Genomic DNA, 66,756 nt, shown 5'->3' on the forward strand with positions numbered 1-66,756 from the left:
TCAAAAACTTGGTAAGAAGAAAACGAGATATAAGTGACAGCGCTATCGAGCTAATGTACGAACTACAATAAACAAAGAGAGATCCACTGCAGAATGGCTTAGTTATGTAGGAGCTATTGACGCTCATCACAGAAGTTAGCAGATAATTGGGGACAATACCTCCAAAGTGTCATGTGGTGTATTCCGCAACCTCATGACGTCGCCCAATTAGAAGTCGAAGAGAAACCGAAACTAAGCCGTACTACGAGAAGGTGGCAAAACCAAGAGTTAGCTCAGCAACAAAAGGATGCGGAATTAAAAGAAAAAATCTTGGCACAACAGGAACCGGTAGACTTACACCCCGCACCCGAGCATTTCAAATCATTTACCACAGGGAAACGTAAAGTCATCTATACAAAAGCCCAACGCCTACCAATGGGAGTAGCGGTGTCTACGATGGCCGGCGGTAGTTAAGGAGATAGAACTAGCAGATCTAGGTGAGGAGTCTAACCCAGTTTTTATTGCTCAAGACCTCACCTAGATGGAGGAAGCGACACTTAAGAAGCTTCTTAAGGAATTCAAAGACATATTTGCTTGGACATATCATGATATGAAGGGTGTTCCACCCTCGGTGGTGCAACACACGATTCTAATGATTAGCACTGCTAAACCAGTCCAGCAACATCCCTACCCAATGAATCCTAAGTACGCAAAGATTGTACAAGAGGAAATTGAAAAGCTTGTAAAATGTGGATTCATATACCCTATTGAGCACTCAGAATGGGTTTCTCCGATAGTCATCATACCAAAGAAGAATGGGAAACTCAGAGTGTGCGTTGATCTCAAAAAGGTTAATGCAGCCACCACAAGGGATCATTACCCCTTGCCGTATTCTGAACATATGCTTGAAAGAGTTGCAGGCAAGGAGGCATATAGCTTTTTAGAAGGGTACTTGGGTTACAATCAGATCACAATTGCAGTAGAGGACCAAGCTAAAATGGCATTTATCACGAAGTTTGGAGTGTTTGCCTTTCGTGTCATGGCTTTTGGCTTGACCAATGCACCTGTAACATTCCAACGATTAATAAACACAGCCTTTAAGGAATATCTAAGGGACTTTTGTGAAGCTTTCTTAGATGATCTTTGTGTTCATTCCTCTTGGAACGAGCACTTGATGTGTTTACGAAAAATATTTGAAAGGTATAGATTATATCGCATCTCCTTGAATCCTTTTAAATGCCAATTCTGGGTTAAACACGGAGTTATCTTAGGGCATATAGTATCCAAAAATGGGATTTCCATCGACGAGAGTAAAATCAAGGTCATTCTGGAATCGCCCCCACCCACCAACTATAAGGGAGTCCAACGCTTTATGGGCCATGTTGGTTATTATCGAAGGTTTATTCTATTCTTCGCCGAGATAGCTCGACCATTGTATAAGCTTCTCATCGAGTTTATTTGGACCGAAGATTGTGACCGTGCATATGAACTATTAAAGAAGGCCTTGGCGAGTGCTCCAATCTTGCGAATGCCTAACTGGGATTTAATCTTCCATGTACATATTGATGCATCAAACTTTGCTATTGGGTGTGTGGTGTTAACTCAACCTGGAGAACACAAACTAGACTACCCCATTAGCTTTGCCAGTCGTGTCGCCAGTTGAATGATGCTGAGATGAACTACACCACTACGGAGCGAGAAGGGTTGGCAATGATATATGCAGTAAGGAAATTTCGTTATTACCTCCTTGCCACCAAGTTTGTTTTCTATGTGGATCATCAAGCATTGTTGTAAACAAACCATGCTCCACAGGAAGAATCACACGATGGTTATTGATTCTTCTTAAGTTTGATTTCACTGTTGTTGTGAGACCTGGCAAAAAACATGTCATGGCTGATCATTTGTCTCGCATACCTAATGGTGAAACTCCTACGGGAGTTGATGATGACTTACCTGACACTTCCCTGTTCATGGTGGAGACAATGCCTGAATGGAGTGAGAAGATTGTTAACTTTTTGGTTAATGGCTTCCCACCCAAGGAGCTTCGTAAAGATCTAGCTCGAAAGTTGATCAAGGAATGCGAACCCTATTGCCTGATAGTAGCCGGGACTCTTTATAAAAGAGGAAAGGATGACGTTCTTAGGCGTTGTGCCCGAGAGGATAAGTATCTATACATTTTGCAAGAGGCACATATGGGCATAGCCGGTGGTCACTTCTCAGGAGACTTAGCTGCGCGAAAGATCTTACAATCAAGGTATTGGTGGCCCACTATGCTCCAAGATGCATCACTTTTTGTAAAGGGTTGCGATGAATGCCAACGATACAAGAAACCCCAGCGGAAAGATCAGATGCCCCTACACCCAATTAAAGTAAACCAACCCTTTGAAAAGTGGTGTTTAGACTTTGTAGGTCCAATTAGCCCAGTGGCCCGCAATACACAATCTTGCTATATTATTGTGGCCACTGACTATATGCCCCAAATGGGCTGAAGCGAAAGCGACACGTAAGGCAGATGCAAGGACAACAGCCAAGTTCCTCTTTGAAAATATAATCACACGCTTCGGTTATCCTTTTAAACTTGTGAGTGACAATGGTATGCATTTTATAAATGAAGTGATTAAGGAGCTCACAACAAATTTCATGATATACCATCATAAATCTACCCCTTATTATCCGCCGCAAGCGAATGGCCAAGCCGAGAGTACCAACAAGACCTTAATCTCTGTTTTGACAAAAACAGTTGAAGCTCATCGCACGGATTGGGATCTAAAGCTTATGATGACAACTTTATGGGCCTATTGTACTGCGTACAAAGTGGCTATTAACTGCACACTATTCAAGATGGTATACGGCCAAGAAGCAGTCATGCCATGGGAATTCGTCATTCCTAGTCTTCGTGTTACTACTCAAGAGGGTTGGGATGGTAATCCCTTAGTAGAGCGTCTGTATATCCTTGAGCGGCTAAACGAGGAAAGACAATTGGCTGTGTACAATGCCCTTGTGGAGAAGGATAGAAGGAAAAAATGGTTTGATTGCCACCTGAAAGACAAGGACATCAAGGTTGGGGATAAAGTCCTGATGTATGGAGTGCGTAATGAAAAGAAGAAGCTTAAATATGCTGGTAAGGGACCGTATAGAGTATGTGAAATTACCCCGCAAGGTACCATCCGAGTGGAGACTCTCAACGGAGTTGAAACCATTGGATTCCTTAATGGGAGTAAATTCAAAAGATACTATGACCCCCTTATCCAAGAGGAGTTACATGCAATCCATCAGAAGAAGGTAGCTAAAGAACAAGCTGAGCTTAAGAAGATACAAGCAAGAATTGAAGCCAAAGAACGTCAATAGCGTGCTAGGTGACAACGAGAAGCCAACTTTGGGATTACGTAAGCATTTTTCGAGGAGGATTCGCTGGAATCTGACCCGCCTCTAAGATACCCAATTGAGTTACAGAGTCCTTTACGGCGAGGTGCTGTATAATGCATTATTGGATACAGGAGCTCAACACACAATTTTCTATCATATGGCGTGTGATGTCAACTTGGAAAACCACCTTTATCCAAGAGTGCTATCCAAGTTAAAGGAATCAACAAGAAGAAAACCCCTGTCTCAGGAATTCTGCACACTCCAATTGCCTATGACAAGGGGACTGTAATTCAAAGCTTTTTGGTTATGCATGCTGGTACAATGGAGGGGACTATGAACTTAGGGCGTTGCCACCCCTCGAACGCTTCAACGCCAAGAGTGGAAACAAGCTGTGTGGTCTCCAAGGCTCCGCTTACTATGCCAAAAAGTACATACAAATGGGTCCCAAGAGCTTCGTTTTATTAATAGCTATCCCCCCTGCTCAATCTCGTTCAGACAAGAAGCCTCGTAGAAGGAAAGCAGCTACCCGCCCGAGAAAGGGCAATGTAACATCACGATGGATTCCTAAAAAATTATTAGTAGCCCAAGGGTACTACGAAGGGAATGACCAGATTTGGGTCCCTAAGCATAAGCTGAATCCCTCTACATCACCTGTAAAACCTTGCAAACCAAAAGTTGCCACCCCAACGACAATTCAAGACCGTGGTAAGGGAAAGGTAACACAGTGCTCCGTACTACTTCTTCCAGAGCCAGTTTGGATTCCCAAACGATATCGATCAATACCACCTAGCTCAGGAAGGGGAGAGCCACATGAAGCTTCTAGCTCCTCATGCCAGGCACACGTTGATATAGAAGTTTCTTCATGCTCTACACCTACTCTTGTCAACACCCAACAAGAGACCGATGAGTCTATGTCTCCCCTTGTCAAAGTATCATCAAAAACCATTTCCTCCATTTGTGCATGGGAGCATACACTACCATCTCTGCAATTTGATGTGGCCACAAGGGTCATAAAAAGCTTGTAACACCTCCTCTACGGCTGCGTCTTCCTCAAGCCGCCACCATAGCCTGTCGTTGGAGAAGAAGAGAGGGTGGAAGTCGGTTCACCTCCCAACCATATAATGACGAGTTAGGGTTTCTTGTTGGGTTTTATACCAAAACCCTGGCCTGTGTCCACACCTCCTAGCCCGGCCGCCCATCTTACTTAAGAGCCGTGCTAACTTAGATGTGTACACACATCGACCAAACCCTAATGCCCATTAACCCCTGAACCCCGCTAGCACTAATAATACTCTCGAGACTCCGAAAGCTATTAACTTATGCTAGGGTTCGACTTCCGTAGGACCATAGTCCTGACAAAGCTATCTGCCCACATCACCACCTATGACCCACTGGACAAATTGGCTCCAAGAGGCTACAACATCATTTGCAAAAAATATGATCTACCTAAGGAAAGGGGGAGCATGTACTCACGCTCGACATTCTATTGCTTCCTCCCTAACCTTCTCCCCTGACCATGTAATTGACAAATTCAAGGGGATGTATATATATAGCTTCATACACAAAAAAGAAAAGAAAAGAAAAATAAAAAATAGTAAAAAGAGCAAGAGCACATTAAGAGGAGAAATATCCATATACAATAAGGAACTAGATTGACCTATCATAAACCTACTGATGCTATATCTGTGTTTGCAGATATGGCAGATGCACGAGCATCACACACTTCATCCACTCCCACCTTTGGTGAGAGATATCATCTGTACCTTTCTCAGATATTTCACATGTGCTATCCGATTAAAACCAAATTGGATCATATAGATGTACTAGCCAGAGAGGAAAATGTTGAGGCATTAGAATGGCTAATATGCCTATTGACCACCATGACTGACCCCTACTCCGTAGAGGACATATCCCCGATAGCCCAAGACTTTCCTTTTCCACAAGATGACTATCCTCGCATGGTTACATTCTTGTTGAGTTTATGTGGATGGGAAAACGAAAACGATATATTTGACGAGGACAGATGAAACTCATGGCACTACTGAGGCTGACTTTCCTTTTCCACAAGATGACTATCCTCGCATGGTTACATTCTTGTTGAGTTTATGTGGATGGGAAAACGAAAACGATATATTTGACGAGGACAGATGAAACTCATGGCACTACTAAGGCTGACTTTATTTATTTGGATGATGCGGATAGAGGCTTAGCCTTAGGGCTAGAGCCAGGACTCTACAACATCCTCTTACCATATCTTCAGTAGTAGTGTGGTGATTGGTAGGTAGATTAGTGTTTTCAAGTTGTTTCTAGTTTGGAGTCCTTAAACGAGTCTTTAATTTTTCACACTGATGTGCCTCTCGAGGTATAGTGTTGTTAGTTGATTGTACAGGTTGAAAAGTTTGAGGTGGGTTCGCTTCCAAGTCATGAGACTGCCGCAACGTTCATCAAAATATATCTACAACAAATTGCAAGTTGTCTCATCAAATCAAGGAGATCTCCAATTTCAGGTGTAATTCTTCCATGCCCACTCTCTTTAATTTTTACTGTTCAATTAATTGCATGAACTATAATGCATGACCACATGGAAATTGTCAAAGCACTACTTAGTTTTTTAAGTTGCCTGACGTGTTAGTGTAAATCATTAAAGAGTTTAACCTTATTGGATATATTCTTGAGAATGCATGCAGTATTTAGTTAACCCTGGAATACGATTGTCTTAGGTCTAGGGTCAAACCATCTTAATGTTTGACACCTGGCCATGTGTGTGTTGACCTCTAAGACATAGCTTTTACCCCTTTGTCGAAAGGATGTAAGAACACATTATAGTTCAGGAGCGAAGATCCAAAGAAATAAAATAACAAAAAAAAAGCCTACAATAAATGGCAATGCAAGTGTATTATGTGCTCTAATGTTGGCCTATCGCCTTATTGACACTTGGTAGGCGAGGAGTATTCTACTCCAAACCGATGCCCTGGGTTGGTAGGGGGTAGCCTTGCCTAAGGTGAACTAATAGATTCCTGGACAATGCCTTGTGTTAAACATGGTACTAGGATCGATGTTAGTTTTGTCTTAGGGAGGTCACCATTGTGTGTAAAAATTGTCACGTGCATAAAGAAAGAAAGGCAAAAGGCTCCTGTAACTCTGATGTTTCTTGTGTCCCTAGGCTCGTGGTATTAACTTGTTCTTAGAGTAGACACATTGTGATCATCTGTTTATTTATTAAGCTTGGTTATTTTCCTTGACTTAGGCCAGTTATAGACCTTGATTAACCTTCGACACCTTGCTAACTCTTGATTTACTTTCAATAATTTTAAACTCCTGTTAATTTGCTACACTAGCTCATTCATGTGACCCCTTAAACTAAGTTCTCATAGCAACATCCATTGTGATCTAACATGCTTGAATTTATTACACTCTATATCTTTTGAATTCCAGCATACCTTCACTCTACTTCCCTGTTTTGCAGACGGTCTACCACAACAAACCCTATCGAGCTTACCATACCATAGCTTCCGAGGACGGAATCTACATCAGAAAAGGGGGCATGTTAACCTATGATGGACATTGAGATGTACTATGTTTTACGTCATGTAATTAATTTAAGTATTCTGAGTCATGGGCCGGGCTTGTCGGCACCATAGGTAAAGGATAAAGGGATTGGGTGATTGCCGATGAGAGGCACACCTTGAATATCAGCAGGATAAGGGTTAGGATCAGTCGGCCATGTATGGGCACCCATGTGAACGGCTAAGTCACCTATAAGAGTCAAATGTAACCCTGAAACTCTTATTCTCAATGTGTTGAATACAAAGTGTGCTCTTGCCTTATCTTCTCGGTCCCCTTCTCCTGCGTGCGTGTGTGTGTGTGTGTGTGTGTGTGTGTGTGTGTGTGTGTGTGTGTGTGTGTGTGTGTGTGTGTGTGTGTGAGAGAGAGAGAGAGAGAGAGAGCGATCGAGCACTATGTGGCGGCATGATGGTGGCGAGGCGGTAGAGCGGCGACGGCAGCTCCTTCTTCACTGTGACGCGAGAATCCTTCACGACGGCCGTTTGAGCGATGAGTGACACACCTTTGCTTTCTGTTTGAGCTTGCTAGTTTCTGGTTGTATGCTTGCTAGTTTCTGGTTGTATGCTTGCAGCCATTCGTGGCTCGCATACGGTGTTCGGCAAGTCCCCAGCTCCGACTCGTGCAGTAAAACACACAAATGCTTGTTCAATTATTGTTATATGTGCTATGAGTGGTGATGTGGAGCTATGGCATGCTCACTTTGATAACTTGAATTTGGGAAGTTTGTTGTGCCTTGATTACCAAAGATTGAGGCCCTTGTCAAACATGTATGTGAGGGATGCATTTTGGGCAAGGTGCAATGGGCATTATTCTCGAAAGATGGATCAGTAAGAGTTATCCAAAAATTACAACTTATACATAGTGATGTATGTGGTCCTATGAGGACACCATCGATTGGGGGATATCTCTACTATGTGACTATTAATTAATGTGACTAATCTAGGCACACCTGCGTTGAAAGCAAAGTTAGAGGTTTTAACATGCTCTAGGCACACTGGCATTGAAAGCAAAGTCAGAGGTTTTAACACGCATTAGACACTTTGTTTCTATGACTTAAAATGTATCGTGTAAAGTTGGCACCTTCATACAGATGAAAGGGGGGAGTATATGTCATAGGAATTTCATGTATATATGGCCAAAAGAGGCATAAAACATTAATGCACGGTGCCTTATATACCTCAATACAATGTGTGCTTTTAAGAGGAAGAACAGATCTCTCATGTGGGGGAGATGGCACCTTGCATGGTTAAAGGCTAGGATTTTGCCTCATGTTTTTTGGTTTGAGGAGGTAGTTATGTGTGGCCACTTATGTGCTAAACAAATTTCCCACAAGACCTTGTAGACAACTATCCCTTGTAAAACTTGGAATGGCAGGAAGCTTATGCTCTTGTGTGCCTAAGCAACAATGCAATAAGCTTGATGATAAGGGAGTAAAATACATTTTTGTGCACATGAGAAACAATGCAATAAGCTTGACGATAAGGCAGTAAAATACATTTATGTGCACCTGAGCAACAATGCAATAAGCTTGATGATAAGGCAGTAAAATACATTTTTGTGCCTAAGCAACAATGCAATAAGCTTGATGATAAGGGAGTAAAATACATTTTTGTGCACATGAGAAAGAATGCAATAAGCTTGACGATAAGGCAGTAAAATACATTTATGTGCACCTGAGCAACAATGTAATAAGCTTGATGATAAGGCAGTAAAATACATTTTTGTGGGATACAGCTCAGAAAAGCAAAGGACATAGACTCTACCATAAGGTGGATTTTGGTGAGTAGATATATTATCTTTGTTGAGACCTCATTTCAACCCATGATTTTATGCAAAATGTAGTAAAATTTATGCTCACATGACATCTTTGATACACTCCTACCTTTGTATAATGTTGGACAACCATATGTGAAGCAAATGAATGCTCAATACAGTTTTAATCCCTCTTCCACTCTCACAAAACTAGGATTAAGTAGGTAAAATATATGTCTTGAGGTGCCTTAAAAACTTGTAAGCATACTATCTTAAACTAAGGAAAACAAGCCCACACTCTCAATAAAAGAAAAAATAAATAATCAACATCATCCTCATCACTATCTTCCTCACTCTCTTCCTCCATTGATGCAAGAACAAGAAAGAACACAAAGAGAGTTTGTTGCTACCTAAAGAACCAAGAGAGAGAAGAAAATGGAAAGAGGAGGCACATAAAGGTGTCGTGTAACTCCCTCCCTCAAACTTCCTCAACTACCCACATCCTTGATATTTTATTAATTTCAAAATCTTTGGTTACATTTTCTTTGACTAAGGTTCATGAGAACTTTATTTTATAGCATATAAAGTTGGAAAAAACATCCTAACACCCTTCCAAAAGTGAGAACTCACACAGATACAAGGTCATGGTATTGATTTATGTAGACGTACCATGCCTTTTACGATTGATTTTACATTGGAAGGCACATAGTACTACATAGATTTTTTGGCCAACTTGCTAAAATATTGTTAATGACAAGGCAGACAAAATATATGCCTTGAGGTGCCCCATAGCCTCAAAAACCTGCAAGCATGCTCTCTCAAACCAAGGGAAGCCAATCCACACACTCTTAGCAATCAAAGAGGGAAAAAATAATCAACATCATCCTCACTCTCTTCCTCCGTTGATGCAAGAAAGCACACAAAGGGAGTTTGCTGCCAAAGAAAGAAGAGAGAAAGAAAATGGAAAGAGGAGGCACATAAAGGTGTCGTGTAGCTCCCTCCAATTTCCTCAACCACCCATGTTATTATTTCAAAAGCTTTGGTTAGATTTTCTTTGACTAAGGTTCATGAGACCTTTATTTTGTAGCACATAAAGTTGGAAAAACCATCCTAACACCCTTCCAAATTAAGAACTCACACACGTACAAGGTCATGAGACCTTTATTTTGTAGCAAATAAAGTTGGAAAAAACATCCTAACACCCTTCCAAAAGTGAGAAATCACACACATACAAGGTCATGGTATTTATTTATTCGGACTCATTATAAATTGTTGATTTTACATTGGAAAGCACATAGTATTACATGGTATTTATTTATGTGAACTCGTTATAAATTGCTCTTTTACAATTGATTTTACATTGGAAAGCACATAGTACTACATAGATTTTTTGGCCAACTTGCTAAAAGATTATCGATATAGACCAATGAAATGTGCCTAATTTTGCATAAAGGTGCTGTAAATCAGCCCATACCAATTAAAAATCAACTCAAATTTCAGCCCACATATCAGCCTATTGATCAGGCAATTGTGGATGTACTGGATGGGCAGCCATATAAGCATCCAAGAGTATACCAAAATGGCTGGTGCAAATATTGCAGGATAGAAAATTAGCTACTCCTTTGCCTAGCAAGACACATGCAGGTTCTCATCATGCATCTTATTGTTTTGTGGATCATGCTCTCACTGCTAGTATATGCAATGAAGAGGAAGCACATAAAAATGCTGATTAGATGCATGCCATGCATGATGAGTACAACTCAGTCCTAAAAAATGACACTTGGTATTTAGCAAATTTACCTTATGGTTAAAAGGCCATTAGTATGAAGTGGGTTTATAAGCTTAAGTTTAAAGCTAATGGTAGAATTATGCTCAAGAGAAGGGTGTAGATTATGATGAGACCTTTGCACACTGACATCTCGTATGACTACAATCAGGTGTATTATTGTACTGGTAGTGTATCATGGTTAGAATGTGCATTAGTTAGATATCAAGACTACATTCTTGAATGGTGATTTGCTTGAGGAGGTTTATGTATCTTAGCCTTGTGGTTTTGTTGAGAAAGGAATAAGAGTCTAAATTAAGCATGTTAAGAAAAGATTTATATGGCCTTAAGCATGCCCTTGAGCATGGTAGGAGAAGATAAATGCTGCTTTTTGAAAAACGGTCCTTGAGAGTACCCTCTATGTAAAGAGGAGTAAAGACTGTTTTTTGGTCAGCATTTTATACGTTGATGACATGCTGGTCCTAAATGAGGAAAAGATTTTAGCCTTTAAGGCTAAATTATATGTCATTTGAGATGACAGATTTGGGCTCATTGCAACATTATTTGAGATGACAAATTTAGGCTCATTGCAATATTATTTGGGCATAAAATTCATGTAGTGTGATGACGGTATTGTGATGTTACAGTCAAAGTACATATAGAGATTATTTACACGATTTGGTTTTGAAGATTGTAAGCCAGTTGCTATGCTAGTAGAGACAAGTGCTAGGATTGGTCTCTCTAGGATGCAAGTGAACCTTTTGATGCATCACTTTATCAATAGGTTGTTGGGTGCCTCATCTATCTATGTAATACAAGGCTAATTTTTTTTTTGGGGGGGTCTCCCAGTAGAGCAGGTTTATGCACAGTCCTGAAAGTAAGCATTGGTTAGGCTGCCAAGTAAGTATTCCGATACTTGTAGGGTACTTAATCCCTTGGGATATTCTTTACTAAGGGGGGTGATATTCATCTATATGCTTTTAGTGACTTTGATTGGGCTGGATGTTATGACACGAGTGTCCACTAGTGGCTTTTTCTTTTATCTTGGTGATTCATGTATATCATGGATCAACAAGAAGCAATTAAAAGTGGCCACTTCAAGCTATGAAATCGAGTACATGGCAATGTTTACAATGACTATGGAGTGTGTATGGCTCAGAGAGGGCTCAGATGCCTTTTAGAGTAGATCTTGGTGTTGGACAACTGTCCCCCACCTCCATGTCGTTCAATAACAACAGCCAAAGTGCATTAGGTGTTGCAAAGGAACCTGATGTTTCATGCTTACACAAAGCACATTGAGGTGCATTATCATAATGTCAATCTTATGTAGGGAGAGATTAGCTTGGCTTATGTCTCTACACACGACAATGTGGTAGATATGTTCATAAAGGCTCTCTCACAAGAGAAGTTCGAAGATCTTGGTTTAGCATACATGTCCTTTGAAAAACATCTTACTTTTGGCCCACTCATTGACACTTATCTTGTGGCACTTTTTCCTGATCTCTTTTCATCCTTCAAGATTTTTAAAATTTTTATTTTGGAATTGCACACACATATATAGAGAGAGAGGAAAAGTAACCGAGTACATGGTTCAGAGAATGGCCCATACGTATCCTAGGCTGACCCCAACAACCCATATTACATATTACTTTGGATCCTCTCAGAGCAGGTGAACCTAAATAGGGTAGACACCACATCTATAGAGGAGAAGGCCACATGCTTTTCCAATACGTGAGGGACCCAATTTTTTCTTGCTATATGTCTTAATTTGCTGTGCTGATGGGGATAGATTCTCCCAAGCAAGAAACAACTTAATCATGGGATGGTGGCATCTATGGGATGTTTTTCTTGTTGGGCTCTCTATGTTCATGATATCGTCATACTTTTAATCATATGGAAAGAACCTTCTCAAACATGACCACACTTTTGTACGATTGTTTTATACAGCTAGATTGGTTTCATAATTAGATGTGCATTTATATAGCTCTTCTAAAGTGCCTTACTTTTGTTTTCTTGGTTTAGCATACATGTCCTTTGAAAAACATCTTACTTTTGGCCCACTCATTGACACTTATCTTGTGGCACTTTTTCTTGATCTCTTTTCATCCTTCAAGATTTTTAAAATTTTTATTTTGGAATTGCACACACATATATAGAGAGAGAGGAAAAGTAACCGAGTACATGGTTCAGAGAATGACCCATACATATCCTAGGCTGACCCCAACAACCCATATTACATATTACTTTGGATCCTCTCAGCAGAGGTGAACCTAAATAGGGTAGACACCACATCTATAGAGGAGAAGGCCACATGCTTTTCCAATACGTGAGGGACCCAATTTTGTCTTGCTATGTGTCTTAATTTGCTGTGCTGATGGGGATAGATTCTCCCAAGCAAGAAACAACTTAATCATGGGATGGTGGCATCTATGGGATGTTTTTCTTGTTGGGCTCTCTATGTGCATGATGGCAATGCTGATCATAATCTGCAGTGGGATTTGTTTTTTCAATTGGTTGGGTTTTGGGCATAGGGAGTTGGTATGTGAAAAATTATATGGTTGTGTTGTATAGTAGTATAACTCATGCAATGATGTTGCATGTTTTTTTTGCAAGTAATAGCATTAGTCACTTAAGATGGTCAGGTGGAGATGGCAGGGGGTATTGCTTAGGGTGGATATGGAAGGGACAGGTACTGGCAAGGGTTTTTCTTAGGGTGGATATGGCAGGGAGAGGGTGGATATGGCAACAAGTGGAGATGGCAGGGGCACTACTTAGGGTGGAGATGGCTGATCAGGGTGGGTTTCTTGCTTGCATAAAATCATAGATAAATTTATGATGTTGGACATTTTTGGGCAAGACTAGAAGATGATTTTAGGGAGGAGGAGTGTGCCTTCCGAGTTATAGAGAATGATGCCTAGATCTTATGCGCTTGTGGAGGTTGGTGAGTTTAATCTCATCCTTTAGGATTTTAACATTCTCCCATGAATTCAATATGCAATCTAGCAATCTTGTGTATACATAGTCAATATGCAATCTTATTAGTTTATTAAATTTTACCATCATGACATGCAACATTAAAAAATTTACTCTTTTACACACACACACACACACACACACATACATATATGAATGAATGAGTAATACAACTATAGAGGATGATATTTGGCACTAAGTTTTACATTCAAAGAGAGTTATGTTTTATGTGTTCTTTAGTGATACTTAGACACTTATTCTTTAAGATAATGCATTTGGAATATCTTTGCATGTTGGATCATTTGATTTTGATACTTGAAATTATAATATGTAAATATAATAGAAGCAAAATGTTCAAGTGGTATTCCACCCATGCTAGTCTCCTTGCTCTTTTGATCTCCCGCCTTTCATGTAGATGGCAAGGATTCCAGGCATTGGCACTTGTGTCAAGGCCAAATATGCATTATATTATTTCAAGTCACCAGAGTTCCAATGTGAATGATCCATGTCCTTCAACATTTAGAAACTCACCATTGCTTTCTCAATCACAAGTTACCATAATTTGTCCATTGAAATACATAATATGAGACATTGTGAATTTTCTTTAGAACTTCAAAAGTAGACGACCACCACCAAATCTCTTTCTTTGACTTCACACTATAGCTTGGCTCCTTGCTACTATCTTTGGCCTCATTCATTAGTTCATAAGTGTTACACTTACACCACTAACCCTCTCCATTCTATGCCCTTTTGTGATATGGCATTCATTGAGTTTCACAATAAATACTAGCTTGCCCCCATAACCTACGTCAACAAGAAGTAAATTTTGGGAAAACATACACCAATGCAAGTAGTCTAAACAATAGATAAATATTACAAAAAGTCAAGAACACATATCATCATAGTGACGTTATAGAACTTTACCATTGCTTCCTCTTAAGAAGATCAACAAAAATATTATATTGAAGTGAGTGTAATGTCTTCTTGTTTCTCTCTTCCTTGCCTTCACTACCATTGTGTCCTCTAAAAAGGAATACTCTCCAATGACAATACCAATGAAATTCCTCGCTTCCATGATAAAGATGACTTACTCAAAACTACCATTATGTCCTCTAAAAAGGATTACTCTCCAATGAAATTGCTCGATTCCAAGTTGTGATTAAGATGACTTAATCTCACTTTGTAGGGATATGGTGGTGATGAATTTTATATTTCATTTTCGTAGGGATATCATGGCAATGAATTAGAAATTAATCTCACTTTGTAGGGATATGGTGCCAATTAGGTATTCCATTTTTCCTTAAGGACTCCATCATCAACAACTCTAAAAAATATTTCATATACAAGGAGGCTTACCCCAACTTCATCACAACCTTGTTGATTTCAAAAGGTTCCAAATGTTTAGCTCCAAGAGAATCCATCATAGCAAAGCAACAAAGGAGGGGAGGGGTTCGAGTGGTGCAACAAACTATGAAAGGGGAGGGTGCTGATATATACAAAAGTTTGCAACAAGGTAGAGGAGGGGAGGATTTTGGGTGCTGTGATCTCACCACATGTAAAGGTGGTAGGGGAGGCAAGGCACGATGGGGAGGGGGGGGAATGTCAGGGTTGTGGTGATAGAAGAATGAGGGAAGGACATAATGTTAGAAGAGGTGAGGGAAGGGCATAATATTGATGCTACCCCCATCACCAGTATGAAAGAAAACTGAGAGGGGAAAGACATCAAGGTGGATTGTTCAAAAACCTTAGGGGAAAGTTTGGAGACAACCTTGCCCATAAATATATTGGGTGAATAGACACATCCTTGATAATGTTAGAAAGGTGAGGGAAGGGCATAATATTGATGCTACCCCCATCACCAGTATGAAAGAAAACTGAGAGGGGAAGGACATCAAGGTGGATTGTTCAAAAACCTTAGGGGCAAGTTTGAGACAACCTTGCCCATAAATATATTGGGTGAATATATTGGGTGAATAGACACATCCATGATAATTTTAGCTAGTCAAAGTTTTTCCAAAAGGATTAGTCTTGTATGTTGTAAAACTGAATAAATTTGATGAGTGAAGAATATCCAAAATGCAAACCTCAACAATGGCTTCAATGAGTATGCAGACATATTCCTAAAGGATCTTGTTGAATTTCTGTCTCATAGGGAAGGGATCATGGGATAGAGCTAGAGCCTAACACTTAACCATTGGCCAAGAGAGCTTACAAGATATTGGTCCCATATGCAATTGAGTTGAAGGAGCAGCAGCTCTCGCAGTTGATTAATCAAGGGTTCATTCAACCTAGTGTGTCACCTTGGGGAGGAGCACCTGTTCTCTTACAGAAGAAAAGTGATGGCACCCTAAGACTCTATGTGGATTGCATAGGCTTTAACAAGTGCACCATTAAGAATAAATATCTTTTCCTCCCTGCATTGATGAGCTTTAGGTTACATGGTGCCAATCATTTCACCAAGATACTTCAAATCGGGGTACTACCAAATCAAGATATGAGAGCATGACATTCAGAAAGAACATTCAAAAACCTGCTTTCAATTCCCACTACTGGCGATGCCTTTTGGGTGAGAAAATGCTCCAAGTACTTTTAATAATAAATGTCTAATATATCTTTCGAAAGTCATGATTTTATGCTCGTGTTCTTTGATGATATCTTGGTGTATCTAAGGATGATCAAGAGCATGAAATGCATGTGAGGAACACTCTAAGCTAGCATAAATTATATACAAGAAAGAGTAACTGACCTTCTTTAGTTTGAGTATCTTGGTCATGTGGTTTCAAGGGAAGGGTAAATTCCAAATCTTGCTAAGGTCCAAGCTATGAGTTATTGGCCTACTTCCAAGTCAATTAAGGATATTTGATGCTTCTTAGGTTTAACAAGATGGTGTAGAATCTTTGTAAAAGACTATGCCAAGGTAGCCACACTACTTACTTCTCAGCTCAAGAAGCTGCCATTCCAATGGGCGCTAGAATTTCAAAGTAGTTTTGAGAAGCTAAATGTGATATCTAATGCTTCTTAGGTTTAACAAGATGGTGTAGAATCTTTGTAACAGACTATGCCAAGGTAGCCACACTACTTACTTCTCAGCTCAAAAAGCTACCCTTCCAATGGACGCTAGAATGTCAAAGTAGTTTCGAGAAGCTAAAGGTGGTACTTTTGCTTGTCAAATTGTACTAAAGCTTTCAAAATTCAATGAACCATTTGAGGTGGTGAGACTGATGCTAGCGGTACTACTATTGGTGTTGTCTTGATGCAATAAGGCCATCCCGTTGCATATGAATCTTGAAAGCTTCGGTCTCATGAGAAGAGTTACCCTTTCCATGATTTGGAGTCTTGGTTGTGGTTCATGTACTTAAGCTCTGGAGACATTACTTACTATGATGTAGATTCCAATTAACTCCTAGTCAACAAGAGCTTAAATTGGATCTTCTCTCAGCCGTTCTTAAAATGAGGTGGAGGACATGGATCGAACTACTTCAAGAGTTTGATTTTGAAATTAAATTCCATTCTGGTGGTAAGGAAAACATATTAGCTGAAGATTTTGGCCTGGCCATCTCTATGCCCTCTAATCCTTTTCTAGAGCAAGTTAAGAGCCTTATTTGATCAAGATCCTTATTTTTAGCCAGTTGGCCTGGCCATCTCTATGCCCTCTAATCCTTTTCTAGAGCAAGTTAAGAGCCTTATTTGATCAAGATCCTTATTTTTAGCCAATTGGGCAAGCTTTAATCTCTAATAGTAGGGATTCATAAGGGCTCTTTACCTTGGAGGATGGATGCGTGTATTATTATAGAAGGTTGTGTGAATTCCCACCACAATGAGGAGATTAGAAAGAAGATTCTCTCTGAGACACATGATAATCCTTTAGCACAACAACCATGTTATGCAAAGACCTATGCTTTAGTTAAAAGGAGTTTCTTTTGGCGTGGTCTAAACAGGGATGCATTAAATTATTTAAAGCAATGACTTTCTTGTCAAAAGATCAAAGGTGAAAGAGTTAAGCTTCTAGGGAAGCCTCATTCTTTGGAGATTCCACAAAAGAAGTGGGAATATATCAATATGGACTTCATCACTAGGCTCCCTGCTATGCAAGAAGGCCGATATGATTCCATCATGGTTGTGGTGGATAGATTAACTAAGGTAGCCAATTTTCTATCAATTAAGTAGACCTTTACGATGGCATTCAACATCACCCATATCTTTGTAAGAGAAAAAGTAAGGCTTCATGGATTGCCTCACCACATCTTCAATGATAGAGATAGTAAGTTTACTTCTCAGTTTTAGACTTCTTTATTTGAGGCCATGGGCACTCACGTAGATCAAGAGGTAAATCAGGTTATTGAAGATATGCTTAGAGCTTATTGCACTCAAGAACCTAAGAAATGGTTTAAATTTTTACATTTAATAGAGTTTGCTTATAATGCTTCTTGTCATAGAAGCTTGGGAAATGTCTCAAGCCTTGTCATAGAAGCCTGGGCAAGAATATATTACACCCTTGACTTAGTCAGGTCCTCTCATAGAGTTGAGGCTACTATTGGACAAAATGGATCGTCAAGTCAAGTTAATCCATCAAAATCTCGAGGCTGCTCAGGATCTACAGAATAGTTATGCAAACCTAAAGAGATATGAGAGGCTACTCAAAGAAGGAGACATGGTGTTTTTCTAAGACAAACCAAAGAAGAGATCCTTACCCTTGGAGAAATCATGGAAACTCTCTCTTAGGTTTTCTGGTCCATATATGAACATGAGGTAGATTGGGATCAAGCCTATGAGCTACTTCACCTCCTCATCTTTGGGCTCACAAAGTCTTTCATGTAAGTCTTCTTTATGAGGTATATGAATGATCCATCCCATATATTAGATGATGCTCGAGTGATTATCTCTAAACAAGGAGAATTTGAGATAGAGCCTAAGAAAATATTAGATTTCAGAGAGAAACCTTTTCAAAATAGATTTATCCAAGAGATATGTTGGAAAAGCATTTGCTCAATGCTCCACCCTCGTATTGTTTCTATCCGTGATATATGTGCTCTATTTTGTAAGGCCTCCTTTATGAGGAGTAGTCGTTGTGGTTTGATCACCTGAGCATCCAAATAGTTCCTAGTTCAGACACTAGATGGTGGTGTGGCCAATGGTTTAGGAGACGGCTTATGTAGGCTTGGCACTCTGCCAAGTAGGATGCATGCTTATGCAGCCTATGTGGCTACATTAATGAGTGCTGGATAGCAAACCGAGGATCACACACACCAATCCTTTCACTGATAAAAAAATAAAAGCTATCTTTCTTGATTCTCATGAATTCCCTACTTTTCTCATAATACAATCATAGGGAAACCATAGCTTGTGTTATGTCCTATACAAGGATAAAATTGGCTTTGCTCAATCCCAATTCAATTAATTGAAAAACACCCTTCCCTATTTAAAGAAGAATCTAAAACACCCTTCCCTATTTAAAGAAGAATCTAAAACACTAACCCTAATTGACGATAATATCTCACAAATTCAATATCATAAAACAATAAATACCCTACTATTTCGGGGAAGGGAAGACCTAGATTAATCTGACAATAATATCTCACAAATTCAACATCATAAAACAATAAATACCCTACTATTTCGGGTAAGAGAAGACCTAGATTAATCTGTAATCTTCCTACCAATAAGGACCATAAAAGAGACATTTAAAGAGATACTTTAGATACTTAATAATTGAGAAATTATAAGAAAAGGGAAAAATCTCCATGGAGAGAATTCCACAAGCAACCTAGCATTGCCAAGAAATTGATTATGACATAGATTTTCCACACCACTCCATTTCTCATAATACTGTAATCCATAAAAGATACATTTAAGGTTACAATCTGTGCACACCTAGATGCTCGAATGGCCACCTACACTAGGCCAAAATTTCTCCCTTCACAAAAATCCCCAAGATTAATTATTTTCTAAATTTCAATAGTAATTTATTATTTTTCCCTGATAAATTCCTAATGCATCTTGCCAAGCTCGAAATCAAGATGTATCCCAATGACCATCTATACCCACAACCATTACTGGGGATGGCCCACGAGGTGTAGCGCGGTCTGGTAGAGCATCGGTTTTGGGTACATAGGGCCATAGGTTCGAATCATGTCACCTCGATTATTGCCTAACTTGGCGGCGGGTAACATTTCGCTCCGTCCTTTTTCCACAAGAGAAGTCTTTCTCTATGCCAAGGCAGCTTCCAATGGCATAACTCTGGCCACAGATCAAACAAGCATTGTAACCTGAAACTTCTATAATGCTCTCCTTAAGAATTTTTCTAGCTCATCACCTAGTAAAAAAATTCGTCTGATATTTTTTGTACCATTATCCATTAAATTTAGAAAATATATAATATTATCTATTTTTGAGTCTCAAAACAAAAATTATTATTATATCCCCTAATAGTGCTCAGCTTAAGAATTAGAAGGATTTGCCTTCTCTTAAACTTAGGTCTTGTTATTTCTTATTAGAGATAAACTATAAGTTATGATGTCAAGAAAGTTTGTCTATCATAGAGGCTTTTCTTTTAAAGTGGAATAGCTAAGTGGGTGAGTTAAGAGAAATAAAAATGAATATGCCAAAGCACTATGAGAATCTCTTTTTCATTGGAAGAATATTGAAAAGGTTACGATCGTTTCAAAAATATTGCAATAATGTCGTTGCACAATTGTTATCTCAAAGAATATATATTAAGACTAATAAAAAGGATTGAAACCAGAGTCGATAACGAGATTGACAAGGGTAGCGAGGAAGTTCGCACTTGTCATGGAAAGAAGCAAGTCTAGAGTCTGACCAACCCTAACTTGGATCCTTTGGTTTGATTTGGGTGAGGTCAAGGGAAGCGGCATGGGGATTGCATCGAGCTCGCTAGTGAAGGCCTTCATGCGAAGCGACCCCAGGTGTTGGGTTCCTTGACTAGGTCAACCCTATAGTCTAAGTTTCGTGGAGTAAAACAAGAATAAGGTAAGCGTGGTGGCCAATGTATTGGCCTACAAAAGCGGGTGGGCCGGATGAGTTTGGTACTTTCCTTTTCCAGCATTTATGAGTTTGAAAGTTCTTGTAAGAACCTTGCATGAGCATATGTTGTAAAAAATATAGCATACTTGCATCATTGGCTTGAATTTTCTACTTGATTGTATTCTCTTATGATGAAGAATGAATGGAATCAAAGCTATCTATGTTTTTTTTTTGAAATTGTGTCAATGCAAGTTCTTATGCTATGAGTTACCCCCTTGGACTCCGAATTTTGGGCCCCAAGTGGAGGCAACCCATGCATGCAAAGTGGTCACGGACCGGGGGGGAGTGGAATTTTGGGCCCCAAGTGGAGGCAACCCATGCATGCAAAGTGGTCATGGACCGGGGGGAGCGACAACCACACATGCCAAGTGGTCGAGGACCACACATGCCAAGTGGTCGAGGACCCGAGGGAGGTGGATCAAGGCCTCACACCCGATATTGGTTCGGCAATCGATGAAGCTTGATTAAGCTTGGAAAGTATCGATGAGGTGAGCTTTTTCCAAACGAATTCATGCTCTTCGGCAATTTTTTTAAAATTTCAACCAACTCTCCCAGAACTACATATTCACATAAGATGTCAAAAACATTTGGAAAGGTTGTCATAGTGCATGGGCCATACAAATCTTCCAATTTTATCACGTCCTATCTTTAGTTGATAAATAGAATTCATGCTGATAATTCAGACTATATACAACTTCATTTCACTTGTGTAACGCAAATACCAAGGAATATATTGGTCCGACCGTTATCCAATACATAAAACTTTTAATGTACCATGGTTAAAATTCTAGCCAACATATTTCAAACATGAATTCTTCGTGTATACTACAGAGACTACACAGATAAATACACATGCAATCCATGGAACTCCTCTTCAGCCCCTTCAATTGTAAGCCTGTTATTTGTCACCTTGCTTACCAAATATAATAACTTCAGTGACATCTTTTATTCATTGGCTGTGAAGCAAGACATCTTGTGACTACATGGACACTTTCACCCCTCCCAAGAGAACACGTCAGTTATCCAAGAAACTATGATAGAACACAATTACTGGACAGGCTAGTTTGATGTATCCCATTCAGTATCTTCGAACCCGAGAATCGGTAAACTTGACCCCACAATGCTCGCATACTTATCTAGCGTTGCAAGTGGTGGGTGGCTTAACCATCTTGTAAGGTGCAGATCATTTGGAGTAACCTGCTCTAGTCTTTAGCAATTAGCGCAACTTATCTAGTCTTTCAATACTCCGTCTAGATTGTACTACTTATCTAGCGATTAACGCTACTTATCTAGTAAGGAAAAATCTCTTCTCGTGGCTTGCAGATAGTGGCTAGTCCAAATCATTCATCTTATCTATTATCTAGGTTCCGTCTCATCCATCTATTTCTATGAACCAGAAGCCTAAAACGAATAAATCGCTTTTGCAAATATTTTATTACAATGCTTTGATACAAGTACCTAGATACCGCTCGTTCTAGTCGCTCTTCATAAATGTGAGAAGGGCACCATAACTATTTGTTACAATGCTGCTTCCTAGAATTACAATTTTGCTTTCTAGAATATACCGTGAATTCTATGCTTATATTAATTACTTCAAGGTTAAAAAAAGCTTTGTATGCTTATATTAAATACTTCAAGGTTAAAAAAAGCTTTGTGGCTATTCTTAGACGTGCCACGTAGTATTGATTGAGACTGGGGGCTTCATATGATAACTTTAATCTTTTGCTCTTTAATTTAGGGAGCTTCCATAGTAAAGATCAATGCCGAGGGTGAACTCCTACCTGGAGGTGTATTCTACTGGTAAGCAGCCCTTTTGTAGTCAACAACTACAGTTCTATAGTACAATTTGAAGGGGTCCAATTTAGATATCTTCATGCTGCCCAATTCAATGATGAAGCCACAGGCTTCTATTTGTGCAGCAGCACAAGGTTTTCGCCATGAGCAACACTGTAAAGTCTGATGTAGACAGCATCCATAGAACACCGCAAATCGAGTAGACTACTGGTCACATACCCTAAGTGGTTTAAAAACAGCTGTCAATGGTGCATGGTCTGATAAGGAATAGTCTTCAGGCCATAATCCTTGTTCAACCTCTCGAGGAAACAGAAAAGCTTTCTGTATAGCAAAGCCAACCGCATTGTCCGAAGTGTGTTTGCCCAGAAAATCACTTGCCATGCTCAACGGGATGGCATTGGAAGCATCCCATAATGGCCTTGTGAGTCTTATATCCTCTTTAAACTTCGAAAAGCTACTAGATAAACACTTGCTCTCATCTGAGATACCTGCCTCCAGAGGAAGAACACCCTGCTAAAAGGCAATCCATAAGGGAAAAAAATCCTAAGCATAAACAAAATGAAGCATAACACTTAGCCTCCTTCCATAGTGCAATCAATATATAGACCAGAGAGCAAATCATAACACTTGCCTCTAACTCAGCTGTGCACCTAATAAGTCCACTTGCATCCACATATGAAGTCAGCATTAAATCCTCAATCTCTTCTCTGGTTAAGCCTTCTGAGCATTTTTCGGTTAACCCAAGCTGGAAATGCACCAAAAAATCACTAAAGTCAGTACTCTCTCTCTCTCTCTCTCTCTCTCTCTCTCTCTCTCTCTCTCTTGAATGGCCAATCACAGGATCACGAGGGGCTAATGGCTGAGCACCTCTCCTAGCCCATATGTTTAATACGGCCCTCTCAGAGGGCTTTCCCCCCACCTGGTCATGACACATTATTGCACCTATCCACAAGGCAGGAGACCCCATGGATCCTAATAACTACATAACCATCATGATTGTCCATACCTTGGCAAAGCTCTATGCTTCTATACTTGAGTCTGAGCTTAGCACACTCGCAGAGAGCAAGGGATACAGGGCACCGGGGCAGGCAGTATTCAGGAGGACCACCTCCACACTGGATCACATATTCACGCTTTGGGCTATCATCAAGCAGGCCAAGGCAGATGGCCACTGACTATACTGCTACTTTGTGGACTTCGCAAAGCTTTTGATACAGTGCCTCGAGCCCTTCTCCTACAGCATTTACAACATCTCGGGGTCCTGTCTGACATGATCTAGGCTATCATTGCCTTATATGAGTCAGTTATTGGCAGGGTGAGATGCCCGGGACGACTATCTGAGTAGGTCTCTAGCACCATCGGAGTGAAACAAGGATGCCCACCATCTCCGACCGTCTTTGGACTTTACATAGATGAGATCTCCAGACTTCATTGACAGAACCGGAGACAAAGGAGCTTTTCTAGGAGGTATTCTTGTTTCCATCCTTTTATATGCTGATGATATTGTACTCATTGCAGATTTTGAGGAGAGGCTACAGAAGCACATGATACTTTACAGGATTTTTGCACATAAAGGAGGCTCTCAGTCAACCTTGGGAAAACCAAGGTTATGGTATTCCCCACCTCCTACCCATTTGCAGGCCGTACATGGGTAACAGGGTTGAGGTGGTGCACTCATGTTTATCTCAGAGCTACCTTCACTAGTCCACACGCTTCTCTATGAGACAGGCAGCAGAGGATAGACTCACTAGAGGATATGCAGCTCTAGCCTTATTGGAGAGGCAGTGTTTCCAGGCGCATTTTCAGGAGCCAAGGACAAAGGGTTGGCTTTTTGACACCCTAGTCACCCTGGCACTATGTATGCAGCTCCCTTCTGTGCACCATATTTATCCCCGGCAGATTGACAGCGCATAGAGCGTCCTCAGATCACGATACTGTCACGGATGATACACAGCAAGCCATCTGTTCCCTACCGGCACCTCCCCATAGTGCATGCACCTTGACAAAAGTTTCCATTGCATTTTCCTTGTGGAGCTCAATGATCTCTGCAAAATTAAGCAGATGTGTTACAAAGACAGTGACAGACTCCATAGGCATACTGGGACACTAGTCACACACTTGCATTAGAACATATGCAAAGCAACCATATATCATAGTTGCTTGTCCGAACTCACAATATCAAAGGAGTGTGCCCACATGTTTATGCTGAACACACAGGTAAAGCTGCAATGTATCAGTTGCTCGTCCACAGCCGTCTAGATGACAAGTAAGTACAGCCAGAGCACCAAATGACAAGGAGACACAAGGGCACACAGTCCAACCACACAAGCACGCTCCAGCAAGCTAGCTGTCTCTAAATGTCCAAGATAATAGGCACAATGCTCAAAGCCCCAAAGGTCAACAAAAGAAACATATCTCGCCAGTGCCACAGATCAAACCAACATGCTGTCGGACATCAATGCTCCCCCTCATATTGTACTATCCAAGCATTGGCTAGCTCATGTATGTAAGATTGGTCACTACCATAGCCATGATTAAAAACCCTGGGCACACATACACACCTCGGAAGCCGGATGGTGTAGAGACAACTTGCTTAGACTTGGCAAACTGCCAAATAGGCTATATGTTTGATTGGACTGTTATTCCCATAACCGTATATACATGGGATGGGGTTGGTGGACTTCACTCTTGGACACCCTATACTCAGGTTGTGGGGCCCAAATGGGTATTCACATGGTCCAGTTAGAGGGCCATCTCAAAAACCACGTCACACTGTCACACCCCAATTATTCACCTTACTCCCAATCAGCCACCTAAATTCTATTTTAATACAGACTCCCAATCAGCCACCTAAATTCTATTTTAATACAGCCTCAGCCTCCCAATCAACCATCGAAGCTTCATATATCGTATCACATCAGTTTGGTGCTGCAATTCGTGAATGATCCTACTTACGTTGAATACAATATTGATCACAACATATTAATTTCCCTCTAAACAACAAATATTATGTGCCATACCTGTTGCAACCTTCTTTGAAACTCACAAAGAGTTAACATGTCACCGTTTTCTTTAGGTTGGAAAAAGCAAAAGGCATCCTTCCCCGTATGTCCGGCCTCACACAATTTAGCCTGCAACGACTCAATAGCCTTCAGAAAGTTTGTACATTTCAACTTCAAACTTTGAAACTTTGAAGACAGGTGGTGAAAGATGGATCTAAAATTTTTAGTGCAGGATATTTAACCTTAATTATGCCAAGTACCGCCTCTCTCCAGCTTACTGAGAGAGACTTTTGGTGCTTGCTTGGATTGCGCAGCCATATAAAATCAACTCCGCAGATATTTCCACGGTGGTTACGATGACTAACCCACTGCACAAGCAGGTCACATCATTTAACACTGGTAAATGCAATCTGGAGATAAACACAAACCTTTAATGCCCGATTAGATAATGGGTTTTTACCCTATGAGCATCACTATCGTTATAGCTGTGCGCACTGTCATAGGATGATACAAAGCCTTGAGAACGCAGAAACTTGAACACATGACCACGCTTGCTTCCATTCCAGTCACTGAAAAACACATGATGAACATAAACTTTAAAAAAATGGCGCACAAACCCAATCATCACAATATCTAGGGAGGTTAAGCCATACTAACCCACAGAGGATAACAGGAACTGAAGACAGACCATGCTCCACCTTGAAATGTTCCAAACACTCAATGATCTTGTAAACCTGTTTACTAACATAGAAAATTCACTATATCAAAAATAATAATGAATTAAGGACTTGTTATAAGTTAGCAGTTCCCACAAAAAAGATACCTGCCGTAGTCGGATGAGGCAACAACTGGAATTGTGCGGAAACAGTAGGTGTGTGTTCACGAGTAACAACTCCTGCTCGGCGATTTGATTTCTCTTGTAAAAAGGTAATTTGAAGCGAAGATGGAAAAATTGGGCTACTCTATCTCCACAATCGTAAAACAGCAACTCTCTGTAGTTTAGAACTCTCAATCGGTCACTTTTGATGGCAGTAAGAAGGCCTGCACAGAGGCAAAACATGAGAAGAAAAATCGTAGGGAAGGTCACAGGCAGGACGGAAGATAAGGTTTAAAAATACCTAAACTTTTGGAAGATAACCAGGATAAGCTTACCATCTCCTCTATTACTAGTCCTGGCTAGCTTGTATATGTGGTAGCCTACACGACTCAGATTCTCCTCATAAAGGTGCACCAACTCCTCATTTCCAAGCCAAAATTCCTGTTCCCAAACCAGGAAAACTAGCAAAACTGTCATTCCAAAATTTTGGCACCAATCCCATTCTCAACAGGAACAAAGCCTTATACAAGCTTTTTAAAAACCCACCTGCAAGCAGATTATAGATGATCCGCTGACCAGCAGCATGTCTAAGATTCTGTGGTTTCGACTAAGCCAAGCCTCACGAAATTGGCTCTCACGGCAATCCTGCACACATGGCATACTCAAGCAGGATGAGAGAGAAGTAGGTAGCATAGTGATAAGCTGCAAATAAATAAAAGCAAAAGGGTAATGTGCAGCTGACCTACTTTACTGCTAGTGCACAACTGCTTGCAACAGGAAAAACATAGAATGTATACACTGCTACAATCACTTCTAATGTAATCTCTCTCTCTCTCTCTCTCTCTCTCTCTCTCTCTCTCTCTCTCTCTCTCTCTCTCTCTCTCGCAAGCTGATACAAAGCTGGTTTTCTATACCGAGACTCATCAGAGTCCACAAAGAGGTCTTCCAGTGGTCACTGGATAAACGTGGAAGTCAGCTTATCAAGGAGAAACCGGGGGGGACAATTCAGAGACTATCTCAGCCCTATGATCACAATGATGAAGGACAAGGAAGCGAGGTTCATGTAGCTTTCCCAAGAGGCGAAGCTTGTACATTGCTGTGTGCTACTTCCCACCAGATACATTGAGATTCTTTTCACGGAACTCCTCCCCATTCATGCCACTTTTCAATGACATCACGGAGTTCTCCACACAAAGAGACATTCTCCTTGTAGGTGACTTCAATGCAACGACACAGAGCCTCCAGTCTCAGCCATATGACTTTGACCATGATTTAGCCATCATGTATGAGGTTGACACTACAAAGATGGGCACCAGCAGGACCTCAAAGGATACAGGACTCACAGCAACAGGGAGAGCATTATTAGACACGGGCGCCACACATAACTTGATTATATATAACGGCATGTCTAGATGGCCAGAATCTGGAGGATTCACATGCTTTCCACATGGAGGAGGAAGGGACTCCCTGATGGGCTCTCTGGCCTTTACCCCTTACATACAGGATTTCATCATACCCCCTCCCCTTGCCTACACCATCTCAAATCTCCCACATTCGGTGCCATATCCCACCCTACACGAAGGTGCACTTCCACCATGATCTCGACAACATCTACAAGGACCACATATGGCGTCGCCTCTCCGCCATTGACATACATACCACCCCCCTTGCCAATGCCACCACCCAGCTCTCAGCTATCCTACATGAGTCAGCTCAAGCCACCTACCTCTGCACCACCCGTCAGCAAAACCGAGCCTCTATTGGATCCATACCCCAAAACAGCTGGTATGATCAGGAGTGCAAAGCCTACTGTGTGCAGCTTCACCAAAACCAAGCAAGGGGCATCATCACAGCATGACAAGCACAATGGAGATCTATTTACCAGGTGCAAGAAGGGTGCAAGAAGCGGGGATTCTTGGCCAAGAGGGAGTCGTAGTTTTACAGGTGTTTCTTCAGTGCAGACAGCTCCAAGGCATGGCGGATGCTAGAGGAGAGGAGGCCCCCCACCCCCATCACCGACCCAATCACATGGCACGGGTATGCCCAAGGGCTCTATGATGCCCCCAGATCAGCCCACCTTTGATATGTCACAGATCCCCCGGCCAGTCAGAACTTCGCTCTTCACGATGGCCAATGTCACAATGGCCATACATAAGCTTAAGAGTGGGAAGGCCAGGGACCATGAGGATCTCCAAGCTGAACACATCATACATGCATGTGATACCCTTGCACTCTTCCTCGCTGAGCTTTTCAACCCCCCTCTTGGGCTACCAATACAGATCACATCTTCACTTTGAGGGCCATTATTGAGGAAGCCAAGCATAAGGGAAGACAGGTGTACTGCTGCTTTGTGGATTTCCACAAAGCTTTTGATAGTGTCCTGAGACAACTCGTCTTTTCAGGAGATTCCAAGAGCTTGAGATCCCAGCGGATATGATATGGGGAGTACTAACACTATATGAGTCGGTGACGGAGAGAGTATGCGCACCCGGAGGTATGTTTGACGAGATCAGGAATACTATTGGGGTGAAACAAGGATGCCCACTATCATCCACTCTCTTTGGACTCTCATGACGTATGTTGATGAGATTGAGAAGCTCACTGACAGATTGGGAGGGGCTGGATCTACACTGGCTGATACAATAGTACCCATCCTCCTCTATGCGGATGACATTGTCCTAATTTCAGATTCAAAGGAGGGACTGCAGAGGCATTTGGATGCTTTGGGGGGTTTTTGTGAGGAGCATGACCTCAAGGTAAACCAGGGAAAAACCGAAATCCTGATTTTCAACACATCTAGGGCAGCAGCAAAGAGAAATCGGTTTACATTTGGTGGTTAGCTCTTTTTGTTGATACCTTGGTCACTCCCGTAGTATCTTATGGGATAGCTTTTTGGGGACCAAATTTAGGGCAAAAAGACTAGCAAAATTTAGAAAGGATACACATCTTGATGTTGTACAGGATGATCCGAAGCAAAGCATTGGTACCCCATGAGATCATCAGAGTAGAGTTTGGAGCTGCCCCCTCGGCAGCGGATGACCTTTTCCAGATAGTGATATACTTACACCGGGTATATGCACTAGGTAGACACCGCCTCCCAGATTAGCCCTAGAGTCCTCCATGCGACTGGAGACACAAGAAGCAGTTGTTCATGGTATGCTTGCGCCAAGAGATGGTTCACCTCACACTCCCTAAGCATTGATGGTCTACCACCTTTCCAATATAGCCTTGACGCCCCCCTCTTGGCACTAGGAGATCAACCGCCTCATCGACCTCACTCAATTAGACATCCGTATTACATGCCTAGGCCCTAGAGCTGCCCACCAAATCTCGGTTCTACCGTGAGCATTTCCTAAAGCTCACACCAGATGGATTCATACAGCGGCCACACTACCTATAAAGACACATGTCACATGCCATGAGAATGGCGATTGGCCAGATCCGAGTCTCATCACACTCGCTAAGGATAGAGACAGGGAGATATGAGGGCATACAAGAGGAGCAGAGGATTTGTCAAATGTGTACCACTGGGGAGGTAGAGACAAAGAAGCACAATATCTGCAGATGCCCAATATACTGTGAGATTTGGGGCTGATACCATTGCCTATTCAGGGAGGGATTTGACCCACTCTCCAAGGTGATGGATTACGAGGATCAGCGTTGCCTAGGCGTATTTCTGCTGAGATGCGTCGCCACAAAGATAGACTATTCAGGGCACAGAGACCAGGACAGGACACATCACAGAGAGTCCTCACACAGTTTTTTGCCTAGACAACCCCCAAGATGACCAGACATCGTACCCATGAGCAGGAGGAGCCCCAGCTCAGGCAGACCCACCAACACCTTACCTAGAACACCCATCAGCAAGGGGTCACCATTGAGAGAGCATGCCGAATCCGACGGGCCCAACGTCCACGCCCACCCAGGTGCAGACCCTCGACACAACAGCTCCTGATCTGGGACATACTTAAGCGGTATCAAAATGTCATGTGCATGAAAGATGCCATGGACATTCTCAGATGTTGGTCCAGAAGAGGCAGCCAGATAAAGAGTATGAGAACCAGGATTACGGAGCACGGAGTGCAGATTAGCTAGTGTGGACTTGGAGAAGGACTAGGATGCACTGTCGGCTGCATGACAGAGCTGTCAGCTGAGCCAGATAAGGATCCAGGAGCTGTCGGCTGAGGCGGCTGCAGGCGCATCTGTATTTATCGATTTTATGATTATTGTGTCCAGTAGGCTGGCCGACTGCTGGTCGGCCAGCACTCCAAGAAGTCCAAGAGACTATAAAAGGCCAAGGTGCTCATTGTGTTAGATCATTCAACTCTTTAGGAGTTAGATCCTTAGGGTCCAGCTTTAGGACCAGATTTTGGTGATGTTCACCTTTTGTATGAAGGCAGCCTAGGGCTGTAGATTAGGTATCTTTTTGTACCATATTAATATACTGAATTTCCAGCATATCTCTCTCTCTCTACTCTCTCTTCATGTCTGCGTTTTGCATCAAATTGTTTCCAATGGTGTTTAGGGCTGAAAGAAGACCCCCAGAGCTTCCACGTGTTACACAACCCTCCCCCCCCCCCCATAGTAGTGGATGTGTCTCACCTCATAGTGTAGATGCTGATGGCATGGACACACCAGCTACATGATGTACACATGCCCCAAGGCCCAAAGCCTTGGGGCTTTAGCTAGGCAGCATTATTTTGTCTTTTTCATCTGTTTACCAATTTTTTGTAACACATAACCTTTGTAATCCCTTATGTATCATAGACCTTATGGTCTTTTGAAGACATTTAATCTCTCTCTCTCTCTCATATCTATCTGTCTATCTATCTATATATCTATATTATCTATATTATCTATCTCTATCCATCTAGCTCATCTATCCATCCATCTATCTATCTATCTAAAAACATAAAATGTATAAGCTGATACAAAACAAAGCTATCTCACTGGGGTGATACAAAACTGTCCATGATGAGATATGCCATGGACATTATTGTATCACTTTGGTCTCATAGGCCCATTGGGTCTTTAGTAGACTGTGTGTGTGTGTGTTTATGTATCCGTATATGTATATGTATATATATGTGTGTGTGTGTCTCATACACACACATACATATATTTATTTATTTTATTAATTATTCCTCAGAAAAAAGCTAAAGTAGATGTGCCCATTAAAAAAATGTAGATGTATATAAAGCAGCATGGTTATGATGCAGCTTAGCAAATCAAAGAACTTCACATTTTTTTTCAAAAGATTAATTATATTTAAGTGTGTCAGGGTTCAATCGTGGACATGCTTAAGAAGAGACCACTCAGGCTAAAATCCACTACCAAAGATAATCACATTTTTAAATACTGACTTTAAAGTAACGACTTAAGGATTGCAAATGAAGAATTTGAATCGTTGCAGGTCCATTGTGAACAGTTAACAGGATTTTAAAACTAAAATTTTGGCAAATTACCACTGAAGTTATTCAGGCAGCGAGAAAAATTGTAGCAGAAGAAAACAGTTAATGAGCTCTTGCCTCGTTGCCAATGCGCTTGTAGATAGGAGCCAGGATGTTGAATGTGGTGCAGGAGACGGACGTTTCTGCGGCCATGCATGGTTCTGTTGAAGAAGAAGAAGCGGTTGAGAAATCCTCCCGAACGCACGAGGCGTGGCCTGAAACGGACTTCTTGCCAGTTTTGCTGTTCCTGCCGGATCTGATCTTTTCATGCCCGGGCTCGTTTTCCGTCGGCCACAGTAGCCTGGATTGCTCGTCTCTGTCGACAATGCGATTGGAAGTCATCAAGCAGATGCCGGAGGAGGATGCTGGAAAGTTCGTTTTGCCGGAAACCGTCTGCAAAGGGCAGCGATGAAGAGAGAAGAAAACAGGAAAGTGGCCGCGAAGGACGTTAAAAAAACTTATGGAGATAGTCAGCCTGGGGAATCGATGGAAGAGTGAGGGATAGGAATAGGGCAAGCGTTAGGGGTGAGTCAGAGAATGGGAGAATGGTTCACAGAACAAGGTAGATGCTGCGATGATGATGGTGCAGGGAAGCTTAAGAACATGGTGCGGGGGGGATTCTCTGCGGAAACCCTAGAATGGCCAATGCTGCGTTCTCTGCTTATATTGAAGTTAGCTGTTTGCAGCGAATTGCTGATGCTTAGCAGGTTCTGGTCCTCTTGAACGCGTGGGAAGGACCACGGGTGAGAAAGGAAGCTACCTCTGTTAGCGCCGTGCGGCAAAAGTGAGGGTGGATATGGCGATGAGAGGAACATGTCAAATGCGCAGAAGGAGCGGGGGAATAGCACAACCAACTTGATGGTATGTACGGCAACGGGCTTTTCTCGAGACTTTTGTCGCTCCTCCGCTGCTGGCCGGCCCAGTACGTGCCGCCCTTCCCGCGCAAATAAATTAACCTCTCTTATCATATTATCATATATGTGATATTATACCTTGGATATAATATCACACAATTAATTATATTCACACAATTGTATCTTATTAACTATTTATTATTCAGGGAGATAGTCTTGAGGGAAGCTCTAGGAAAGAGCACAAAAGGGGCAAGGGCAAAGTTTGAGACTCCAAGTTGAGTAGAGAGGACAACTCGGGTGGATAAGGTGGCACCCTTTCCCTCTCGAACCTAGTTCGATTCTCACCCACCTCTCCCCCTCGGGATTGAATTTTGACAGGTGCTTTTAACGTTTTCGGGTATTTTGGACATAAAAAACTTGCAAAAATGTCATAAGTTACATATAAATGGTCAATACTTCCCCTTCCCATATCAAATTTGATAGGCAAGCACCCTGCTCCCCCTCACTCCACAAAGGGGTAAAATTGTGTGTGTGTGTGTGTGTGTGTGTGTGTGTGTGTGTGTGTTTTGTACTCGTCAACAAAAAAAATGAGGGAAAAGCTCTCATTTCAAGACAAAACTATACAAGGGTGTGTGAAGTGGGGCGAGTTGCTGTATCCCATTGGCTTTCAAGTAGAGAGTTTGAGTCCAAACCCCGCCCCTGAATAGTGAATCCTTCAGTACTCGTTCTTTGCAAAAAGAATAAGAGAAAATTTCTTACAGTTTTATGTTAGTTACAGCAGACGTGCAGGGAGAAAACTGGGGGCGGGGGGAGAGAAAGGGATGATTCTTGTTGTCTAAGACATGGAATGCAACAGATAGTTCTTTGCAAAAAGAAAAAGAGAAAATTCCTTACAATTTTACATAATTATAGAGGGAGAAAATGCGGGGGAGAGAGGAAAAGATGCTTCTTATTGTTAGAGAGAGAGAGAGAGAGAGAGAGAGAGAGAGAGAGAGAGTTAGGGAAATTTCATCGATATTTATTGATGCTATTTTGGAAAGATTCTGCTATTTTAACTATGTTGTTGTTTTTTTAAAGCGTTTACCTTAGTCTCCACCAAGACTACTCCCTATTTTTCAATAGATTAAACCATTTAATTCATCATACCACTCTAAAATTCGTTCCTTTTCTCCTCATAAATGACAACCAAGAATCACATTACAAAACCTGCAACCATCTTTATTTTTAAAAATTTGTGGTCTAAATCTTTACGGAGAAAAACTAATAAGAGAAGCATGAAGTCATGGGGCTGAGAGAGAGAGAGAGAGAGAGAGAGAGAGAGAGAGAGAGAGAGAAAGAGAGCTACGTGCGTGTTGTGTGTGTGTGTGTGTGTGTGTGTGAGAGAGAGAGAGAGAGAGAGAGAGAGAGAGGGAGGGAGGGAGGGAGGGCTATATATGATTATACTAAAAGCTATTGGAGGTATTTTGATACTAAAAGCTACTTACGCTATGATTATACTAAAAGATATTTTTGAAGCAACAGCTTTACTTCTTCATTAAGCTCTATTATTACTATAAAAAATACTACGAATATTTCTTTTAAATTAATGAATTAAGCTTTTCATTTCATTATACCATCATAATCACTCTACTTTATGTTTCATATATTGTTGCTTTTAATTAGAAAAGGGTCACCCTAGGACCTTTTACAACCCCCCCCCCCCCCCCCCAACCTCAACTAAACCCCTTCATCCCCCCTTGCATGTAGTCATCATCCACTTCTTGCACCCTCCACCTCCACTATATTGTTGAGAGATAGAGAGGGAGGGAGGGATAGAGAAATAAAACATCTCTGACTTGCTAAGTGGAGAGAGAGAGAGAGAGAGAGAGAGAGAGAGGGAATGAGCTCTCTGCAGGCTCGTAAAAATTATTTGCAGGCTAATGTTTCATGCACATCATCTATATCTACAAGCCCCAATAATTTGACAGTCTCTCACACCATATTGACAGGCTTGTAAAAATTATTTGCAGGCTAATGTTTCATGCACATCATCTATATCTACAAGCCCCAATAATTTGACAGTCTCTCACACCATATTGACAGGCATTTTAACAAATGGTATTACTTGATGGCCAAAAAAAAATGTAAAAAGATGAATATGATGCTACATAAACAAGCAAAGAATTTAACATAGGCTTAACTCACTTTGTTTATATGCATGAGGACTAGCATTAAAAAGCTTGAAAAATGAATTGATTCTTCTAAATATGAAATACTAAAATGATCACACAAATTGAGAGAGTGAGAGAGAATTGAGGGGGGGAGGGTGGCGATTAGGGAGGGGGAGGGAGGAGGTTGAGGCAAGAAAGGAAACTCAAGGGAATGTGGAAAGCAAAAAAAGGGAGAGAAGGGAAATACCAAATTAAGATTTTTATTTTTATTGCTTGAGGTGTCACTATGTTTGCCTCTGCTCGCAAGGCAAGGTCTTCCTCCAATAACTTTCAAGCAACCACATAGCCATTTGCCATGGATGTCATAGTTGAGAACAACCTAGTTGGACCATTCCTTTCCTTGTCCATGCATTCGAAATACCTTTGTTTGTGTCTTAGACAAAAACAAAGAGGAGTAGATGCTAAACAAAACATAATTGATTCTACTAGGAGGAAAACAATCTCTTAAAATACCGAACAAACATCTCCCAATAATGTTGATTGAAGAAATAAAAGGACTAGAATAGGTATATCAAGGTGTTACTTTGGTGGTATATCAAGGTGTTACTTTGGTGGCCTTTCATCAACCCCACTACCCAACCGTTTCCCTTTTGGAAACACTTTACAACTCAAAATTCCCTTATATGTTTGGTTCATATTCTTTGCACCCTCTCATCCTCATAATCCTACGTATCAAATTACATCACTTTCTTTTGTCCTTTTTTGCCAAAAATTTATACCATAAAGTAATCCCTTTCTCCTACTTCATAATTATTTTCCCTCTGGCCCCACTACCCAGCCTTTCCCCTTTTGTAAACACTTTACAACCACTCTAAATTCCCTTATATGTTTGGTTCATATTCTTTGCAACCTCTCAGCCTCATAATCCTCCATATCAAATTACATCACTTTCTTTTGTCCCTTTTTTGCCAATAATATGTAGCCATAAAGTAATCCCTTTCTCCAAATTCATAATTATTTTCCTTTTTCACTTCTTATTGAGAGCCATTTAAATTAGGATCCCTCATTTCTCATCTTATTACTAGTAATTAGTCTTTCTTTATGTAAGAGAGGGTATGAAATACATGCCACAAGGGTTAGGGTTGATTTCGGCCTTGTACCTCTCTTTTGAGAGGCACTGATGCAAACTTTGGGCTAAAACCCAAGAGGAAATAATTAGTGTTTGCAATCCTTGAATAAATATTGAAATATCATGATTTAAGGCCAATCACAAGAAGGGGTATGGGATCCTCCTTTGGTGTGCTTACAAAAAACTCATCAATGCTAAAAAAGAAAATAAAAAGTATATGCACCACATAGTGTTGATAAGTTTCCTATTCCTCAAGTCATGAGACTAGGTATAAATATCTATTAAGCATATTCAAAGTGCCACCACCTGCATAAATTCCCTCGTTCCATATGCTTGGAGAGAAAGTTAACTAGTAGCAATCTCACTTACCCATGTGAAATAACTCACATAAAGTTGGTAGTGATGGCTTGCTTTAGAACTACACTTACATTCAACAACTTTTTGGAAAGACAACTATGGGAATTAGTGAGCTTTAGGATCCCAAAAAAATAGCTTTAAAGGTAGTTGTATAGTCTAGCATCTTACACGCTAGTGAATTAGTGAGCTCTAGCATCCCAAAAAAAATAGCTTTAAAGGTAGTTGTATAGTCTAGCATCTTAGCATCCCAAAAAAATAGCCTTAAAGGTAGTTGTATAGTCTAGCATCTTACACGCTATCACATGACATTCTTTACCCCCATTGATGGGGACAAATATACATTCACTTAGCCTACATCATCGGTGGCTAGAGGTGATTACATTAACATGACATGAGACATAATATGATCATAGACATAGAACATAATCATAGACATCATCATATCTATCTTTTGCATCAGCAAGAGTTTCTTCCACCATTACATTGGATTGTTGCTTTTCCTTTAACCAACAATTCTTCTCAAGGTGACCTACCTTGCCACATGCATCATATACAAGCTTGGGCCCATTACATGTCCCATTCTTCCATAATGGTTACATTTGACATTGGATTTGTTAAAGAAAGCAATCTCCCCTCTATTGTTTGTTGAGCTTTGTTGTGTACCTTTTAGTTTCTTATCCTCTTCAAACAAGGAGGATTAAACACCTTTAAGAGTAAGATTTGAAGATTAGTAAGAGTTGTTACTAATGAAAAAACTCTTGAGGCATGCTTTTGATTAAGACCATTATTGCATCTTTCTTATTCAAGTTGCATCATAATACTCTTCATCTTACCTATATGCTCCACAAATGAGTCTTTGAACTCCATATCAAGCCCATAGAACTGAATTTTCAGATTTATTTTTGAATTTTTTACCCTAGCTCCAAACACTTTGGCATGCTCTTTGTTGCTTATGTGATGAATGATATTATCCCCAAGGCTTAAACCAATAATGGCCATGGCTTTTCTATCTTTATTTATCCATGCTTTGACCTCAACATCACTTCCTTCCTTGAGCTCATCTCCATTTACTAACCCCCAAAGTTCCTTTTGCACGAGTAGATACATGGCTTTTGTTTGCCATGTATGGAATCCTTCACCAAACTAAACTTATTCACTAAGATTTGGGTAACCATGGCTAGGGATGGTCACCAAGGGAGCTTTTCTTGGCTGCCCTCTCTCTCTACTTGAATAATCTCTCTCTAACTATTGTCACCACCATCTCTGCCCAGTCCATAGCCTAGCCCACACCATCCTCTCTCTCCTTCTCGCACCCTCTTCCCTCCCCCTTTATCTCTTCCTCACTTTCCCTCTCCCACCCTCCATCTCTCTGTAGGAGAGAGAGTGAGGGCGGTGTGGGCTATATCATCCTCTCTCCTTCTCCCACCTTCCCTCTCTCTCTCCCTTTCACCCTCCCTCCCTTTCACTCTCCCACTCTCCCTTTCACCCTCCCTCCCTTTCACTCTCCCACTCTCCCTCTCTCTCCTCTCCACCCTCTTCCCTCTCTCTCTCTCTCTCTCCTTGTCCACCACCATTGCCCAACCCACACCACCCTCTCTTCCCTCCCCCTCTCTCTCTTCCCTCCCTTTTCCTCTCCCACCCTCCCTCTCTCACTCTCTCTATCCTTGTCTCTCTTTGCTAACACACTCTCTCTATTATATTACCACCGTCCATTTCTCTTCCTCCCTCCCACCCTTCCTCCCTTTCACTCTCCCACCCTCCCTCTCTATCCTTCTCTTACCTCCTATCCTCCTTCCCTCTCTCACTCTCTATATCCTCCTCTCTCTCTCTCTATCCTTCTCTTACCTCTTATGCCCCTTCCCTCTCTCGCTCTCTATATCCTTCTCTCTCTCTATCCATCTCTTTGCTCACTCTCTCTATCCTTCTCTTTACTCTCTCTCTCTCTCTCTCTCTCCTCCTTGCTAACTCTCTCTATCCTTCTCTCTTTTGTAGCTCTCTCTCTCTCTCTCTCTTCCTCTCGATCCTTCTCTTACCTCCTTCCCTCTCTCGCTTTCTATATCCTCATCTCTCTCTCTCTCTCTCTATCCATCTCATTGCTCACTCTCTCTCTCTCCTTCTCTTTACTCTCTCTCTCTCTCTCTCTCTCTCTACTAACTCTCGCTCTATCCTTCTCTTGGCTCTCTCTCTCTCTCTCTATTCTTCTCTTTGTTAACTCTTCAGTACTTCTCTTTGCTCACTCTCACCTCCCTCTCTCTCTCTCTCTCTACCATTCTCTTTACTCTCCCTCCCTCCCTCTCTCCCTCTCTCTCTCTCTCACTCACTCACTCACTCACTCTTTCAGTCCTTTTTTTTGCTCACTCTCTCTATCTTTCCCCCCTCTCTCTCCCTCTCTACCCTTTTCTCTCACTCTTTCAGTCCTTTTCTTTGCTCACTCTCTTTATCCTCCCTCTCTCTCTCTCTTCCCTTCTCTTTTCTCGCACTCCCTCTCTCTCTTTCTCTCTCACTCACTCTTTCTGTCCTTCTCTTTGCTCACTCTCTCTATAGTTATTTCTCATTTCTCAACAAATCTCACTTAACTCATGTTTTACGTACAGATCCTCGAGTCTACAAACGCTTCACTACCTTATTCATCCACACAATAGAGAAAATGTCAATTCTTTAGTGGTTTGAACAACATGTTGTATATAAACATCGTTGCAGAGAGGAATGATGTCTCATTGTAAAACCCCTCTCACCCTCTTTCTCTCTTTTTTAATATGAAAAATAAGATCATGACACAATCATAAACAGTTGCTACAAATAAGATCATGACCCAGTCATTGAGTATTCACAAATAAATATGTTTACTGCACTACAATGAAATCTTTATCAAGACACCCTCCACTACATCCTCTTCGAGTTTAATACAAACAATGTTCATGCCTAATTTTTGTGCTAACATAGCATAATCTCCACATCTAGCATAAAGCTCTACTAACACTTGCCCTTGCTTTACATGACGCCTCAACAAGCCATCCCAAAAGTTATATCCACATTGAGATCCACCTGCAAAGAAAACATCTCTCTTAATTCCACCAAAAAATGTAAGTCCCTTATTTTGGAGCATATGAAGAGTTAACTCCATACCTCACCATGTTGTCACATCTGGGCATCTGTCCTAGTGTATCGTGTTGCAAAGATCAATGATATAATTAGGTGAGAAAGGTTGTGTATGGTTTTGTCCAACTATGCTCGTGAAGGTAGTCGTGAGATGGGGGGTATGTATCTGCACAAGAGTATGATATGATTTTTTGTAGCAAAAGTGATGCTCAATGGAAGCCTCTATGGTTAGTGTTGCTTACCTCTTGTCCAAAGGCCCTTCCAATCTGCGTTGTACATCGCACATTCACTAGGGTGTCTAAGGAGAAGCTAGAGCACTTAGTATGAACTATAATGGTTGTGACTTGATACATAGTACTGATGACAATAATAGAGCCATCGTTGTCTAAGATGGTCTCACAATCTGAAGCAATGCATGCTCCTCTCCATCTACGTGGCATCGGAATGACACACAAAAAACGTAAGGATTACATACACGCAACATATGCACAACAACACATAAGGTCTTAATGAATGGAAAATCATCTTATCACTTACATGTACAGAGATTCCATGGTGGGACAATGTCTTTGGGGTAGCCATAAATAGAACCTCCTATGGGCAACCTCACTACAATACAGTCACACGTTGTGCTTGTATTGACACCTTTAACAGTAAAGGTCCTATCTCCCATGTTGGTCTTCAACAACATATTAAAGACATGTTCTAGCTTTGGTGGACACTGCTGGTTCAAAAGTGCACGGCCAATCTTCAAAGGATCCCCAACACATACCATCATCTTTGTAGAATGATGTCCTACCACACCAGGTTAGAGTAGAGTTATACATCAATTGTTATTACAGGATATAAAAGACACACCTTTACAATCTTTTCACATGTGGTCATCATAATTGATTATTACACCTGTTAATGTCGAGATTTCTATAATGGTAGAGGAACTAGCACTTTAATGTTCGCTGGGAGCACCGAGGACTACTGTTGTGGTACAACGAGACACTCCTACAAAACATACATTTTGTAAGTGCATGCACCACACAAATACTTTACGTTATCATTACTAATGAGTAAAATTATACATAGCAAATTCATTTGGATTGGAGTTAGGTTACCCAGACTAGGTGGATTAATTGGTTGCAGTGGTGCATTTGGTGCTTCACCTCTTGCCAATCTTATCTGAATCCATAACTTAATATATGTTAGTATCCAAACAATGTAACAATAATACTAATGAACCACAAGTAAAAGAGTGCTCTGCCTACGTCGCTGCGTGACCAACTTCTTCAACTTTTGGGGTTGCCTCGATCTTGTTGCGAGTGCTATCATCAGAATTGCTTTCGTCATAATCTGATGGAGAGGAATCAGAGTCGTCCTCTTCTTGTAATGGCTTTCCTTTTCCCTTTTCCTTCATTGTATCCTTTTTTGGCACTTTTTCCCCTTCATCATCATCATCCTCTTCATCATTACCATCCTCTTCATCTTCATCATCATCCCCTTCATCTTTCATAAGAACTTTGCCCTTGCCTTGAACATGTGATTTGTCACGTAGACATCTACGCTTCACAATAGAATTCATGATTCAAAAAGATATTCAAAAAGATATAAGAAAATATATTTAAAATAAAGTGAAATATCTAATTGTATAGTTCATACCATGGTTGATTACTTTGCTTTACAAGCCCCAGTATACACCTCCTTCTCACTCTTGGGAAATTTACAACTTGGAAAGTCAAGGAACAATGAGCATCTCTTGTATATTCCTGCCTCTGAAAGGTCTCAAAGTTACTATTGTGTATACATAGTGCTTTTATGTTTTGGATTGCGCCGTTCTTTTAAGCTTGCAGGCACATCCGCAGATCTCTCCACATGGCGCTTACAAATCCATCTACACATTATTATAGCCATTAAGCTTACAAATATAAGAGTACAACCAAGTAGTAAGTACGCTCTGTAGAATGTTACGCACCTAAACACAACACACTTAGTAGCCTTGACGACAGTAGGGTTTGAAGATACCACACCTTGTTTCTTTAGGGATCCCACCATTTCCTCAAACATCTTCCCAAAATATAGTCTCTTAAGATCGGCGAGGTCATCCAGGAATGTATCTAGAAAAGTTACCTTATACTTTTTTGATATTTCTACAAAAAGGACGGCTACACCCTGCACTCCAATCTCATGACATATGATTTCTCTTCGAAGACAATCCTTGAATAAACTTGCATTTGCTGGGTTGCCATTGAAATTGTTATTCAAACAAAATAGAGGACTTTGTAAATATCAAGAAGATGGGAAAAGTAATTATTACATACTTTTAGGGATTTGTGAATCCTTCAACCTCTGCAAATTACCATCAATCAAAATATAAAAAATTTGTGCTTTGTGGTCATTTGGCAACGAGCTAGTTGCCAAGCTGTATAGTCTATCCTCTGTCAAATAATCCAGTTTCTCATCCTGATTAACTTGCATAGACGTCTACAATACAACATTGAAATTAATCCGCAACACTAAAACCATAAAATGTTGTTGCTGCCTACTACGAAATAGACAAAGGAAATAGTGTAGGATTTCTTACTCAAAGAAACCTTTCCCCTGTGCAGGGTTTGCAATCAGCACCAGCCACCTTGTAACATGCCTCCACTTTCTTTCATCTTTATAAAATGCCATTCTCCATTTCTCTTCAAACTCTTGTGTAGGCAAACTATCTACTAGGGGGTCAATATCTCGGGTGACTGTGAGGTACTCATCCTATTATACACAAATTATAACATTAGTGGATGATATGCAAATGTTAATCATATATTGCAAGTGTCTAAAGATTAAAGTTTTACTTGGAATGCTATTTGGGAAAGTTCCAAAAGCTCGTCTATACCAGGATGGGCAGCCCTTTTTTTTCAGTGTCGAGGCATGCTTGTCCATCCATGCCTTATTCATCTCTCTAGTGTGCTTCATAATTGTTTCTTTGTTTGCCAGCCCAAGTGCCGAGGCATGCTTGTCCATCCATGCCTTATTCATCTCTCTAGTGTGCTTCATAATTGTTTCTTTGTTTGCCAGCCCAAGTGCCCTAATGAGGCACACTTTGTCCACAAGGGAAGAAGAAACATAGCCCACTTTTTTTCTGTGTCGAGGCATGCTTGTCCATCCATGCCTTATTCATCTCTCTAGTGTGCTTCATAATTGTTTCTTTGTTTGCCAGCCCAAGTGCCCTAATGAGGCACACTTTGTCCACAAGGGAAGAAGAAACATAGCCCACTTAATTCATCCTATGGCAACAAAATTTAAGGTTATGATGAAATATTGAAACATAGTACGTCGAATATTCCTAATTCAAAGAGTCTTAAAACATATATTCTCTTACCTGTTTAAGCGAGCTATCACTGTGAGAACCTCCCCCTTGCTATCCTCATTGAATTCAACACAAGGATAACGCCAATACAAGGATGTCTTGATGTGACATTCTTGAATACTATAGTTAGATAGTGCAAATCTATTTAGTCCCAAAACTATTTTATAAAACAAAAGATCGCATTCAAAAAAGTAGGCAATTTAAGTAGACTCACATTTATTAATCTCCATCCATGCCACAACTCGATGATTGTCGTCCCACACATACAATATCTTGTTTCTCGTGAATTCCCATTCTATGCCTTTGATCATATTCTCGAACTCCTCGTTTTTCAATCGCGCCAGATGTCATTTCAAAAGATACCTTATGTAAGATTTGATAAAAAGTGGTTAACAATTACCTTCACTCTATTAAGACTATCTTGTAGGAGTTTTAATTGCACGTGAGTTACATGAGTCACCATGAAATCCTCTTCATTGTCACTTCTTTTTCAATTCCCTTGTCCACCTCTCCTACTTCCTTAGTATATTTGATGGTTTTTAAAGAAACACTTTTCTTTAAAGACTTAGCAACTCAACTTGGATTCCTTCGAGGAGGACTCCAATTATCATCTTCCTCTTGTACTTTCTTCCTCTTCTTGGTACTTGTCACTTCTTGGCTTGCTTGCCTAGTAGGTGTGCTCTTTACACGTTTTTCACGCTTTGGATGTGGGGTTTCCTTTTATGTTTTTGTAACAAACTAAACACATCGATATCTACAAGACAAATTGCTCTCAAAAAATCACTAAAAAAGAGTATAATTGGAAAGGTGGAGAGAGATAAAATAAGACTTACACAATCTCTGGTTGGCCACACAATGATGAATCCTTTAGTTTGATTTAACTTGTCGATATTATCATCTTCGAGGGAAAAAGGAAGAGAAACTTCTCCCGCTTCGACATCTTCTATCGACACGCCAACATGACCAAGAGGTAAAGAAATTCCATGGATAGTATCCACGGTGGGGTCTACATGCAAAACGGTCCCAGTAGCTACCTTGGTATCATTGAACATCAAGGACACTTGTGTCCCTCTTTGGAATTAGGGAGACGCCATGAGGACGAAGCAGTAGTACGAGAAGAAGGAGATTGAACAAGGAAGAAAGAGTCCTAAAAGATATAAGAAAGCAAAAGATAAAAATAGAGCAAAAAAGCAATAGATATAAATAGAGAAGATATATATAGAGGGATAGATATAAATAGAGAAAAAAAGATTAAATTTAAAAAATTAGGGTTTTGAAAGAAGAGAAAGAAGGAAGAAACAAAAAAGAAGAGAGGAAAAAGAAGAAACAATGAAGAAGAGAGAGAGAGAGAGAGAGAGAGAGAGAGAGAGAGAGAGAGAGAGAGAGAGAGAGAGAGAGAGAGAGAGAGAGAGAGAGAGTAGCGATCGAGCATTGCGTGGCGGTAGGCGACGGCTCCTTCTTCATCGCGGCGCGAGAATCCTTCACGAGACGGCGGTCTGAGCGGTGAGTGACACACCATTGCTCCCTGTTTTGAGCTTGCTGGTTTCCTGGTTGTGTGCTTGTAGCCATTCGTGGCTCGCACACGGTGCTTGGCAAGTCCTTAGCTCCGACACGTGCGGCAAAAGCGCACATTTTTGGCGCCGCTGTCGGGGAATTGCCCTGTACCAAGCTCCAGATGCAGCTGTTGTTTGAAGTCTATTTTATCCTGCAGGAAAGGCAAAGAAAGGCGTGTTTGTGTGTTTGTTGCTATTCTTTAGTCATTTTTCTGTTCTGTTTTCTTCATTTTTTGCACATTTCAATTCTGTTTTCTTCATTTTTCTTTTCTGCTTTCTTCATTTTCTGCACATTTCAGTTCTATGTGTTAGCTCTGGCTAGAGCAGTAAGTTAGTAAGTTAGTTAGTGCTATTTATCTCAAAAAATATTTTTTAAGTTGAAATAAAAATAAAAATTAAAAATTAAAAATTAATCAACCCACTTGGCCCGCGTGGAAAGAAATTTTTCATTGAAAAAAAACCCCCCCAATCGACCCCGCCGGCCTTGGTCTTTTGAGATATATATATATATATATATATATATATATATATATATATATATATATATATATATATAGGAGAGTGAGCCTCCATAGCTTTTTCTCAAGTGAAAGCTTAAGGGGAGTGAAGCTCTATATATAGTCTACCCCCCAAGGAGTGGAGTGGGCATGTGGGATAACGCCTTCACCTTTCCCCCCACAGGCACAAATAGAGTGTTCTGAGGGCCACGGGAGCTCCGGATAGGCGAACACTGTGCTGTAAAGCACGCTAGGACCCTTTGAACGATACGTTTGTCTTGAGCTATCACATGCCTTAGTCCAGTTTTGACCATAAGTAAGGGGGTAAAAACGGGTTGAAAACAAGACAAAAACAAGTAAAAACGGGGTGCGAAACACCTGAGAAACCACTTGTGTGAGCTTCAAGGGTAGTTACCAACGCCCGTACGACGATACCCATGTCGCATGCATCTACGCTCTGGTCGGGTGCTAGAGTCTGAGAAACTAGAAAGCGTTTCAATTTACGCAAGGCTCACACCATCCCTCCACGTTAGCATCTTGGCCTGGAACCCAAGGAAGTGCAACTTAAGATCCACGAATAGCAGCTAGTGACTCGTTCTCTCACTCTGAAGTCATGGAAGGAAATCCTACCCAGAACTCTGAGGAAGCAAGCCAAAACGTGCCAGTTTGGGCCCCACAACCCGGATCTAGCATGTTTAGTCGCCTAATAGAGACTTTTAGTAGAGCTACGCGCTCTGAACCTGCGACAGGTGAAGTAAACGAAGGAGGTGGGGAAGTAGATTCGCCATTCACATCTCATGTAGACCTTGCCCTCTCAAAGAGTGTCCATGTGGATATTCTACCCACTTCATTTAATGAAGGCCCTACTGAGCTACCACCTTCTGACGCTCTTCCTAAAGTAGAGCCCCTAGAAGTCAAACCACAAGAAGTGACATTGCGTCCACTCCGAGAGAACCTTTTGGCACGCTAAGTTTAGATGGGATATTTCTCAATGAAAATTGGGAATATGACCTACACTCTGACTGACCTATACACGGGTTACACATACCATGTAGGTTGGTTAGAAGTCATACAATCTACATCTAGTGCCACCAATCTAGATGAACAACAACAAATGATATGTGAAGTTATCCATAGAATTATCCAATTCGAGAGGCAGAATAGGGGAGTGAACCTAGTTTCAACTGGTCCTATGAGATTTTTGGATACGAGCAAGGCTAAACAACCAACCTTGTCGCAATTGGAGACTCCCTCAGTGAGTCCCGTAGATCCTTCGTATGTTGTTTCGCCTAGAGTCTCAATGCAAGTTGAGCCCACGAGCAGTAACTTTAGCTTTCCAACTTTGGCTCAACTTTCCATTAGGGAATCCACAATGCCTACTCCGATGATGAGCATGACGGAAAGTGCACTTGTTACCACTGTAGTTAGTACAACACCGCTACCTAGTGGTACAGTACCTACAACAGTGTGTACCAGTGCATATCGACCATAGGTACCTACAACAGTGTGTACCAGTGCATATCAACCATATGTACCTATCGCTACTCATGCTCATGTAGCTCCTACGCCTCCTGTTATGCCAATGGCGTATGCTCCACGAATGCCTTATCAGAACCCTTATCCAAGAGGAGCTATGCATAGTCACATATCATATCCTACGTCAGTTGCATACATACCAAGACTAATGCCAACTCTTGTCAACCAGGCTATCCCAGAAGTGCCTCCACCAGCTATGCTTGCCCACTTAGGTGATCTAGCAGCGTTTGCTCAAACGATCGGACGATCTATTGCGGAAAACATGTGTGGCATACCTGAGAGAGAGCCTAGAAGTAAGGCGGTACAAGTTGCCAAGCTCACTCAGAACTTCAGTGTGGTAACAAAGATGTTAGGAAGCACATTGAAGTTTTTGAACACGTGTGTGATTCCTTGGAAGAGCACAATGAGCTACATAAGTGTAAAGCCTTAGGCTTAACCTTGAGTGGAAAAGCCGGAGATTGGTATTGAACTTTAAGGGTTGAAGAGCGTACTCACTATCCCACTCTCAAGAGATTGGTATTGAACTTTAAGGGTTGAAGAGTGTACTCACTATCCCACTCTCAAGAGATTGTTCTTGAAAGAATACATACGTGAGGGTGTGCTTTGGGGTGTAGCATCTCAACTCCAAAAAGCCAAAAAGCTAAATGCGAGGAAGGAGAGTCAGTGAGAGACTTTATTAGTCGACTGCATTATTGGATACGGGCGCTCAACACAATTTGCTGTCATATGGAGTGTGGTGTCAACTTGGAAAACCACCCTTATCAAGAGTACCATCCAAGTTAAGGGTATCAATAAGAAGAAAACCACTATCTCGGGAATTCTGCACTCCTGTGCCTAGACAAGGGGACTGTGGTTCAAAGCTTTTTGGTTATGCCTGCTGGAGGGAACTGTAAACTTAGGGCGCAAATGGATGTTAGCCACCAAGTGTAATATTGATTGGGCAACCAAGCGAGTTACAACGCAAGAACTAGCTCTCGGCCTGACCACTCGGGGTCCCGCACCACCTAAGCCATCAACTCTGGACAAAACGCTAGATAAGGAAAAATCACAAAGTCAAGTGGCTACACCATCTTTGATTGTTTGCCACCTCTCTAACGCTTCAACGCCAAGAGTGGAGACAGGCAATGTGGTCCCCAAGGCTCCGCTTACTTTACCAAAGAGTACATACAAATGGGTCCCAAAAGCTTCGTTAACGGCTACCTCTACTGCTCAATCTCGTTCAGACAAGAAGCCTCGTAGTAGGAAAGCAGCTACTCGCCCTATAAAAGGCAAGGTAACATCACGTTGGATTCCTAAAATATTATTAGCATCCCAAGGGTACTATGAAGGGAATGACCAGATTTGGGTCCCTAAACATAAGCTGAATTCCTCTGCATCGCCTGTAAAATATTGTAAGCCAAATGTTGCCACCCCAACGACCATTTAAGACTGTGGTAAGGGAAAGGTAACGGAGTACTCCATGCCACTTCTTCCAGAGCTAGTTTGGATTCCCAAATGATATCGATTGATACCACCTAGCTCAGGAAGGGGGGAGTCACAGGAAGCTTCTAGCTCCTCATGCCAGTCACACGTTGATATAGAAGTTTCTGCACGCTCTAGACCTACCCTTGTCAATACCCACCAAGAAACCAATGAGTCTACGTCTCCCCTTGTAAATGTATCGTCTTGGAAGCCATATCCTCTGTTCGTTCATGGGAGCGTACACTACCATCTCTGCAACTTGATGTGGCCCCACAAGGGTCATAAAAAGCTATCTGCCCACATCACCACCTATAACCCACTGGACAAATTAGTTCCAAGGGGCTACAACATCATTGCAAAAAAAATGATCCACCCAAGGAAGGGGGGAGCATGTACTCACGTTCGACATTCTATTGCTTCCTCCCTAACCTTCTCCCCTGACCATGTAACTTCCAAATTCGAGGGAATGTATATATATAGTTTTATACACAAAAAAGAAAAGAAAAGAAAAAAAAATATAGTAAAAAGAGCAAGAGCACATTAAGAGGAGAGTTATCCGCATAAAATTAGAAACAAGATTGACTTGTCTTCATGAACCTACTGATGCTATACTGTGTTTGCAGATATGGCAGATGCACGAGCATCACACACTTCATCCACTCCCACCTTTGGTGAGAGGTATCATCTTTTCTTAGATATTTCACATGTGCTATCTTGTAATTAAAACCGAATTGGGTCATATAGATGTACTAGCCAGCAAGGGAAATGTTGAGGAATTAGAATGGCTAATTCGCCTATTGACCACGACTGACCCCTACTCCGTAGAGGACGTATCCCCGATAGCCCAAGTCTTTACTTTTCCATAGGATGACTATCCTCGCATAGTTACATTCTTGATGAGTCTATGTGGATGTGGAAAGACGAAGAAGATATATCTGACGATGAATGGACAGATGAGACTCATGGCACCACCGAGGCTGATTTTATTTATTTGGATGATGCGGATAGAGGCTTAGCCTTAGGGCTACAGCCAGGACTGTACAACATCCTCTTACCTTGATCCTCAGTATTAGTGTGGTGACTGGTAGGTTAGTGTTTTCAAGTTGTTTCTAGTTTTGTGTCCTTAAACGAGTCCTTATTTTTTCCCACTGATGTGCCTCTCGATGTATAGTGCTTTTGTTAGTTAATTGTACAGGTTGAAAAGTTTGAGGTGGGTTCGCTTTCATAGTCCTGGGACTGCCGCAATGTTCATACATGGATATCTACATCAAATTACAGGCATTTCTCATCGAATCAAGGAGATCTCCAAAATACGGGTGTAATTCTTCCATGCCCACTCTCTTTCATTTTTACTGTTCAATTTATTGCATGAACTATAATGCATGACCACATGGAATTTGTCAAGCACTACTTAGTTTTTGAAGTTGCCTAAGGTGTTAGTGTAAATCATTAATTGAGTTTAACGTTATTTTAGAAATTCTTGGGAATGCATGATGTCTTTAGTTAACCTTGGAATATGGTTGTCTTAGGTCTAGGGTTAAAACCATCTTAATGCTTGAACAACCTGGCTGTGGGTGTTGACCTCTAAGACATAGCTTCTACCCCTTTGTCGAAAGGGTGTAAGAACGCATGATAATTTGGGAGCAAAAATCCAAAGAGATAAATAAAAAATAAAAAGAAAGGCCTACAAAAATGGCAATGTATGTCTATTATGTGCTTTCATGTCGGCCTATCGCCCGGTGTAGGAGAGGAGTATTCTACTCTAGACCGATGCCCTGGGTTGGTAGGGGGTAGCCTTGCCTAAGGTGAGCTAGTAGTTTCCTGGAGAAGGCCTTGTGTGGTAAACATGGCACTAGGGTCATTGCTAGTTTTGCTTTAGGGAGGTCGCCATTGTTTGTAAAAATTTTCACAACATAAAAGAAATAAAGGCAAAAGACTCCTATGACTCTGATATTTCTTGTGTCCTTAGGCTCTTGGGATTAGCTTGTTCTTAGAATAGACACATTGTGGTCATCTGTTTATTTATTAAGCTTAGTAATTTTCCTTGACTTAGGCCAGTTGTAGACCTTGATTAACCTTCAACACCTTGCTAACTCTTGAATCACTTTCAATAATTTTAAACTCCTGTTAATTTGCTACACTAGCTCCTTAATGTAACCTCTTAAACTAGGTTCTCATGGCATACTTCCATTGTGGTCTAACATGCTCCTTAATGTGGCCTCTTAAACTAGGTTCTCATGGCATACTTCCATTGTGGTCTAACATGCTTGATTTTATTTTTGATACACTCTATATCTTTTGAATACCAAGCGTGCTTTCACTCTACTTCCTTGTTTTGCAGATATAGTCTACCACAACAAACCATGTCGAGCTTACCATACCATAGCTTCTGAGGACGGAATCTACATCAGGAAGGGGGGCATGTTAAAAAAATGGTGGACATTGAGACGTATTACTTTTTACGTCATATAATTATTTTAAGTATCTTGAGTCATGGGCCGGGCTTGTCGGCACCACATGTAAAGGGTAAGGGGATTGGGTGATCTCGCCGATGAGAGGTGCACCTCGAATTTCATCAGGATAAGGGTTAGGATCGGTCGGCCATGTGTGGGCATCCATGTGTGAATGGCTAGGTCACATATAAAAGTCAAATGTAACCTAAAACCTCTCATTCTGTAAGTGTTGAAATACAAGGAGTGCTCTTGCTTTATCTTCTCCATCTCCTTCTCCAGCGTGTGTGTGTGTGTGTGAGAGAGAGAGAGAGAGAGAGAGAAAGAGAGAGAGAGAGAGAGAGAGAGAGAGAGAGAGTGTAGCGATCGAGCATTGCGTGGCAGCACGGCTGCGGCAGAAGTGGCTCCTTCTTCATTGCGGCGTGAGAATCCTTCACGAGACGGCAGTCTGAGCGACGAGTGACACACCATTGTTCCCTGTTTTGAGCTGGTTTCCTGGTTGTGTGCTTTGCAGCCATTCGTGGCTCGCACATGATGCTTGGCAAGTCCCTAGCTCCGACACGTGCGGCAAAAGCGCACATGAAGAGAGAGAGAGAGAGAGAGGGGGGGGGGGGGAGGAGGGAGGGAGAGGGCTATTCTTTTAGGGTTTAGGGAGGGAGAGAGTCTGTGATGAGAGAGAAGGAGAGGGGGCTATTGTTTTATGGGGGAGAGGGGGCTATTGTTTTATGGGGGAGAGGTGAGAGTTTTGCTTTTAAGGAGGGGAGGGGATGTTTTGATGTTAGGAGGCAGGGAGGGAGAGGGCGTTTTGCTTTGGGGGGGAGAGAGAGAGAGAGAGAGAGAGAGAGAGAGAGAGGTTGCTGCATTTTTTTTAAAGGGGGGGAGAGTGCGTTCAGCTTTAGGGGGAGAGTGAGTTCAACTTTAGGGGGAGGGGGGGCAGGGGGGAGTGACTGCTGCGTTGCTTTGGGGGGGGGCTCAAGCATTTAAGGGAGGGGGGGAGGTTGCGTGTGCCCCCCACTAAGGGTGACGATTGCCCCTAGTGTCTCACTCCCCACTAAGGGCGATCATTGCCCTTAGTGGGGGCTGGGACACCCCCACCAACTTAGGGTGATGGTTGCCCTTAGTTGGTGGGGGGAGGGGGGTCGCCAACTAAGGGCGACCATCCTCCCCCTGCCCCCACCTACTACGGGCGACCATCTCCCTTAGTAGATAGGGGGGTCACTAACTAAGGTCGACAGTGTTACCATATTATAGTAGTGATGTGTGTGAACACACTTAGGACCGCCGGGGCACTTTTTCCCTCACTAGGAGGTTTTTTCCCCCGTGCATTGTATATACGCCCATTATCTTCTAGGGCTTGTTATCTTTCATTTTTGGCACTCATAATACACTACTGTGTTGTGCTCAAGCTTCCTCATCTTCTTGAAGTTGTGTGTGCATTCCTGCAACCCTAATTCCAACAATTGGTATCAGAGCAGGCTTCCTCCTCCCGGGCAGCATCACCGGCACCTGCCGCTTCATCTCCTCCGATTGCGACGAGGTTTCACGAGCGTCTGCAGGTTAGTATATGCCGTGGGAAAGCCCGTAGGGCTTGTTCGTTTCAGAATTTTGATCTGGAGTCATTACGCCCTCCGTTTTTGCATTCCAAGTACTGCGCAGGCAAAATCGTCCTACTGTGCAGATTTTCTGTCAAGATTAAAATCTGCAGGACAGGTGCCCATTCGTCTGTTTTGGGCTGTGCTACATAGCACAGGTCGATTTTATACAGGTTTACCTCTTACAGACAGCATTTACATCTAGTAGTACAGTCATTGGCCATGGCTGACAACAATGATGTATTCCGCATGTTGGCTGCTGAGGATAAGTTGGATGGCACCAACTATCCATTGTGGGCATATATGATGCGACATGTATTGGTAGCAAAGGGGTTATGGAACATTGTGCAGGGTATTGATGCACGTCCTATTGTGGCTGGGAATGCTGCAAACACATCAGAAACAGGTACTGTTGATGATGGTGCAGGCACAAGTGCTGTAGCAGCTGTTCGAGAACCACCACTTTCAGCAGAGCAGATTCGTTGGGATGGTAGAGATGCGCAGGCTCATGCCTTGATAGCGCTGTCTGTCAAACGTACCATTATCCCACATATTCGCTCCTGCAGGACTTCTAAGGATGCTTGGGATGTACTTGCCACATTGTATCAGGCAAGAAATGAGGCTCGTGTTGCTTACCTCCGAAAACAGTTGGAGAGTGAGCATATGAACGAAGGTGATTCTATGGATAGCTTTTTGACAAAGATCAAGGATTTCAAAGAGCAGCTCATTTCTGCAGATGAAATCCTGTCAGACAGTTCACTTGTGCAGACTGTTTTGAATAGTCTACCAGATTCTTATCAGGGTTTTGCTTCCACTCTTCGCTTGATGATGAAAGGCAATCCCAATGCCTTATCATTTGAGGAGTTAGTTTCTGTTTTGCTGCAAGAAGACCAGTCAAGGCAAAACAGGAATATTATGCGTGTCGCAGATCAAGCTTTCGTTGCTAATCAGAGAAGCGGGAAAGGTAAAGCTGGCTTTTCTTCTAGTAAGCAGAAATCTGCAAATGCTGCGCAACCAAAGAAGGAAGACAAAGATGAGAAGAAGGGTGACAAACAGAAGACATTTTGCAAGTACTGTAAGGGAAATGATCATGTCATCAAAGCGTGTCCTAAGCTGGCTGCGAAAGAGGCTAAGAAGAAAGAGGCTGGTATGGCTGTTGCAGATGCCTCTCCTTCTAACAATGAATCTGCTAATGTTGTTCAAGATACAGAATGGGCATTCAATGCGCAGTGCAGTTATGACCCATCTTTGCATGACACATGTATGTCTGCAGTAGATTCAGATGTATGGTACTTTGACAGTGGTGCCACTAAGCATATCACCTCGCAGCGCAGTTTATTCACTTTCCTTGAGTCTGCTCCCACAGGGAATACTGTCACTTGTGCCAATAACTCCTCTTATCCCGTTAAAGGAGTTGGACAGATTGTGCTGAATGTTGCAAATTGCAACACCTTTACACTTTTTGATGCATTGTATGTGCCAGGGATCAAAAAGAATCTGCTGTCAGTCTCCGCATTTGCCAAAACAGGTTTGGTTGTAAAATTTGTGGATGACAGATGTACTGTTCATGATCTCTCTTGTGGTGACATCATTGTAGCATCTGGTTCACTATGTCGAGGGCTGTATAAGCTCAATATGAATGGCAAATGTGTAGAGGATTCAGCATGTGCTATTATGAATACGCAGGCTATTTCAAATGCAAAACTGTGGCATGCACGTTTTGGTCATCTGAATTTTGCAAGTTTGCTGCGCCTGCAGAAATCTGAAATGGTGTCTTCTTTGCCTAAGCTTGAGGCACCTGTCAAGCATGTTTGTGAGGGCTGCATATTGGGTAAAATGCAGCGTGCTTCCTTTCCCAAAGATGGATCAGTGAGAGCTGAACGCAGATTGCAGCTTGTTCACAGTGATGTTTGTGGTCCCATGCAAACTCCATCATTTGGAAACTACCTTTACTTCGTGACTTTCATTGATGATTTTACCAGGCATGCATGGGTATATCCTTTGAAGGCAAAGTCCGAAGTGTTTTTGTGCTTCAAACAGTTTTTGGTTATGGCTGAAAATGTGTCAGAAAGTAAGATGGGCACCCTCCGTTCAGATCGAGGGGGGGAGTATATGTCTTCAGAATTTAATGCATTTATGGCTGAGCGTGGGATAAAACACCAATGTACAGTGCCGTATACACCACAGCAAAATGGTGTGGCTGAGAGAAAAAACAGGTCTCTCATGGAAATGGCAAGATGTATGGTTAAGAGTCAAAGTCTACCACATGGTTTTTGGCTTGAGGCTGTCATGTGTGCCACTTATGTACTAAACAGGTGTCCCACCAAAGCATTACAGGTTGTCACTCCATATGAGGCTTGGCATAGCCGCAAGCCATCTGTTGGCCATTTACGTGTTTTTGGTTGCCTGGCATATGCATTAGTGCCTGTGCAACATCGCAGAAAATTGGATGACAAAGCTGTCAAATGTATTTTTGTTGGATATAGTGCTGAGAGCAAAGGCTATCGTTTGTATCATCCACAGACAAAGCGCATTTTGGTTAGCCGTGATGTTGTATTTGTGGAAGATGCAGTTCAGCCCTTGGTTTCATGTACTAAGGAGACAGATATCAGCTCACGTGATGTCTATGATACATTGTTGCCTCTTTTCAGTGGTGCACAGTCAAGTGCAATACCTCATGAGGCAGTTTTTCAGCCTATGCAGGTTTTAAATGATGGCACAGATCAGCCTATATCTGATGCAGATGTGCATGATGCACTTGAGGATGAGAGACAAGAGATTGAGGGCTCTAGGAACATGCCTAGATGGCTGGTGCAGACTTTGCGTGACAGCAAGTTGGATGCCCCTTTGTCTAGTCGCACTCGTTCTGGCTCTCATGGTGCCTCTTATGCGTCAGATTGTTATGCATTGGCTGTTTCTAGTATGTGCGATGAAAGTGAGCCTGTTTCATTTGATGAGGCACAAAGTTCAGAAAATTGGATGGCTGCTATGCAAGCAGAATACGATGCTATTATGAAGAATAGTACATGGTCTTTATGTGACTTGCCCCCTGGCAAGAAGGCCATTGGCACTAAGTGGGTATACAAATTGAAGCGTAAGCCTGATGGCACAGTGGATCGCCATAAGGCTAGGCTTGTTGCAAAAGGTTATGCTCAAGAGAAGGGCATTGATTTTGATGAGACTTTTGCTCCCACATGTCGTATGACCACTGTTCGTAGCATCTGTGCATTAGCAGCTCATAATGGTTGGAATGTACATCAGCTGGACATAAAGACTGCGTTCTTAAATGGAGATTTGCATGAGGAGGTGTATGTATCGCAGCCTCGTGGTTTTGTTCAAAGAGGGCAGGAAAACAAAGTGTGCAGGTTAAAAAAGGCTTTATATGGTTTAAAGCAAGCTCCACGAGCTTGGTATGAAAAAATACATGCATATTTGACTGCACATGGGTTTCAGAATAGTCCAACAGAAAGCACTTTGTATGTTAAACGTGTGGATGGTGTACATCTAATCATTGCTCTCTATGTCGATGACATGCTGCTCACAGGACCAAATGAGAGTCATATTGCTGATTTTAAGGCTGATTTGAATGCCTCTTTTGAGATGTCAGATTTGGGGCATTTGCATCATTATTTGGGGATACAATTTAAGCAGTGTGATGGAGGTATTGCTTTGTGTCAGACAAAGTATATTGAAACATTGTTGCGGAGATTTGGCCTTGAAGACTGCAAGCCTATTGCTACTCCAATGGAGACAGGTTTGAAGTTGAGTCTTCATGATGCTGGAGATCACTTTGATGTCACACTCTATCAGACAGCTGTTGGTTGCCTCATTTATGTATGCATTACGAGGCCAGACATTCAGTTTGCAGTCTCACAGGTGAGCAGATTTATGCATAGCCCAGGCATTAAGCATTGGCAGGCAGTGAAGCGTATCTTTCGCTATTTGAGTGGTACTCGGCATCTTGGGTTGTTTTATCCCAAGGGGGGATCATTGCCGCCAGATTTACATGTTTTTTCAGATTCTGACTGGGCTGGTTGTTATGACACACGCGTGTCCACGAGTGGTTTTTGCTTCATGCTTGGAAGCTCATGCATATCATGGTTGAGCAAGAAGCAGCCTACTGTGGCCACTTCTAGTTGTGAAGCTGAGTACAGGGCAGCTTTCACAGCTACGGTTGAGTGTGTGTGGCTCAGACGCCTTATGGCTGATTTGGGTGTTGGGCAGCCATCTGCCACCACCATCTTCACTGACAGTCAGAGCGCATTGGCAGTTGCGCGGAACCCAGTGTTCCATGCTCGTACGAAGCACATTGAGGTGCACTACCATTATGTCAGGGAGAGACTCTCTGCAGGAGAGATCAGTTTGGCTTATGTGCCAACACAGGATAACCTTGCAGACCTTTTCACAAAGGCTCTGCCTCGTGAGAAGTTCGAAGCTTTTCGCAAAGCTTTGGGCTTACTCCCTTTTGTGGATTCGTCCACATAGCTAGACACTTCCCTATACATGAGTGCTAGCTCTTGTTCACCGCATCACTCCAGGGGGGATTTGTTACCATATTATAGTAGTGATGTGTGTGAACACACTTAGGACCGCCGGGGCACTTTTTCCCTCACTAGGAGGTTTTTTCCCCCGTGCATTGTATTTACGCCCATTATCTTCTAGGGCTTGTTATCTTTCATTTTTGGCACTCATAATACACTACTGTGTTGTGCTCAAGCTTCCTCATCTTCTTGAAGTTGTGTGTGCATTCCTGCAACCCTAATTCCAACAGACAGTCGCCCTTAGTTGGTGAACCCTCCCACCCCACCCACTTAAGGGTGACCGCCGCCGCTCTTAGTGGGGGGGAGGTCTACCCACTAAGGGGGCAACAGTAGCCCTTAACTGGGTGGGGTGGTCGCCAAGGAAGGGTGACCATCACCCTTAGTGGGTGGGCCCTGGGCCCCCGCCCACTTAAGGGCGACGAACACCCTTAAGTGGGTGGTTTGGGGGGGGTCACCCTTAGTGGGTGACCCCGCCCCCCACCCACTTAAGGGAGACGATTGCCCTTAAGTGGGTGGTTTATTTAAGGGGGGTCGCCCTGTCGCCCTTAAGTGGGTGGGGGAGGGGAGTTCGCCAACTAAGGGTGATCCCCCCCCTGCACCCACTTAAGGGGGGGTCGCCCTGTCGCCCTTAAGTGGGTGGGGGGAGGGGAGTTCGCCAACTAAGGGTGATCCCCCCCTGCACCCACTTAAGGGGGGCGACGATCTCCCTTAAGTGGGTTTAGGGGGGGTCGCCCTTAGTGGGGGTGGGGGGGACCCCACCCCCACCCACTTAAGGGCGACCTACCACTCACTTAAGGGCGACCATCACCCTTAAGTGGGTGGGGAGGTTGCTAACTAAGGGTGATCCCTCCCCCCCAAACTAACTAAGGGTGACTGGATCTTAGTGGATGGATGGGTTCGCCAACTAAGGGCAACCCGCCCCCCCACCAAATAAGGGCGACCCTTCACAGTGAACCGTGACCCACTAAGGACGTGACCCCCCACCAATTAGTACTTCTCTCTCTCTCTCTCTCTCACGATCAATTAATTTATCAATTACATGTACGACGCTATTATCTAGCATCGACTCCATGGGGTGATGGAAGGACATTGTTCTTATGTCATATTACATATGCATTCTCTTATGCTAGGAAGTTGTGCCTAAACTACGCACTCTTTTCAAGCACATCTTTACTTGGGGTTAAAATTAGTTGCTTAAGAACTATACAATACAATACAAGGATGTACTCTTTACTTGAAATAAAAATGGATGGAATCATAAAAAGAGATATCTGAAAGGTTATAGCTTAAATTGGGATCATAGCAGAGATATAAAGGTTATACAATCATTATATGAGAGTTAGTTATGGAATAATCATGAGATGAGATTTAGTTATGTAGGCATTTATTATATAGTATAATTATTGAAAACTAATTTTAGATTTTGTGTATTAATGGCATTATTTATAATGATCCTTTTTTAAAAATGAGTATAATTTTTTAAATTTTTTTCTAATATGTATAGAATTCGTGTTTAGATTTTGAATTCGTTGTCATTAGTTTATTGTGTGTTTGTGAGCTGGATTTCTGAGAGCTTGTGTGTCTATGAGAGTTTTTCTTGCCATGGAGAACACTTCTTTTCACATTTTTGTGGGAGGTTTAGAGAGTGATCCTATTGTTAGAACTTTACAGGGTTGTTTTTATATTGCTAAAGTTGATGATTTTGATGGAATATTATGTCCTCACTCTGGATTTAAAGTTTTTGCAATCAAACCACAAGATGATGGTGTAGATCATCTCATATCTATCCAGTCAGCTAGACCCATTGGAGAGAAACCATGCTATATCCTTGATAAAGATATAACAATAGAGTACCTTGTTATTCCAATAATAGGAGAGTCAAGCAACATTACAACAAGCAACCCAAAAGAAGTCATTACTAACCTTACAACAATAGGAGATTCTCCCATAGTTACGCCACTTCAGAAGAGTGTGGTCAAATACTTATTGTCTGAGGAATCTCATGCTGGTGTTCTTTGTGTTATTAGCAAGCACACATATTGATAAAGTAGAAGAGATTCCTCAAATTTATAATGGTAATGTGGCTTTTGAGTTGCCGCATGTATGTGATCCTTCAACCTCTCAAATGCAAGGAATGGAGCAAGCACATGATGGCCATTGTTGGGTGAAACCTACAAAGAGTCATGTGAAGCTTCCTAGAGTTATACGAAAGAGTTCTTGTGGAGGCTTATTTGAGTGCACTTATGCCTTGTGTGGAAGAAGAACTATGAACGACACACCAAATACAACATCATGGATTGGTAAGCTTATTGTCTTGGCTTAATTTTAGTAAACTTTGATTTATAAGAGTATTTATTAGAACTTTGTAATTTTTCACATAATAGGCAAGCTCACACAAAAACTTCCATCTCTAGACTTAACAATGAATGGATATGGATCACTAGCTTGTTTCTATTATAAGAACAAACCTATATGTAGAAGAATGTGTGGTGCTATGGTGTACTATTGTATGCCTGCTGATCCACATATGTCGAGATTGATGATACATCAAGGGGAACATTTGCATGAGGTGCAAAGGGGCACATCAAGGCAGGCATTGCAAAAGATAAGAGAGCTTGTGCAAGAGGCAGTTTTAGTGGTGGCTACAAGTGGTCCAAGGAAGGTACAGATGGATATCACCAAACAACTCGTATTGGATGCAGTTTTCAGGAAGCATACGAAGAATGAACCAAATATTAGCAACATGGAGTTGTCCTTATTATTGGAACACATGCATCCCCTAATTTAATGTCAAAGTTAATGTTCTTTCCATATTGATTTTAATTGTTTTGGTAATTCTTGTGAATGAACGTTTACATAGTTTATTAAGTTGTCCAATTCTCTTGTAGATTCAGGAGGATGGTGTGTGTTTTTAGGATCAATGGTTCAGTGCAAGGAGCAGAGTCAAGTATCCTAAAATTGAAGAGGCAATGCACTTTTGAGTTCTTCCATGGTAGTCATTTTCCTGGGCAAGCTTTGGATGAGTCAAATCTGTTGAAATTTGAGCATAATGATGAGCTATGGTGGATCAAACACTAGAATCAACATAATTAACAAAGTGATTAAGAAATGATTAAGATGTAATTAGTGAATAATTAGCAAATAGATTAATGTAGGCATGGATACTCAAAAATCAGCAAATTCTCATTAGGGCTATGCCTCAATTTATAGAGTTTACATCAAGCATCTAATCCCATTGATTTCTCCATGATTCACTCCCAGAATATCTCCACCTTTTGCCTGATTCTCTCCACCTCTTCTCTTTTCCCTGAATATCTCCCAAAATAACTCCACACTCCTAAATTCTCTCATGCTACCCTTTATTCTCTCCCAGTAGATTCTTCTCACCTTTTCACAGGTTCTTTCACAATTACATCTTCTCTTTTACAGCCTCTAACCAAGGGCTTGTTCCCACACACACCCTATTCACTTGTATATTTCAACACCTCCCCTCAAGTGAATAATCCTAGCACACCTAGACCCTATACCAAGTTTGCCTCCCCTTACTTGGTAGTCCGCGACCAGTGTCTACACCTCCCCTCAAGTTATCTCAGCACACCTGGACCGTGTATCAAGTTTCTCTCTTACTTGACAGCCCACGACCAGTGCCTCAAGTCCCTAAACTCCATAGTCCTTGACACACTCTCTCTCTATGTGTCCAAGGCTACTATAAGTGCCCGCGACCTTGACTAAAGTGCTCACACATACATCTACCACGTGGCCTACATCATCGGTGGCTCAGAGGTGGTTTTACTTTATTGGGGCAGGTTACATTGGGTTGTGGGGTCTCTCTCTCTCTCTCTCTCTCTCTCTCTCTCTCTCTCTCTCTCTCTCTCTCTCTCTCTCTCTCTCTCTCTCTCTCTCTGAGATTTTCACATGGCTCCTCACTCTTTGGAGCCTCACATCTTCTCTTGTCTTCAGTCTTCTTGTCGTGGCAGCATCTCTCCACGCGTCCGTCTCTTCTTTCAGTCTTCTCGGGGCAGCTTCTCTTCTTGTGGCAGCTTCTCTTCTCGTGTCCATGTCTTCCTTCAGTTTTTCTTCTTGGTGTGGATCCTCTTCTTGGGAAGAGATATTCTTCTTCTTTCATGGCTGGGGCCATGAGCTCGTACGTCAGGTCATTTTGCTCCATGTGAGCAACATGTTTCAATGTTTTACTGACAGTTCCTTTGGGCTTTTTATGTTTATCTTGTATCATTATGCAATGCAAACCCAAATTTATGCGGGAGGTCTTACCTCTTGCCTTAATCTGGACAAGGGCAGTGTCTGTTCCCATTTTTACACTGATGCAATGTGCCCAATACATAATGCGTATAGCATTCATTCTCATGCACATTCCTAAATGCAACTCTGGCTGTGAATAATCTTGAATTTGAGTGAGATTTACAGGCATTAACCAGAGGTTAAATGCAAAATGATGATTTTCACAATTTTATCAGCACAATTTTCCCAGAAATTACATTAAATTAAGGGTAACCAATTTGTACGGGATGGTTGGAGTATCAAACCAACTCCGATTTGAAATCTGAAGTTATAGGGATCTGTATCAGATACCTAATGGTTAATTTGAACCCTCAATTGCACCAAAGTACAGTGATTAGCACTGATTAATCACTGATTAGCAAATTAATGCTCTGGTTTGTGTGCAGAAAACAGAGTATGCGGGGAGTCCAGATCTGGTGCCTTCCACTTCAAATGAGCTCAAATGCTTTCAAAGGCATCAATAGCAATGAGTCTAGTAGAGGATTAAGCTAAGAAACACAAGATTTGACCAAATATTGAAAGCTTAATCTCTGTTTTACCAAAGTCACCTGCAGATTTGATGAAGAGCTTGGATCTCACTGTAGACTTGATCAAACTGAATTCTGTCTTCACCAGCTTGTAGAGCATGCTTGAAAACCCTCGGGGCTAAGAGGAATTAGACCCATTTGATTTGATGAAGTAGAAATCATTGATTTACTACAAAAAAATGTAGCTTTTTAATCAGCAAAAATCGGGAGCTTGCGTGGGCGGTTTGCGCTTCTAATTTGATGGGCTGGAGCTCCTATGGGTTAGCTATCTTGGGCCAGAAGGGTTTGGGCAATGGTTGAGTGTGCAAGGAGAATGGAGTCCTCCACTGGCTGGGGGTGAAGGGGAGAAGTGAAAAATAACTAAATTTTGGATTATTTTCTAATTATCTACTAATCTTGATTAATTAACTAATGGGCTCATAAACCTGATGGATTCTAGGCATGGCTCTGATACCATGTTGAAATTTGAGCATAATGATGAGCTATGGTGGATCAAACACTAGAATCAACATAATTAACAAAGTGATTAAGAAATGATTAAGACGTAATTAGTGAATAATTAGCAAATAGATTAATGTAGGCATGGATACTCAAAAATCAACAAATTCTCATTAGGGCTATGCCTCGATTTATAGAGTTTACATCAAGCATCTAATCCCATTGATTTCTGCATGATTCACTCCCAGAATATCTCCACCTTTTGCTTGATTCTCTCCACCTCTTCTCTTTTCCCTGAATATCTCCCAAAATAACTCCACACTCCTAAATTCTCTCATGCTACCCTTTATTCTCTCCCAGTAGATTCTTCTCACCTTTTCACAGGTTCTTTCACAATTACATCTTCTCTTTTACAGCCTCTAACCAAGGGCTTGTTCCCACACACACCCTATTCACTTGTATATTTCAACAAAATCGGTGTTATGTGTTTAAAATGTCAACCACAAGGCCTGCATCAGGTTTAGATCTAGTGAACTCTGTATGTGCCAAACAGGAGACGGGGATTTGAGAAAAGCTTGGGTTTGTTTTGATCACATCAGGCATGTGCAAGGATGGACAATAATGGCTGCACATGTATATCCTCCAAGGTACAATTTAGTCTTGTAGGGGTAAGTATTATTCTCTTGGTTTTCAAAAAAAATAGCTTGTATTTTGAATCTGAATTGTCAACTTAACTATCTGGTTATAGAATGTGGTTGGAGCTTGCAATTAACTTAATCTCCTATTGTAGGATGCTAATGATGCTTGTGTGCCACACATGCCGACTACCAATCTAGTAGAAACGAAACATGCAAGTTGGTTAGTAGGAGAGGGTTTCAGGGGAACCACCTCTTTATATGATACAACTGTTTTAGACCTTGCTAATGCCCTCTTGCGATCCACAAAGAAGCATGCATTCATGCAAGGTAAATATCACAGAGAAGGCCCTACAATAACAAAGTTGATGGAGAAGGCCAAAACATCAAAATCTCCAAGTCCGTCAAGCACTAGCAGATTGGTGGAGGAAGTAGTGAGTGGCACACCAGTGCACATGCAACCGAACTTTTTTGGTGATAACATTACTGTTAGCTAGCATATAAAACCCACAGTTATAAATCTTGAGGAAAACTCAACACATCATCCATAGCATGTCACAGAAAACCAGCCACGCAAGAAACAAGGTATGAGATTAAGCTTTCCACCCACTATTCCTTTAGCTATAGGTGGTCAACACAATGCAGAGAGAGACACCTCACGCAGAGGTGCAAGAAATCATGGAGAGTGACATACACGATTCAATGTGGGCTATACGTCGAACATCTCTAAATAACAAGGTAACTTGCCAAGGATGCTTAGGTGGCCAAGATGGCAAGTGAAAAAAGAGCATCAAGAAATGCGGGGGCAAGGTGTTCCATCTCCTTCTTTCTATGGTATGAGAGAATGGTTTGGGGGGCAAAGGCATTAGTTCATGTGGTGTTGTAACAGTAGTGTGGATCATACTTGGAGAGTATGTAACACCATCTTTCAATTACCTGCTAGACCCCGGTTGTTTGGCCACAGTGGGACGAGGTACAAACCTGATTGTAGATGAGATCTGAGCATTAGAGGCTGGTGGGTTTGTGTTGTAAACGGGATAATGTCAAGAAGTAAATGATGTAGGCCAACGGTCAACAAGGTACAAAAGTGGCATATGAGATATGACAGCCAAGAGAATAGATTCGGCAATTTCAAGTACAGCTATGGTCTTTGAGCATTTGGTCATTAAGATCGGGTAGATGGAAGTGTTTGCATTTGGTCATTAAGATCGGGTAGATGGAAGTGTTTGTAATTGAGACTAAAGAATCACTAGTATGCAATGAAAAATACCAGGTAACTATGGGAAAGAATCCATCATGCACATGTCCCGATTTTCAAATCAAGGTAGGTGCTGGATGACCATATTGTGCATGCAAGCACCTTTATTTTGTATATTTGTGTATCTTTGGGTTAGATGCAAACCATAATATATTTATACATCAACCCATTCTAAAAAAGGAGAACCTAGTGAGAATGTTCAACAGAAAGCAGGAGAACAATGTGAAAAGGACGACATTGTACTGTAGTTTTGAAAATATTCTTCATGTTGCAATAATAAAACATCCTTTATCTCAATTATCTAGCAAGGACTATTTAGTTTTTGTTTTATTTAATGTTTTAGAAGGACAATTAATATGTTTATATGTCAATGGCTTGAATATGTTCATTCCATTTATCTACTTTTTTAAATAAAATGGATAGCCATGCATTTAGTTTTCTAAATTTAGGGAAAATCCATGCATGTAATTTTCTAAATTTAGGGAAAAGCCATGCATCTACTTTTCTAAATTTAGTGGATAACCATGAAAAGTATCTTTTTTACTTTTTGCTTTGTGTATCTATAAATTTGACCCCCCTACCTCTTACTCTAATACTCACTTCCAAATCTTTTTGCCTCCCTCTCCCCCTTGTTTTCTTCCTCTCCCTCTCATTGTATTTCTCTCCCTCACTATCGTTCTTTTCCTTATTACAACCCTCACCACCATCAAATAACCTTTGTTCATCTCTAATGGTTTCTTCTAATGGCCCTAGCTATACTCTAAAGGAAACCCTGGAAAGGGTTTGCAAAGATTTATGCAACAAAACAGGCGAAGATGCGACAGAACATCTTAGAATCATGGCAGAGGCCCGCAATATTTGGACAAAGATGTTAGCAAATGAGCCTGTTGATTCTAGAGATTTGTTCGTGTGGAACATGAAGATTGGAAGCACCATTGGCAAGTCTTGGCAAAGTTTTGGATATATTTTCGAAGAGATGGAGGAGCCCCTACGTGAGGACTTAAAGAATAGAGTAGCCCAAAAAAGTGTATAGGTGTAGGATCCTTAGGTAGTTATGGTATGTTTTCAATTTTAAACAATGTTAGATTGTAGTAGCCCATGTAATAACCTTTTTTGTAATAAAATGGTCTCAACTATAGATTGCCTTGTCTTTTGTATTAATTACCTTGGTAAGTTTTGGGTTTGTTGTTGTTTTGATTAATTATGTCAAATTCTCGGTTTATTATGTCAAATCCTCGATTTATTATATGTTTTGAAGAATAACAGTTATGATAGAAGAGTTGTATTTGGAAGGTGTATGTGAATGAACTTGGTTTTATCTGTAATTGAGAAAGCGGTATTTTTGACCCTAAGGATGTAATGTCGTCATGTTCTTCTCTCTCTCTCTCTCTCTCTCTCTCTCTCTCTCTCTCTCTTCCTCTCAAATAATTAGGCCATGATCTCAATCGTAATTGAAAAATTACTGACCTTAATAAATTTGCATTCTTCATTGCTTCTTATGCAAAAAGGCATAGTAAATATCTTGCCTAGAATGAAATTATCTTGTATGTATAATTATTGAAATTATTCACCTTGTTAATTGTACTCACATGCAATGGTATGCCGTCACATGCAAAGGCTTCAAATGATATGAAATCACATGCAAAGGCTTATATTGTAATGGCACATACATGCAATTGGATAATAAATGTAATGATGGAGAGTGAGAGAGAAAGAAATGCACTCATAATGGAGTACCACATGCACTCAAGGGAGTACCACCATAGCCATGGAAGCTTGAAGCTCCAAGAAAGTATGATTTGATTAGTAAATGATTAGTTGTCCCTAATTACAATTTGTTCACTTATATACTTGCCTACTTTTTCACACTTATTAATGTTGGCCCCCCATACTTGCCCGACCATACCCATGCCCATGGGATTCCCTTATGTCCAAGACTAAGCCCCCTTCATTATAAGGGAATCCCATGCCCATGGGATTCCCTTATGTCCAAGACTAAGCCCCCTTCATTATAAACCATCCCCACCCAGAGGTTTCATCCTCAAAACTATGTATGGAGGGCTGTTGGAAATCTTCTTGACTGCCCTTATGAACATGGAAGTACAATCTTTGCAATCCCAAAAGTATCCCACACAAGAGAACTCCATATAGAGCTGTCCACTTATTTTATGTACATATGGACTGCTCTTTATGATGTCCATAAGCACACGGAGTCTTGTTGAGATTTGATTGATGAGTGATGAAGTACACTAATGGCCATGGCTATCCATACAGTAAATTTACAGCAAATGACACCCTTCATACCATCATCCCAATCCATGCATATAGCTATCTACAAATACCATACAACTGCACCCACTTTATCCACTATGATCCATGGCTTGTAGGAGCTTCGGATGGTCTTTCATGAAGCCTTTGGACTGATTAGGCAAGCCTCTCCACTTCACAAGGTACTCATCAATAGACCTATTACGAAGGTGTCTTTTCCCCATTCCAATCACCGTCGCTGCCGCATATTGAATCATTCCCTCTTCATCCATAGGTGGCAGCTCATCAACCACTTCCATTTGAGGTCCCACATACTTTTTCAAATGTGACACATGAAACACATTGTGGATCCTCATGGTAGAGGGTAATAACAATTGGTAGGCAACCCCACCAATTCTTCTCAACACCTTGTAAGGTCCATAAAAGCGATAATCATCTTTGTATTATTGTCTCCCTTCAATGAAGCATAACTTGACTTAGGGATTCTTAAGAATACATAATCGACATACCTTGACTTAGGGATTCTTTGAACACTACATGCTTTCTTGACTCATCGACATATTGCTTCATTTCGTTTTGTGCCTTAGCCAAGGCAAACACTTTTACACAGTCATGCACATCCGTCCAAAGCCCTTTCCAAAAGAAACTCTTCCGTATCTTATCATAGGTCTTGAACACTCCCAAATGACCCGCCATGGGTGAAGAGTGCATCTCTTGTAGGATTTTCAGCTTAAAGGATGAGTGTACGTCTCAATGTCCATCATAGGTAAACAACATTATGTGCCAATCTCTCATACATGTTTTACATGTAAAGCCCATGGCTTAGAGTAATGGATACCATAGTGATGTCTCCATCTGGTCATGAACAGTACACCTACCATCAATAAATCTAACCATTAGGCTTACCCTAGCAATGGTAAAGACTGATAACAAGTTTTTTTGAATGTCTGGCATAAACAAGACTTTTGAAAGAGTGATTGTCCCACCATTTGCAGTAGTGAAAAAAATAATTGTTTGCACATGTGATTATGCCTCCTTGAAGAGTATACTCAAGGGAGGAAAACAAATCATGCTGAGAAGTAGTGCACTTGCTAGCACCACTATCAAAATACCAGAAATAATTGTTTGCACATGTGATTATGCCTCCTTGAAGAGTATACTCAAGGGAGGAAAACAAATCATGCTGAGAAGTAGTGCACTTGCTAGCACCACTATCAAAATACCAGAAATGCTGATCTGTCACTTACATGCATGCATCACGGACAA

The 66,756-nt window shown here is 41.5% G+C and overlaps 1 protein-coding gene across 1 annotated transcript; it reads right to left on the reverse strand.

Annotated features, from left to right (window-relative positions):
• Positions 1-22,152: 22,152 nt before the first annotated feature.
• LOC147605435 (putative calcium-binding protein At1g02270) lies at positions 22,153-32,447 on the reverse strand. Its single transcript, XM_086793417.1, has 10 exons — positions 31,582-32,447; positions 26,600-26,698; positions 26,389-26,494; positions 26,060-26,277; positions 25,894-25,970; positions 25,697-25,805; positions 25,479-25,604; positions 25,255-25,365; positions 22,866-22,979; positions 22,153-22,744 (listed from the first exon to the last, which is right to left on the reverse strand). The coding sequence occupies exons 1-10, from the start codon at positions 31,843-31,845 to the stop codon at positions 22,439-22,441; spliced, it is 1,530 nt and encodes a 509-aa protein (XP_086649543.1). The 5' UTR covers positions 31,846-32,447; the 3' UTR covers positions 22,153-22,438.
• Between the last annotated feature and the right edge of the window lie 34,309 nt (positions 32,448-66,756).

The sequence above is a fragment of the Cibotium barometz genome, chromosome 59, assembly GCF_041138505.1.
Source record: "Cibotium barometz isolate CiBa-2024 chromosome 59, ASM4113850v1, whole genome shotgun sequence".
Classification (NCBI taxonomy): domain Eukaryota; kingdom Viridiplantae; phylum Streptophyta; class Polypodiopsida; order Cyatheales; family Cibotiaceae; genus Cibotium; species Cibotium barometz.

What these genes read in the sequence shown, in the direction of transcription:
- LOC147605435 (XM_086793417.1), bottom strand. Translation starts at nt 31,845, where the DNA reads ATGACTTCCAATCGCATTGTCGACAGAGACGAGCAATCCAGGCTACTG. An exon ending in GCCTCATCCGACTACGGCAG is followed by an intron (nt 25,971 to 26,059) that starts GTATCTTTTTTG and finishes GTTAGTAAACAG; the next exon opens with GTTTACAAGATCATTGAGTG. An exon ending in GGTGCACAGCTGAGTTAGAG is followed by an intron (nt 22,745 to 22,865) that starts GCAAGTGTTATG and finishes GCCTTTTAGCAG; the next exon opens with GGTGTTCTTCCTCTGGAGGC.